The sequence below is a fragment of the Perognathus longimembris genome, chromosome 5 (genome assembly GCF_023159225.1).
Source record: "Perognathus longimembris pacificus isolate PPM17 chromosome 5, ASM2315922v1, whole genome shotgun sequence".
Lineage (NCBI taxonomy): Eukaryota > Metazoa > Chordata > Mammalia > Rodentia > Heteromyidae > Perognathus > Perognathus longimembris.
The window spans coordinates 24424003-24496091 of record NC_063165.1 but is presented as its reverse complement, the minus strand read 5'-3'; the positions used below and the strand labels follow the sequence as shown (position 1 = coordinate 24496091).

The 72089-nt window shown below is 33.2% G+C and overlaps 2 long non-coding RNA genes across 2 annotated transcripts; one reads left to right on the top strand and one right to left on the bottom strand.

Moving 5' to 3' along the window:
- Positions 1-20735: 20735 nt before the first annotated feature.
- On the top strand, positions 20736-38581 carry LOC125351246. The gene is made up of 3 exons (XR_007210920.1): positions 20736-20749; positions 26352-26357; positions 38387-38581. It is a non-coding gene; the product is annotated as an uncharacterized LOC125351246 (long non-coding RNA).
- Positions 25781-38649, bottom strand: LOC125351245. Its single transcript, XR_007210919.1, has 4 exons — positions 38576-38649; positions 32216-32219; positions 31824-31834; positions 25781-25791 (listed from the first exon to the last, which is right to left on the bottom strand). It is a non-coding gene; the product is annotated as an uncharacterized LOC125351245 (long non-coding RNA).
- Positions 38650-72089: the final 33440 nt, after the last annotated feature.

Below are 72089 nucleotides of genomic sequence, written 5' to 3'. Positions count from 1 at the left end.
GCATCATCTTATGTCATTATAAGGGTATAGCTATTGGGCTCTTGTGATCCTCTGCTGTGACTTGCCTAAACCTGTGCTAATTATTCCCAATAAGGGAGACCATAGAGTCCATGTTTCTTTGGGTCTGGCTCACTTCACTTAGTATAATTTTTTCCAAGTCCTTCCATTTCCTTACAAATGGGGCAATGTCATTCTTTCTGATAGAGGCATAAAATTCCATTGTGTATATGTACCACATTTTCCTGATCCATTCGTCTATGGAGGGGCATCTGGGTTGGTTCCAGATTCCCGCTATGACAAATTGCGCTGCAATGAACATTGTTGTGCTGGTGGCTTTACTGTGATTTTGTTTGTGGTCTTTTGGATGGATACCCAAAAGTGGGGCTGCTGGGTCACAGGGGAGTTCTACATTTAGCCTTCTGAGGAATCTCTATAATGATTGCCAGAGTGGCTGAACCAGTTTACATTCCCACCAACAATGAAGTGGGATTTCCTTTTGGCCACATCCCCTCCAACAATTGTTATTGTTAGTTTTCTTGATATATGACATTCTTACTGGGGTGAGATGGAATCTCAATGTTGTTTGGATTTGCATTTCTTTTATGGCCAGTGATGTAGAGCACTTTTTCATATGTCTCTTGGCCATTCTCATTTCCTCATCAGAGAAGTCTCTTTGTAAGTCTTTAGCCCACTTGATGAGCGGGCTATTGGTGTATCTGTAGCTTCTACCATTGATGATGTTCTTGTATCACCTTCCTGTGATTGTATCTACACTATCTCTGTAATCTTATCTGAGTATATTGGAAACCGTGTATAGTGGTAGTAGAACTAGGAAATTGAAAGGGAATACCAAAATTGAGAGACACAGGGTAAAAAAAAATAAACAACTACAAAAGCAATACTTGCAAAACTGTTTGGTGCAAGTGAACTGAACACCTCAAGGGGGGAAAAGGGAAGGGGGAGGGGGGAGGGGGGTATGAGGGACAAGGTAACATACAGTACAAGAAATGTATCCAATGCCTAACGTATGGAATTGTAACCTCTCTGTACATCAGTTTTATAATAAAAACTTTAAAAAAAAAAAAGACCTCGAAATCAAAACAGATACCCTTAAAACACTAAAGGAAGGAGGAGGAGAAACACGTGGGCTCCTTGAAACATGATCAGCATCAATCTAGCCACCATTGTGAAGCTATGTTAGCATTAACCTTTTAAGATAAAGATAGAGTTTTATTATTCCACAAAAAACTTCCTTAACAAAGACCCAGAAATGCTCCAAATCAAAGAAAAGATGGACAAATGGGACTGCATCAAACTGCAGAGCTTCTGCACGGCAAAGGACATAGCTCGCAAGATAAACAGAGAGCCCACAGATTGGGAAAAGATCTTTACCGGCCATACAATGGGCAAAGGCCTCATATCTAAAATATATGCAGAACTAAAAATTTACGCTCCTCCAAAACAAAACCGCAAAGAACCAATGGCCTCCTCAACAAGTGGGCTAAAGACTTAAAAAGAGACGTCTCTGATGAGGAACTGAGAATGGCCAGGAGATATATGAAAAAGTGCTCTACATCACTGGCCATAAAAGAAATGCAAATCAAAACAACATTGAGATTCCACCTCACCCTAGTAAGAATGTCCTATATCAAGAAAACTAACAATAATAAATGTTGGAGGGGATGTGGTCAAAACAGACTCCTACTTCATTGTTGGTGGGAATGTAACCTGGTTCAGCCACTCTGGAAAGCTGTGGGGAGATTCCTCAGAAGGCTAAACATAAAGCTCCCCCATGACCCAGCAACCCCACTTTTGGGCATCTACCCAAAAGACCACACACAAGAACACAATAAAGCCATCAGAGTGCTAGCCTTGAGCAAAAGAACTCAGGTCCAGTGTCCAGACCTGAGGTTAAGCTCCATAAACAACAAAAGAAAAACAAACAAACAAAAAAGTGGCCTTTTCATCTCTGGAGGAAAACTACTTAATGAATAAGATTTTATTCTTTTGAGAGCAGATTAGTGGGAACCTGTCCCACCAGTGTCTTACAAACATAGCCTTCTCCCTTTTAGATTTCCTGTCCTGTTGTGCAGCTCGCATTTTGTCTGATGCATTCTCCCATCCTGTTGTTTTGTGAGCAAAAGAAAGTCTTTCTTTGGCTACAGTTTTGGCTGAGATTGATCAGTGGTAGACCTAGAGGTCTCTAGAACTATGTTCTAGTAGGAAAGAACTGCAAACCAAAGCCAGATGCCTTGTTCAATTCTAAAGAGCATACATTCTCAGACTTTTCACAAAGTCAGTGTCCCTTGTACATTCTTGTTTTGCACTCATGCTTCATCCTCTTTGTAGATGAAATGATCATCCATCCTCACGTCCTTAGTGAAGAAAAGCAAAGACAGCAAGATACGTTACTTATGTAAAGTCACACCTTCTACACAGGAGTGCTGTATTCAAGAAGAGATAGTTTTGGGAATGTTTAATGAAAATAATAGACAGTTATTCACCAGTGGAGAAATATTTATTCTTTTGAAAGATTTGAACTAGGTAAGATGAACTACACTGAAACATTGAGAGGTCCTCATTTTCATGTGAAAGTATATAAATTCTAGGTTTTGAGTGAGGGTCCTAGTTTAACAAAAAACACTGAAATTTTGATTGGTTAGCTTAATATTCAAGGTGTGAATATCATCTCAATAAAAATATACTAACCAATATTGAAGGAACAAAAGTACAATTAGATACAGAAAGGAGCCCCCCAAAACCATGGAAACTTCTAAGTCAGAATAATTACAGTATAAAAGTGCTAGGGAATAGAGTAATTTCTCTACCCTGCACATTTTGTTCACTCTTTATGATCCATGATCTACAGAGAGAATTGTGAAGGCTAGTGATATTATCACGGATTACCCCTTGCTCACAAAGAACTAAATACAATGATCTTCAAGGCTCATCTTGATCTTATTTCCTTTTATTTTATGTTTGGCATACCTATGTGTTGTAGTGAAGGTCAGACTGATTATGAGTTCACTGTATTTGAGTTTACTGATTCCTTTCCCTTTTTAAAAAGTTAACTTTATTTTTTTTTTCCAATAAAAAGACATCTACCCAGATAGCTATTTTCCTAGATAGTTCACCCCTCTATTGGACATAAAGACAAGAATTATTATCATTTTCTCTTTTTTCTTATGTTCTTTATGTAGTTGCATGAAAGAGGTGTTGCTTAACAAAGCAGTTTAGTAATACAATGAATATTGATCAATGTTGTCCTTTTCTATATTCTATATTCCCTTCCATTCCTTCCCTATTTATTTTGTTTCTCACTCTTCTTAATTTTATAGCATATAGATAGATAGATAGATAATCTCTTACAAAAGTATATAACATATCACATATATTATATATATTTTATCATGTGTCCTCATCTTCTCCTCTAGTGTATCTCTTCCTCCTTTACCTTATTCCACCCCTTTCAAGTACCTGCTTGTTGATACTTATTTTGTTGAACTTTGACTTTTCCTTCCTAAGGAATTATTCTATTTGAGGTTTTCCTGGAATTTACCATATTTCCATTATTATTTTTATTTTCTTACAACCTTGTGTAAAAAGAGAACTAGAAAGTAATAATCTGAACATTTTTTCTTGATCAAACCTTAGTAAAAATGTCCTGAAAACAACAACAACAAATCTAAATAGCATATATAGGAAGGAAGCTATGGGTATAATTTCTCAATGAGAGAATCTCTCTCTCTCAAAAATAAAATTAAAATCAAGCAAAAAACCCAGAATTTTTATAAAGAAGTGTATAAACCTAGGCATAACAGATTTAGAAAAAATTCTGAAGAACAGAGAACAGCCTGTACATAAAGTTCAGATCTATATGATGTAGTTGGAATTAAAAAAAACCTGAAAATTGAATTTCATTTTCTGGATATAGATTTAAAATGTTTGAAGACATAGGGGAACTTTTAAAAGAAATTTGTAAAATTAACTGTGAAATAGATCTTCTATTCTCTCACACAAGAAAGATCCCTTGCCATGTACAAAACCACAGAAGCTAAAAAAGGTTAAGTAAAATTAGTAAAATGCTTCAGTTTTAAATTTAAAGGACACCGTACTCCACGACATGTGCCTAACTTACGTATTACCATTCTTTCATCAACCTTTCCTGTGCAACTTAAAAAATGTGCTATACATTAAATCTGGTTGAATCTTTAATGATAAATAAGCATACCACTTTTCCATTAATATTGTTGTTTTCTATTTTAATTAGTAATTTTATAATAGGATAATGAAAATGATTCACAATTATGGCCACTAAAAAAGAAAATAGTCATACAGTTAAAAATTTCAATAAAGGTACTTTAATACCAGGAAACTGAAAGCTAAAGCTAAAATGAGAACTGATTAAGCACCCATGACTTGCTAAAATTTAGAAGATTGCCAACATTGTGTTCTGAAAACTTGGACAGTATATAGAGTTTTTATAAATCTTCAATAAACTAAAAAGAAACACATGACTTATTTATTTTGTACTGTGTACAAAATTATAACACATACACACACACATATATATAATGAAAATCCATATTTTTTAAGCATGGATAAATGATCAGCAAAATTGTACTTGGCCAAGAGCTCTATTTGCTATAAGAAAGATAGAAGTTAGTTTAAATAACAGTAGAAACATTTGAATTAATATTAATCCACAGTAGACTGAAATCCTTTGAAACAATAAGAATAAATTAAAATAACATGTGGATGAGTTTTGTAAGGAGTAAGTTTTAGCTAAAGAATATATAAATAAAACATATGTTCTAGTGTGACATTTAGTGATATTCTCAATGAAGTTTAACAAATATGTGGTGAGTCAGAAGATTATATTAAGAAAAAAAGTTGAAGATACAGTACATCGCCTCCTGTATTCCTTCCTATATTCCTTAAAAACAACTTAGAACTACAGTGAGTATATATAATGGTCCTACTAATGTTACTCATGTGTGTATGTGTGTGTCTATATATCACTGTGTTATATATAATATTTATGTTACATGTATATAAGATATATAAATAACATCTTTGCTATAAAAATGCATGTACAAACTTGCTCAGAAATACAGGTACATAGTCCTTGTAAATCTGCATTTAATATATTTCCCTAAAGTATGTGAAACTTTTTTTCCCTCATGAGTGCTTAAAGTACATTTTCATCTGGTCACTCAAGTCCATGATTCTAAACCGGTTTATGAACTCATGGTATAGTGGAACTTTTGCTTCATAATTGAACATGAGGTTCAGTCTTTACAGTCAAGAAGTAGTTAAGATTATGTTCTAGTTATGAAATCCTATTGTGTACTCTCAAACCTCTAATCTCAAGGGTGTTATAATCTTTACTTTTGTCTAACAATTCATATTACTTTTTCAGCCTATTTTCTGTCGAAATAATCAAAATTAGACTCCAACTTTAACAGGGAGTTCAGCTCCACCCTATGAAATAGTTCACTGTTACTCATTCTCACTTTGCAGAACTGAGCCTGTAACTCCTCTACCTGGACAAGCATTCTGAAGGCTTACTTGCACGTTATTATATCATTAAACTCACAAATTTGTCTTCCATTTTTCTTCTTATTATCATGAGATCTAATACTTCTTTAATATGTCTTCCTTTTTGTTTTCTTTCATTTTATTAGATTCCTTAATTATCATGGAATTAATGTATTCATTAATACAAACTAGAGAATATGAAATACATAAAGACAGTGCAAGTATGACTCGTATAATATCTAAAGCTCCCTCTTGTGTAACTGTAAAATCTCTTTATACTCACTGTTGTGTAGTTTTATGAATATGTGTTAGTGTATATGATTTTATTATTCATTGCTTTAGAAATTCTCATCGTAACACATTTTTTGTACACGTGGGGGACCACAGTTGTTCTTTAAAATAATTAATATTCTTTACATGTTTATATACTTTCTGGAGGTCAAATTTGGACTTCCTTTGTTGGTAAATTAATTACAAACATTTTCTATAATTTTATTCTCCTATCATTTTCTTTATGTTTTACAGTATAGGTGATTCCTTAGATGTTATATCAATTTTTAAAATATTTTCTTTATTATCTTCCCTGAATTCCCTTGTATACTGTGAATGTATTTCTCTAATAGCTGTTTTGGGGTGATAAGTATAGGATCTTCTCTTGTTTATAAATTTTTAAAACATTTAAAAGTGCATGCTGCACAATAAGGAAAATACATATATTTGTCAGAATAACATAATTTTTTATTTAGGACTTTTCCTTTCATATTCCTCTCGTTTGTTCTATTGATATTCTTTCTCTTTTATACTATCTCTTTCTTGTCTCATTCCTATGTGGAATGACATTCTTATGCTCTCATACCTTTAGAAAGAGAAAAATGTCTATAATTTTCTGAAGATAGAAAAGGGTCATTACCTGCTTCCTGTGTATGGAACTGCTGGGTGGATAATGTATTGCTCTTACATGGCCTTTGAAGGAATGCTTTGACATTTCATGTCATTTGCCAACATATTCTTCTGTACCTGATACCACAGAATTTTTAGACTACATAGTTTTGGATTTCTTCAATGCATTAATTTCTAGCTGGTTGTCATTTCTAAAGTAACTGGTTTCTTAAAAATATGTTGATATTTTTCTTTCTAATTTTGATGTACTTTCTCTGTCCTTCTATTTTTTCTTTTAAGTTTATATTATCCACTGCCTTAGTCACACTTCAAAATGATTTAGCTGGAAGTAGCATTTGATTTTCCATTAAACAAAAAAATATAAATGTGCACTATTCAAAAATTCAGGACCTCCGGTACTCAACTGATTGATTCATGGCCACCATTTTTTTCATTTACTTTTCTCATAGGGTCTTATATTTTTGAGAATCTCAATCTGGGATCATAATTGTACAAACTCAGATCCTCATGTAGTTGGGATTAGAGAATTGCATTACTATGCTAAGTCTGTAAAACTATTTTTTTTAAACCAAGGGTTAAAAGGGCTTATAAATACTAAACTATGGCACTTCAGAAAGGACAAAAGGGTGTTTTCATTTCACTGTAACTGAGTACCTGGGCTAGAAAAGCACTGTGTGTGTGTGTGCACGCGCGTGTGTGCGTGTGTGCATGTGTGTACACATATACACATGTGCAAAAGATAGATAAATGCAGAGAGAGATACAGAGAGAGAGACAGAGAGAGAGATAATAGAGATATTTAAAGCAATACTCCAGAGAGACTTCTTTAACTCTGCAGGTCTGTGTTTACACTGATGGAGGGATAATTTGTGATATGGGAGGTATCTCCTCTGTATTGTGAAATGGACTTCAGCCTTATATTTCCTTTTGAGAAAATGATCTCTATCCCAAAAAGAAATTTGAGAAGAATCAAGAGTCTTATCATAGGGACAAAGACAAATCTCTCTTGCTTTTGTGAACATCATCACTGTAAGTAGGAAGTTTAAAATGTCTTTTCTCATAATTCCTTGCTCATGACTCTGTCTGGACATTGAAGGATAGCATAAGGCTATCACTACACCACTCCATGGGAAAGAAATTAGGTAGCTGCATGATTGGAATTTACTGTTAAAAAACAATATTCCTTTTCACTTTTACTAGTAGCCTTGTGTAGAAGTCCAGTATTTTATCAATAAAATTAGATATTAAGAAGATGTTGTATAGACATATATAATGTCTGATGTATGCATACATTTGGGGCTGTATTCATAATTCAGTTTTTATCTTATATATGACATGGCTACCTAGTATAGTTTTAGTATCTAAGAAGCAGTAAAAATGCCTCAGGATTCGTCGTTTATATTGTTTCCTGATGATAATACTGATAGGTAATGTAATGGCCACAGTAGCTTGAAACAACCTTCCGGCTAGGAGGGCTATAAAATTTGTTCTCCCACACTTATTGTGTTCCAAGCTTAGTTGATCTGTGCTTCTTTTTCCCCTTTGGAGAAATGTCCAACCTGGATAATTTCTATAGAGAACAATAACTTTCAGGGGGCAAAACAATTGATCATAATATAGCAGCATGTTTCTACTGAATTTATAACATTTTCCTTATAGACTCCCTTAAGAACAGACTTTGTTTTTAAAGCACGAAGTACAACTTTATTCATCTTTATATCATCTACTATGGAAATAAAGTATGTGCTTTGTGTACCCATAAATAAAATGACTTCAAAATTTTATAAAAGATTTTCTCCTAAACCCATGTATATAACATATACTATATGAATATGTTTATCCTTATCTTGTATCTATACAAAAACATCCAAATCACATATTCTGTACAATCTGTACAATTTTTATAAGGTACTATATCTATCTTCTCTATCTCTATCAAACCATCCAACCATCTATCTATCTATCTATTTTTTACTTATTGAAACACAAAACATGTGTATGTATGTGTATATTTTTCTATAAAGGGTGATATAAAAGGTGAAAATTCCCTATCTTCAATATTTCTGATTTCTGAGAGCAATACTGATTTTTCTAGAGATTTAATAATATAATGCTTATATTAAGATACTATGGCAGAAATTACCATAAAATAATGGGAAAATAAATAAGGATAAATTAAGATTTTGTGGATTTCTCATGTACTTCAGTTTGTCAGTTTGTATTGGTGAATTTTGGATCTTTCTTATAATTTGGAATTCAAGTAAGATTACATATTTGGAATTCATGAATAAACCCACTGGAATAACTTTGGTATTTTCTCAGGCAACTTTGTAGTTCCCACTCAGAAGTAGTCATTGGTATAATACAAAACATTATTTATTCTTTCTACCTTTTCAGCCTTCCAAAAGAACACTGTGCTTACTTGAATAACCTCAAAATAAAATGTTCATAGCATAACATAGGGTTTTAGGATTCTTATTTATACTTACTTAAATTCAAGCACTTATTTTGAAGATATTTTATATTTATATTTCAGTATTTGTTACCACATTCATTGCCCTCCCCCCAAATGTAACAACATAGCTTATTGTATAATCTTATTTTTGTCACTTTTATGAGTAAGCTCACAATGAATTCCAAGTGGAGTGCAATTGGAATCTATCTACATTTCATTATTAGTTTTTCTCTTTCTACTGACCTTAGAAGTTTTAAGATTGTCATGAAGTGTGAAAGCATGATTAAAAGCATTGTGGTAGTAAGACCACATTAGTTATTGGAAATGCTTAATTTTCTATACTATATCAAACAATTGCTCTACTTCTTATGCTATGCTTGAGTGCAAGTAACTCAGGCAAGATAACACCATTTGATGAGCTGGATCTGGCTTTCCAGAAGTATCACATTCTGAGTTCTCTTCACCTTCCAAATCACGATTGTCTTACCACTCCCCAGGAGTTGTTTCTAATTTTAAACTAATACTTTTTTCTCCATTTAGGTTTTCTTTGTGTGGGGTGGGGGGAAAACACTATTTGTCCTAACCCTTTGAGGTATATTTAATGTTGTGGTTGAATATAAGAAATTACACATTGTTTGAAGAACCATTGACTTGAACTGAAATACAGAAAAATTCCCTCAAATAAATGCAAAGGTTTAGCTAGGTGCTGGTGTCTTATGGCTATAATCCTAGCTAGTCAGGCATCTGAGATCTGAGAACTGCAGTGCAAGACCAACCTGGGCAGGAAAACCATGAGAACCTTATGTCCAACTAACCACCAGAAAACTGGAAATAGCACTGTGGCTCAAAATGGTATTGCTACCTTTGAATGAAAAAGCTCAGCAACAGTACCCAGGCCCTAAGTTCAAGCCCCCTGCAGATAATATAAGAAAAGCAGCAAAGTTTTGTTAAACTTATTGAAAAGAAACTCCACAAAACTAAATACAAATTAACATATAAATGAATTATTGAATTCATTAATATTCATCATGTTAATACTTATTTTTGTTGTCTTATTTACTTCCTTTACAATTCTATCATAGAAAAAAGTCTCAGAATTTCATAATAAAGAAAATCAAAACTTTAATACTTTTTTGACAGAAAAAGAGTTTCTTTTGTTTTTTGAGTTAAGACTTGCTGTTGTCTTTTATGTTTGGCAGATAAAAGGGATGATATTACATGCCCCAGAGTATTATATATTACAAGCAAATGCCTTGTGCACTTCCTGTGTTGCCACTAGGAACACCAGGGGAGCAGAGAAACTTCTCTGCTCATCTCTAATCCAATTCTCCTTCATTGCTTCCTGTACGTTAACATCATGAACCATATTTTTCAAGTAAACAGTACCTCTGCCTCTAAAGGAGACTCTTGAAATTCCTTTTGAATGCTATCACAATATACATTTCCTTTCTTATACAGCTCATACGATTTGAAATAAAGTAACCAAATGAGTAAGTAGAGCTTTCACTATGAGTCCCCCAATACAGCCTGCATTTAAAATAATGAACATCAGTCTGATGACAAAATCAATCCATTCTATTTGTTTGTTTTTTGTTTGTTTTTCAGTGCTGTGAGTCAGAAGCAGTGTCTCACTCATGTGAGCAAGGGTTTCACAACTGTGATATTCTTTGTCTGATTACATTTTGACAATGAAATATAAACAATTAGTCTTATACTATTTTTTCTTTATATATATATATAATTTCTCATTTTGCTCAGTTTTTATTTTAATCACGTCTTATAAGTACCATACCTATGATTAGGTGACAGGGCATTTCAAAATGTTTTATTTCTACATATGTTGCTAGCAATTGCCAAGGAAAATTTAGTCTGGGGTCATGTCTTAGATATACTTTTATTGTATCTGACTCATATAACTTTGATTATATTTCCCTACTTAGTAGTGAAGGTATTTTCTTTTGCATAATAGAGAGAGAAGAGGAAATATAGAGAAGGCTGGAATGAAAGATGAAAGCAAACTTAAAATTGGGGAAATGAGTGTACCTGGTTTATAAAATAGGAAAAGTAAACATTACATGGAGCATATTATACAGCATCTGAGTTAAAATTAGTTTTAACAGTATGGTATTAAACAAACATTTTTCCACGGTAACAATACTGATGAGCTGATTTAATTTTAACTCTTATTCATGACACAAATACATGATAAAACTGACAACTTTTTCAGCAACTTATGTAGTTTACCAAGTCATATCAATCCTTTCTGCTTATATATTTATTTTTTGAGTCATACCTACAGATGTATAATGTTAGTGTTCTCTCTTTCAGATTTAATAAAGCCGATGATATGTTTGGATCATATTTCCCTAAGTTGTTTAAGTTTGTTATGTGGAAATGTTACCAGGGAAAAACAAGCAGAACTAACAGGAGCACAAGTCCAAAAAAGTTTGCTACAGAAAATTAAAAGAATAAATAAACAAATGGAACAATGTCATTCTTTCTGATAGAGGCATAAAATTCCATTGTGTAAATGTACCACATTTTCCTGATCCATTCATCTACGGAGGGGCATCTGGGTTGGTTCCAGCTTCTCGCTATGACAAATTGTGCTGCGATGAACATTGTTGTGCTGGTGGCATTACTGTGATTTTGTTTGTGGTCTTTTGGATAGATACCCAACAGTGGGGCTGCTGGGTCATAGGGGAGTTCTATATTGAGCCTTCTGAGGAATCTCCATACTGCTTGCCAGAGTGGCTGAACCAGTTTACATTCCCACCAACAATGAAGTAGGGTTCCCTTTTGGCCACATCCCCTCCAACAATTGTTATTATTAGTTTTCTTGATATATGACATTCTTGCTGGGGTGAGATGGAATCTCAATGTTGTTTTGATTTGCATTTCCTTTATGGCCAGTGATGTAGAGCATTTTTTCATATGTCTATTGGCCATTCTCATTTCCTCATCAGAGAAGTTTCTTTGTAAGTCTTTAGCCCACTTGATGAGGGGGCTGTTGGTTCTTTGCAGTTTTGTTTTGGAAGAAGGTAATTTTTTTAGTTCTGCATATATTTTAGAGATGAGGCCTTTGTCTGTTGAATGTCCGGTAAAGATTTTCTCCCAGTCTGTGGGCTTTCTGTTTATCTTGAGAGCTATGTCCTTTGCCGTGCAGAAGCTCTGGAGTTTGATGCAATCCCATTTGTCCAACCTTTCTTTGATTTGTAGCCTTTCAGGGTCTTTGTTAAGGAAGTTCTGTCCTGTGCCAAGGAGCCCAAGTGTTTCTCCTACTCCTTCCTTTAGTGTCTTCAGGGTGCCTGTTTTGATTTCAAGGTCTTTAATCCATTTGGAATTGATTTTGGTGCAGGGTGATATATAAGGATCTAGTTTTAGTTTGTTGCATGTGTTGAGCCAGTTTTGCCAGCACCACTTGTTAAAGAGGCTATCTTTCTTCCATACTATTGTTTTAGCTCCTTTATCAAAGATTAAGTAGGCATAGTTCTGTGGGTTTAATTCTGGGTCTTCAATTCTGTTCCATTGGTCTTCAGGCCTGTTCCGGTGCCAATACCAAGCTGTTTTTATTACTATAGCTTTATAATACAGCTTGAAGTTGGGTATTGTAATTCCTCCAGCACTGTTCTTTCTGCTTAGGAGTGTTTTTGCTATTCTAGGTCGTTTATTGTTCCATATGAATTTCTGGATTGCTTCCTCTATTTCATTAAAGAATGGTGTTGGGATATTAATGGGTATTGCATTGAATTTGTAGATAGCCTTTGGCAAATGGAAGGACTTGGAAAAAGTTATACTAAGTGAAGTGAGCCAGACCCAAAGAAACATGGACTCTATGGCCTCCCTTATTGGGAATAATTAGTACAGGTTTAGACAAGCCATAGCAGAGCATCACAAGGCCCAATAGCTATACCCTTAGGAACACATAAGATGATGCTAAGTGAAATGAACTCCATGATATGGAAACAAGTGATATATCACAGTTATAACTACTTTCAACGTCCTATGTGAATGTGTAGTTTCTATTATTGATGATGTTTTGTATCACCTTCCTATGTTTGTACCTACACTATCTCTGTAATCTTATCTGAGTATATTGGAAACCGTGTTTACTGGTATTGGAAGTAGGAAATTCAAAGGGAATACCAAATTCGAGAGACACGGGGTAAAAAAAGAGAAATAACTACAAAAGCAATACTTGCAAAACTGTTTGGTGTAAGTGAACTGAACAACTGGGCGGGGGGGAGGGAAGGGGGGGAGGGAAGGGGGGGAGGGAGGGGGGCATGAGGGACAAGGCAACAAACAGTACAAGAAATGTATCCAACGCCCAACGTATGATACTGTAACCTCTCTGTACGTCAGTTTGAAAATAAAAATTTGAGAAAAAAAAAAAAAGATTAAAAAAAAAAAAAAAGAATAAATAAACAAATAACAACCAAGAAAAGAGAATCACTTAAAAAGTAAGTGCTTAGAGGGAATAGTTTAAAATTTGATCTTTTCTTTTTTTTCAAACCTTCTTCCAATATTACCCATAAAACTGGCCTCTTAAAGAATGGGAAAAACTTAAAAGAATCCACCTGGGAAAAGGAGATTGAAAAATCAAAGAAGTCAAGACAAGACCAAATATGGGGAAAATTATTGGGAATGAAGAGAAAACCAGATTTAAAAGTAGTATTTCCAATTTTATCCTTTCTTGTTATTGTGTAGCTGCTTCCATCAAAGACAAAATATACGAAGATTATGGAAAGGGTAAGGAAAACAAAAAAGCATGAGAAAAATTTCTCAGCCAAAGATTAAGTGATTATTAATTCAATTCAGGGATATTTAGGTGCTTATGTTTGAATTAATTCAAAATCCAGAAATAAGGTGTTTGAAAGGGGTATTGGACTTTTAGGATAAAAATGCATGTATTTTAAAGATTGAATTATGTGCAAATGTCAGCTGAAAGGGTGATCTGAAAATAACAGTAAGTACTGTATTGACTCGTTTTAGGAAAGAAGATACAGAAAATGTTGTTTCTTGATAATCAAGTTACTAAAACATTGCAGATAGAAGTGGAATTTATATTACAAATACAACAATAATGAAGAGTGTATGCTGGGTATACTGTAAGTGAAGAGATGCTAAAGGAACTTTAGTGTACCATATTTAGTCACACACAACACTCAGTACTGTTGCAATCTCAATGATTAACAATTTAGATGCTCATAGATTGATAGATTTCAAATAATCAGAAACCAAAGTTTAAGCACTTTCCTTTATTTTTTTTCAATTTACTTCAAAACATGGGTGCTTATGAGTGACAGGATTAAGCATATTTGTTTTTGTTATTTTGCAAGAATTAAATTTAGCCTTGGCATGCTTGGTTCATTCCTGTAATCCTAGATACTCAGAAGTCTGAGATCTGAGAATCACAATTCAAAGCCAGACAGGGCAGGAAATATCTAAAGATTCTTATTTCCAGATTCTTAATGACTAAAAAGCCAGAATTGGAGATGTTGCTCATGTAGCAGAGCATTAGCCTAGAGCAAAAAGGCTCACTTAAGCCCTAGGACAAGAACAAAGCCCTAGTCTGACACTTAATGACAGTCTTCAGACTTCAGCTTCTTTTATAGCTAGTATTATAGCTATACATCACCACTGTGTAAATCAATCAAATACTTAGTGTTGAAAATACTTGTTTACAGCTTGGAACAAATAGTGTGTTCATTATATGTGAATTTCCTGTAGACTTTTATCATCAAGGTCATAACAACACAATTGAATCACAACAACAGAACTGAATCTTTAGTAACACCAGTAGTAATTAATCATTTTTTGAATGCTGTATGTGAAACTGTATGAAAGGCCTTATATATGCCACCCATTACACTCTTTAAAGCTAAAAAATTACCATCATTTAATAGGAAAATAACATAGAGATATTATGTGATGCAAAGACTTTCTTAAGCTCCCCATGAAATATAGATAATGAAAAATAATTATAAATGTACATGTACTGAGTATGATTGCACACACTTGTAATCTCAGCTATTATTATGGTAGAGATAGAAGTATCACAATTGGAGGCTAGTCCTGGCAAAGTTAGCAGCACATATAAACTGAAAATTAAAATTAAAATTAAAAGAATTGATATGTGGCCCAGAGGTTAGTACCTTCTCATCATGTTTTTTCAAATTTTTATTATCAAACTGATATACAGAGAGGTTACAGTTTCATACATTAGGCATTGGATACATTACTTGTACTGTTTGTTACCTTATTCCTCATACTCGTCATTTTCTTGATCCATCCATCAGTTCGGGGGCATCTGGGCTGAGTCCATATTTTGACCATGATGAATAGTGCTGCAAAGAACAAAGTGCTGGTGGATGTAAGGTACCACTCGTAAAGAAATGGAATAAAAAAACACTTGGAAAATTAGTAAGTGGAATAAGTCACTCATTTGTGGTAACTGAATGTGCCTATAAACCTATAAGTACATTGGATTGGACGATACGTGAGTGGTTACATGTGAATTAACACATATTTTGAGGCCTTATTTATAAGGAGCTCAAATAGCATAGTTTTGTGGAGAGAAAATGTCATATTAGAATAAAATAAGCACATGGAAATGGGTGTTTGCAAGAGGTAAGGCTAAGGTAGAGGGGTCGAGGAATAAATGGGATAAAGGAAGAATGAAAAATGCAAAAAATACTTCCAAGGATACCTGATAGTATTAAGAAAAAAAGAGAAGGGACAGGTTGAAGATGAAGTGAAAATGTTGAACTAGGTGACACTAACCAAACAAAAACTTCATTATTAAATGGTAACTAGTTTGTACATATACATAAGGATAATACATTTTTTAATGAATGGAGAGGTCAAATAGAGAGAGTGAGGAAAGATTACCATGATTCATTACATGATGAACATGTGTAAAAAGGAATAAGGGAACTCCATGGGATTGGTTTCAGAATGGGACGATGAAAGAGAGTAAAATAACTACCTGCATGGTGTATTACTGTCAATGATCTATTACAAATCTTTTCAGTTCTCTTCATCTCAGACTATGTTAATATAATTGATCTTCATTAAAGCTTTCCAGTTTTCTTTATAATCAATTTGTAATCAAAGATGATTTTTATGTAATATTTTCTTAGTAGTCATATTCCTTTCAATAGTAATATATGAGGCAAGTTTTTTGTTTTTTTTTTGCCAGTCCTGTGGTTTGAACTGAGGGCCTGAGCACTGTCCCTGGCTTCTTTTTGCTCAAGGCTGGCACTCTGCCACTTGAGCCACAGCACTACTTCTGGCCGTTTTCTATATATGTGGTGCTGAGGAATCGAACCCAGGGCTTCATGTATATGAGGCAAGCACTCTTGCCACTAGGCCATATTCCCAGCCCCAATAATAATATATATATATATATATATACATATATATACATGTACATATATATGTGTGTATATATACGTATGTATATATGTATGTATATGTATATATATGTATATATGTATGTATATATATATGCTTTCTTTATTCAGGTGTATAATTGGTGTGTCCTTTGTGACATACAATGCTCTTAATTTTGCTTAATTCTTTGTAAATAATTTAATTGAATTTTTTGAACATTTGTATAATTAAAATCACATTCAGTCCACATTTGGATTTTTTTAAAAAGAATCACTTTCTATCTTTTTTGTTTGTATTTTATTGATACACTTTCCTGTTTCTCCATATAATATTATTATTTGTTTGGAGGGGTCATTTACAATAATATATATTGTACATAATATAAAATGTACCATATGATATATGTCATATGAGACATATTCTGTACAAGACCAAGTTTTGAAATTATTTTTTGCTGAAATTCTTAGTTTAATATTTTCTTAGTTGAATTTGAAAGACTATTTTTGTTTATTTGTTTTTGCTTATACAGTCTCATTGGCTCAATAGTGAAAGGGATTTACTTGAATGGTTTTAATTAACAAGTCTCTAATCCTTGTCAAAGATCTCTGAATGTGATTTGTCACACACTTTTTATAGTAAGTAGTCTGTCTTAAACTTCACTTCCTACTTTGGCCTACAGGTCAATCTAAATTACTGTCGATACCTTCTTGGGCACGCTTAGAGCTCTAGAAATGAAAGCAGCTACCTCCATTTGTACCAATGAACTAGGGTGTTCAAGGTCTACTACGAATTTCTCTTTCTCTGAGTTTACTTTTTAGGTTTTTGTCAACTAAGCTTTTAACCCCCAACTGGTACCTCTGCCTTATGCCGCTGTGATTTTAAATTTGCTCACTGATTTTTAAAAGATCTCATGGATCTAACTGTCCATACAGAATACCTTAAATAAACAAGAGACAAAATCTGAGAAAGTAACTTTCCTATACACTACAATGTTTGTCGATTAGTGACAACTCATTGGTATAGGGAAGGTTTCCTAGTCTAAAGCAGACAGGAGAATTTCCCAGTTATTCTATTCAAACCTTCACTTGGTTGGAGTAAAGTGACTCACACTATACAGAACAATTTCTCATTTTACACAATCAAAAGCTATTTTCATCCACAATGGGTCTCACAGACCAAATCAATAAAATATTTCACAAAACATGGAGCACTGTGGAGCCCAGTCAATTTGATATCTGAAATTAACCCTCATATTTTATTATGATTTCTATATCTGATCAGAACATCATTCATGCATGATAGCAAGGTAAGAACAATCATAAATGTACAAAGAAGTACAATATTTCACGTTATATCCTTCCTTAAATGGTTATTGAAAAATTGCCACAATAAAAAATGAAATAAGTAAAATTTAAAACAACTTGTGAGGATGGTGTTTTATCCCCAAAATGATAGTGATCATTAAAGTATATGGTTAGCACAGCCATGGAAATTACTTTGCTCCCCTATTTTTATAAAATGAAGGAAGGCAAATATCAAAGAATAATATCTAAAAATCCAATATATTAAAATATTAGAAGTGGGTAATAGAAAACACAAATGAATAAAAGTTAAACAGGAAATAAAGTTGTGCCTCAAAAACAACCAGCAAAAATCCAGTACCTGAATTCAAAAACTATTATAAAAAACTTATAAAATTTACATTGTAAAAAATTGACTTTCTATACACAACCTATAATACTAGCTATAAAATCCAGTTGACTATATTAAATGTAAACAATTTAAATCTAAACAATATATTTATAGTTAGACTGGTCTTACTGTATGGAAGGAAAACTGGGAGAAAATGAGGGATGGGTTACACTGTTCAAAATGAAATGTACTTATTACTTGACTTATGAAATGCTAAGCCTCTCTACACAAGCCATACAAAAAACTATTTAAATTAAAATTAAATTAGACTGAGAAAGATATGCCACAAAGATTCCTTGCCTGTGTGGTAATTCATTTCAGTCTATGCATTACAATATATATTTTTATATCTGTATTTTAAATATAATTAATACCTCAATATTAGTACATACATTTTTCACAAGGTATAGCTGAATCTTTTTTTGTTTGATTTTCTGTATTTTTTACTCTTTTAACTACCATGTAGTTAATACAAGTTTTCTAATGCTACAAGAGAAACCTTAATTAAATCAATGGATTTACATGAGGCAGATGATTATGTTTGGAGATAAACTATAGAAAAGAGGCTTTCTACCTGAAAGGAATTTTGCTTTTATTTTACAAAGGAATCATATAATGTACAAACAGGAAAATTTATTAGAATCTATCTAACAGCACTAAATCTTGTCATGATGACATTTGTGTTGTGTATCATGGAAAAATGTCTATAGTATTTTATTTGGTAAGAAAAATTTTTAATGACTAAACATTAAAGCAATTTAACTACTATCATGAGCATTAATAATATTATTGAGTAATCATTATTTGCTTAAGCTTACAATATACTCCTAATATTTGAGTTAAGATTATTTAAATGGTTCATAACACCAACATTTTCACAAACGTACATATTTTTAAATATTCTGTATTTACAGTATTATCTTCAAACACTGGTGCTGTTATCTTCTTTATCCTATGTTGCAAAACTGAACTACTTCTAATGTTGTCAGACCATTAAATTGTTCAAGAAAAAAACCTAACCTAATATTTAATTTATAATGGAAAGTAAAATATCTTATTAAAAATTACCTTTCTATAATCCTAAAATTCAGAAGACTCCTAACTTTTAAAAATGTAAATAGAGAAGAGCAGGAATTTAACCTCCGATACTTCAAATACTGCAAATTAATATGTGAAATATTTAGATAATACATTTTTTCTTAGTGAAAGGTCATTCTTAATACTTGATGGTTAATGGGACCCTCCATTGTATTTAAATTATACTGAAACCAACTATGTCTTCTGAACTGCTGAATATTAAATAGTCTTACTGAAGAGAATGTTAGGTGTTTTCCTTGTAACAATTACCTTTTTGAAGAAACAACTGGATATTGCTGAAGGAGGTTAGTAGGGGCATAATGCCAAGGAAATAAATTCTCTAATATCCCACATTGAACCTTATGGACTTGTGAAGCTAAATATTGTTAAAACTTCATAATATGTATGTAGATTAAATATATTAAAAATCCAAATTTCTATGTTTTCTAAATAGTCTTTAAAAAATGTTTCATGCTAGCTCTCTAATATTGTGATTAATTTTTTTCTTCATTTTTTCCCACTTTTTGTCTTTGTCCATTGTAGTTTAATATGTAGTTGGCAAACTTGAATGGAAGAATACACTACTATAGTCGTTCATGTAATTTTGTTAATTAGCTAATGTCTATTTTCTTGGTATTACAAATTACACTAAAACTACAAAACAACATTTAACCATGTTTTCTTCCCTTTTTTTCAATTTATTCTTTCCTTTACTATTTCATTTTATTCTGCACCATCCCCTTAGTGACTGAAGCTCAATTGAGTCATCTCTTTGAAGATACAATGGTAGAATGACAAAGGCCATCAGGGATTCATGTAAAAATTATGTGAAAAAGGAGTGATTACATATATCAAAATAATTACTGATGAAAATATCGATGTAAAAACATGTTGATATATTCTTTTAGTCACAGAAGTGAGAACATTAAGTAAACCTCCTCCATTTGAAAGAATCTTTATAAGATTTGTAAGTTTTCCTGTAATGAGTTACCAGATCCTACTACCTTCATAAATCCAGCTATAGTAAATGAAGTTTTCCTGTCAAGCACAACAAATGTACATCTACTGTACCGAAGGGATAGGCTAAAACATGTCACTGCAAGTGTTTGGATGAGATACCTAAACTGTGGAAAACTAGACCCTCCATGTGTTACAGGGTCCAGGGGAGGTACCCCAAGTGGGACTCAACCCTACCTCCCTCCAGAGTCCACCACACAGAGAGAGTGTCAAGCAAGGATGTATTTATTGGGGAAGTAAAAAGCGAACTGACCAGTCAGGGACAGGCACGCAGCAGACTCGCGAGCTGAAACTGCAACCCCTAAGAGTCCTCGAGCTGGGGTTTATAAAGGTAAAAGCATAGCACAGGTGTAGGGGGTAGGGGGTCTAGCAAAGAACAAATGAGTTAAGCAAGCCATTTACAGAAACAGAATTTTGCGGTCAGATTAATGTAATATTTAACTTCATTTTAACAATTGCTACCATGTTTCTCTAATCAAGATGGAGTCAGCTCTACTCCCTACAACACATGTATTCTAGAAAAGAACAAGAACCCAAACCAAAAGAGAGTTACAGGTGCCTTGAGTTCACCTTGAAATTCTCAATTATGACTTTAATTGTTTAGTTTAATTGTTTATTGTTTAAGTATTCATCTAAAAGCAAATATGCTTATAAGTAGACATTTACCACCTTTGTTCATTCAGGCCTAGAGTAAAATTTCCCTCAAATGGTATGGGATGTCCAACATGCATACAGTGTAATTCTAAATATTCAGATTCTAAATATCATTGTAATTTTGCAGGAATTACTTTAGAGATGTCTGAATCTAGAGGAGGTTAAAATATCATGCATAATAAATAGAACAAGTAGTCATGTTAAACAGAGGAATATGCTAAGCATTCAGAATCAATTTGAAGGAATTAGAAGAAACATTGAAAATTTGAGTATTACAATGAATAAATGTACTTACACATTATATTTCACCAAATAATGTATCTGTGTACTTCAAGTGAGAGATATAAATATATAAAGTGGAAAAATAAAATTCTACATTAAAACATCCACTAATAAATGTGGAGGGAAGGATGAAAATCTAGAAATCCACATTTGATGCTTTTCACAGTAATAACACACAAAAATAAGCACACATATAGTAAAGATAGTAACATAATAGATTTTCATAAGTAATACTGTGTTTTCTAACCTCAAAGTGCTTTGCAGTGAAATATGCATTCAATATAAGAGGGAAAAGGAATTTTGCTACGGTAAAACCAGGTAGATATCACCTCAATAAAAAGGATGACATTGACAGCAAGAGTAATAGACAAAAGCCTATGAAATACAAGAAAAATACATTGCTTCTTTGATGATATTTCTACCAATATTTTATAACCTGATTTTGTGCACAAAAGGTCAGATATATCCAAATCAGAGAAATTTCTCTCACATGTACAAAGGTATCTGAAGGTTTTCAGATTAAAGTAAACTAGAAACATACATGTTGGCAATTAGTATAAAAATATAGAAAATATTTATATGCTTTTGGAAATTTTTAGCAACTTATAATTATTTAATGTAAAACAAAATTGATACACCTGTCTTAAAGACAGAAATTTTTCCAGCTTTAAAATATTATAGGCTTGGGCTGAGAATATGGCAAGAATGCTTGCCTTGTATACATGAAGCCCTGGGTTCGATTCCCCAGCACCACAAATATAGAAAACGACCAGAAGTGGTGCTGTGGCTCAAGTGGCAGAGTGCTAGCCTTGAGCAAAGAGAAGCCAGGGGCAGTGCTCAGGCCCTGAGTCCAAGGCTCAGGACTGGCAAAAATAAATAAATAAATAAATGAATAAAAATAAAAATAAAATATTATAGGCTGATGAATAAGATGTTGAGAAATTTTTGTTGCCAAATGTTGAATATGAATGTATTGCAAAAGCATTTTACAATTGAGGAAATGTAATGTATCAACTAAGTCAATTAATTTTTATTTAAATGTAATAATTTGTTCTGTAGGAGAGAACTTTCAAAGGTATAACGACTTCTAAAATTGTAACCCATAAATAGCTTTTATTCTTTTATTTATATTAATATTTAAAACATAACTATACTTAGAAACAAGTGAAAAAATAAATGACTGTTCAAATAAAAGGGCTTTTTGTAGACACATTTTAAGTGAACTAATCTTTAAAATAAGATTTGTTTATTTCAAAAAGAAATGAATCACAGGAAAAGAGTATCAAAGTCATGCTAAATAAAACTGCTACTTTAAAAATATATTGTGGGCAGGGATGAGTGGGTGAGGAGGTTGAAAGGGTTGATATTGATCAAGATGTACTGTATTCATAAACTGCTTTGTTGAATGAAAACGCCTCTGTACAAGTAATTAAAGATAATAAAGTATCAAAAAACCTGTGTAACATAAATTCAAAATTTATATTCAGGTGTCTTTTCATATTTGCTTATTGAATACTCAGCTTAAAAAGCTCAGAAACTTAAGAACCTTTATTGGATAACTTGGATAATTTTGCTATTATCATATACACTTTTAATTCACTTTCTATTAGAAAAGTCATTAAAAGTTTGGTAAATATGCACTTAGACAAATGGAATTTTTTTCTTTTATCTAAATTGAAGTTTGTTAATTCTTATATTTAAGGAAATTTTATAATCATCCCGTTTTCCATTTTAGACAATAATTATTTTGTTCTCAACAAATAATTAAAAAAACTTGCAAGAGTTTTCAAATCTTACAGTACAAAATAATGAACGACTCTTATTAATGTACTTGATGTAACTTCAGCTATTACAAAACAATGCCATGCCTTGCCTAATATAAAAAAAATGTATCCTAATAAACTCATGTTTGGGCATTTATTCATGAACACATGAGAACAGTTATACAAATATTAACAATTCTAATCATTAATGCAGCATAGTTTATTAAGACACTCAAAAGTTTATATGTATGAGATGAATGAAACCTCTTTTAGTGTATACACTATTGTTTTGCTGTAAATTTAGTAAAAGAGAGCAATATAGTTTAAAATAACTATAAACATGGTAAAATACATAAATCATTACAATTTGTTTATTATCACTGTCAACCATTAAACACTCTCAGTAATTATATATGTTATACTTACCAATGACAGGTTTATTTCAGTATCATCACTAGCATGAGCATTATGTCTCTTGACTATATTATAATCTTAAAGAACTTCCATCATTATGCAGCAGCTATCTGTTTGATATCTTCTAGGTTTGTTTTTCTTTTATTGCAAATGTAAGTATTTGGAAATGCAGTCAAGTGTCTTCCTTTCTTCCTTTTGTTAGAAGTGTGTAATACAGAATTTATTTTATATAATTTCATTGATAAGTCTCTTTTATAAATAATGTTTGATTAATAAGACAAAGTTTGGAAATTAACTCATAAGTGCCATCTGTTAAAAGCTCTGATTTCTTCTTATTAACAGTAAAGTGTTCATGTATAAACTTCTTTTTTTTTTTTTTTTTTTTGGCCTGTCCTGGGGCTTGGACTCGGGGCCTGAGCACTGTCCCTGGCTTCTTTTTGATCACTTGAGCCAGAGCGCCACTTCTGGCCATTTTCTGTATACGTGGTGCTGGGGAATTGAACCCAGGGCCGCATGTATATGAGATAAGCACTCTTGCCACTAGGCCATATCCCCAGCCCAAGTGTTCATGTATAATACCTGACTTGTCCATCTGTTCAGTTATCTTTACCAGTTTGGGCACAAATATGTAATTTTTTTTTTAGATTCTGAATTATCTTCAACAGTCATTTAATTTTTATGAGTCTATAGTTTTTAATATTTGTATACAGAAATCAGAGTATCACCTAGACCCTTTACCTGCTGCCGTGGTTATGTTCAACTGAAAAGAAATGTGGAAACATGTGTACATAAATGATATTGCAATAAATGATGCATTTGATTGTTATTATTACAGTTGGTATATCTGTTAGTGTTTTATTTTTTAACTGAACTTCAATGTGTGTGTGTGTTCATTGCATGAACACTTTTTCCAGTTTTTACTAATAGATTTTTATCATTTTAATTTAGGTTTTCTCTGTAGTTTTCAATATGAAGTCAGAATTTCAGATAAACTTTATAGTTGTAACATATCTATACTAAAAATAATTTGCAAATTATGTGATTATCATTGAATGCTGAATAGATTCAAAGGCAATAGTAATATATTTAGTCATTTCATTTTCTTTTTAAAATATCTTTATTTTAACATGATGAACAGAGGGGTTACAGTTATATGAGTAAAGAAATGAGTGCATTTCATTTTAAATGCTATCATCCCCTCCCTGATTTCCTCCCACTTATCCCACCATACTCCCCTTTCCACAAGTAATACAGTGATTTCCAACATAATGTCTGGTAAGTATCAGTGTTGCACTAGTTAATCTTTTGTCCTGCTGTTTCTGTGATTCCCTTCCCCTTCTATAGATCAGATAAGCTTACATACAGGACAAAGGGTACAGAAAACTAAAATAGAAAGAAAAAATAGAAATAACTGCATACAGGACATAATAAGAACCTCTTTTTTTCCAATTCCTGGAGTTCATTTTCATATGCTTAATTATATATGGTCTTTTGCTCTTAGTGATTGGGCTATTGTGAAACCTGCTAAGAATATCATAGACACATTCTTGTTATTACAAATGAGGGAAACGATGAAACTTGTATTTCTTTGGACCTTGTTTGCTTCACTAACACACTTTTTTCCAAGTCTCTTCATTCAATTATAAAGGGGGTAATGCCATTCTTTCAGATGGAGGAATAGAATTTCATTCTGTATGTATACCACATCTTGATCCAGTCATCTACTGGGGGGGCATCTTGGTTGATTCCATATCTTAACAATGGTGAATAATGCTGCAATGATCATGGTTGTGCTGATAGTTTTACTATAGTCTTGTTTGTCACCATTGGGTAAATGTCCAGGAGTGGAATTGCTGGGTCATAGGGGAGCTCTATGTTTATTCCTCTGAGTAATCCCAATAAGGTTTTCCTGAGTGGTTGAACAAGCTAACATTCCTACCAACATTGTAGTAGCATTCCCTTTTGGCCACATCCCAACCAGCTTCTGTTGTAATTAGATTTCTTCATAATGACCATTCTAACTTGGGTAAGGTTAATTATCAATGTTTTTTGATTTGCAATTCTTTTATGGCCAAATATATTGAGCATTTCTTCATGTGTCATTAGCCATTGTTATTTCCTCCTCAGAGAAATCTCTTTTTAAGCCTTTAGCACATTGTTAATGGGGTGGTTGTTGCTTGAGGATTGTTGTTTTTGGGGGGTTTCATTTTTTGAGCTCTAAATTTGGCTATACACGTGTAGAAAACTGAAGTTAAATCCCTATATATCACCTTGAACCAGAATCAATTCCTAATGTATCAAAGACCTCTAGGTAAAACCAAATCCCTCAAAAATGACAGGAAAGGATAGAATAAGCAGTAGGACTCTTTGGCACAGGTAAAAACTTTCTAAATAAAGACACAGAAACACAACAAATCCAAGAAAGGTTGGATAGATGGGATTGTTTAAAATTGCAGAGCTTCTACGTGACAACGAACATACCTTGCAAGATAAATAGGAAGCCCACAGATTGTGAGAAGTTCTTCACTATCCATAAAATAGACAAGAGACCCATATCTAAAATATACTTAGAGTTGTTTCACTTCCATAACAAATACCAAAGCTTGTCCATCAGATGCTGTCATACTTCTGAAAATGCAGATTATCATGTAGAATGACACAAGAAAGTCCTTCAGAATTAAGTGTAACAGATATATGACATGTTCATTATTCATAGTTTGGTAAATTTTCAAATAACTCAGATAATAACATTCCTAGCTAGAAGACATAATTTCATGGTTAGGTTTTCGTGACTAGGCTGCTAATACGTTATTGAAATAGTTTTATCTTAGACTGTTAAAATCATTTATAGTCATAAATGGATTTAGCTATTCAATCTTGACAATTATCACATGACAGTGTTTTAGTAATGTGGATTGGTTTTAGCTTTTTACTGGTTATTTTCACATAAATGCCTTTCAGATTTTTCCTCTCTGCTTAACATCTAACCAAAATCCTCATATATGAGCATCCTAAGTCATTAGGACTGTAGGCCTTGGACGTGGACATCTGGTTTGGATTGGGTGATTAAGTCTGTAACATCCTTATTCTTAGAATGTCAAATGTACTTTTTGGTGCACAGTAGTAGTGAATGTCAGCAGTTGCATGTATTTTCAGTGTCAGTAAGATGTTGTAAACACGGAAATAAGCTGTGTATTTATGGAATATATAAGCATACCTTCATTATTCTTAATTGGATATATATATGTATACATATATATAGCTATCTACTCATTTTTTTCAGTAACTATTGCCAACTTTTGAAATGTTGTTTAATTCCCTATGAAGCACACACTCACTGCTATTTTCAAGACAATCACATTTAATGTATCAGGAGGTGTCTTGCATCTCTGAGAAACAGTAGATTATGAAGTATCCTAACATCCACCCATTTTTATTGAAATAGTTCGGCAGTGAAAGCAATAAAGGTGACAAATACAATGTGCAAATTTTGTTAGTTTCTTTTTTCCCTAAGGGACTATGATTTACTTTTTTTCTCTGCACAGTAGCTACCCAAGGATACATCATAGTATTTTTTTTTAATCCATAGATGGTATTAGTGATCAAGCCCAGGGAGTTGAGTATGTTATTCATGTGTTCCACTACAGATTCTTGTTTGAGGGGGTACATGTCAGTTTGGGAAGAGACTTAGAGTTATGTGTATGTGTGTTTCACTCTGTAGCTCAGGCTTATAGTGGGTTTGCTATATAGCCCAGGTTGACCAGTAATTTAGATATTTCTCTGTCCAGATATTTCTTAAATGGTCAAATTCACAGCTTTCTTAAAAATTATTTTTAATGCACTATTATTTTACAGGAGACTTTGATTTTAATCATATTAGAGGGAGACATCATTTTTATATTGTTTTATTATTATGATGGTTTTGTCAGTACTAGAGATTACATTCACGGACTCTGGCTTGCAAAGGCAAATTGCCTAGAAATTGAATCCATGTTTCCATTCCATTTTGCTTTAGTCCTGCCTCTGCCTCCTGACATGTCAGTCTGACTGGCCTCCTCATTAAAAAAAAAAAAAAAGGTAAAGGCAATACATAGAGAGTTTACAGTTAAATAAGTAAAGTAATGAATACATTGCTTATCAAACAGTGTTATCCCACTCTCATTTTTCCCCCACTTTCCCTCAATCCCCTCTCTTCTAAGTTGTACAGTTAATTTTCAACATAGTGCTAGGGAGTATCATTTTGCATTGACTTACTCATTGTTTCACTATTAACTTGGTACCCTGGGTATTGTATATATGTTTATCTGAATCAGAGAATGGAAGGGGAACATCAAAATGGTGAGAAAAAGGATAAAAGTTGAGCCAATGTAACATTATGTTACAATATGTTGGAAATCAACCATACAATGGTGGGGGGAAGGGAGAGTGGAAGTAAGGGAAGGTGGGAGAAAAATGATGGAAGGTGTAACAGATATGACAAGAAATATAGTCACTACCTTATGTATATAACTGTAACCCCTTTGTACATCATCTTGAAACTAAAATTAAATTAAAAAGTAAACTAAAAAGAAATCAAAATATATTAAAATGTATTTTTGGAAACTCATAAATAAATATATCCCTCTTATTCTTTTTTGTTGCATGATATCCACAAAGTGATTTTATAGTTAGTCATTTTCCCATGGAGAGCTATTTGGGTTGCTTGCTGCTGCTCATCATTCAAATATTGTTTCACTCATTATCATACATGTATGCTGTGCATGTTTCTAAAGACTGGGCACTTTTGTTGTTGTTGTTTGTTTTGTAATTTTCATACCACTTCACTTTTTTATGAAAGCCATCTAGACTCCTATGAATGCACATGAATTCACCATCTGAGCTTGGAAAATTCAAAATCTACCTGGGTTTCTTTCTAGGTCCTAAACCAGCACAAGTCGGAAACATGTAGTTTTTTTTTGGGGGGGGGCAGTCCTGGGGCTTGGACTCAGGGCCTGAGCACTGTCCCTGGCTTCTTCTTGCTCAAGGCTAGCACTCTACCACTTGAGCCACGGCGCCACTTCTGGCCATTTTCTGTATATGTGGTGCTGGGGAATCGAACCCAGGGCCTCATGTATACCAGGCAAGCACTCTTGCCACTAGGCCATATCCCCAGCCCCAACATGTAGTTTTTATGAGTGTGTTTTGTTTCTGCGGCCTGAACCCAGCATCTGAATGCTGTCTCTGAGTGTTCTGCTTAACCCTAGTGCTCTAACACTTGAGCTGTAGCTCTACTTTGGCTTTTTGGTGTTTAATTGGAGATAAGATTACCATGGATATTTCTGCTTGTGCTGGCTTTGAACCATAGTCCTCAGATCTCAGCCTCCTGAGTAGTTATGACTACAGGTGTGAGCTACTGGTATCCAGCTAGGTTAGGCACTTTCAAAATAGTTATGATCATTGGAATAGAGTCATTGTCAAATTACACTCTTTAATTTGCTTTCTGGAGATTTTGCTCTCTTTCTATGTGATGAGATGCATCTCCAAGAAGAAAGAAATTTATTCACACTACTTAATCTTTCACACTAACATGAAAGGTTTAAAAAACTATAGATGTTTTCTTATTAAACTTTATTATAAATTTAGGGATTATTTATATGAGTATGAAATTTTGAAGGTGATGATTAAAGCTATACATATGTATATCCAAAAAAAACAGTATGTATGTGCACAAAATAATAAAATTAGCAAGTAGATAGAAAAAGCTTAAGCTACACAAAATTGAAACTTTCAGCAGAAGAGAAACAGAGAGCAAAGGAATCAGAATGAGTGGCATTTAGCTAACGGAAGATGAAAGAGCATGATGCAGAGAAAGATGAAAACAGAAATGACAAATGGATCTAATAATATCAGGGTCATTGGCGACTTTAACAGGGAGAATTTTGTTAGACTATTGACTTTCAATCCCTGAATCAGTCCTGTAATAGGGAGTGGGAGATCAGGGGAAAAATTAACATATCTTAAAAGGCTAAAAATTATAAGGAGCAAATAGCCTGCCATAAGTGGAATTCTGTCACCATTGAGAATTTTATTTTCCAAATTAGAATAAACATGATTTTAAGAATCAAAAATTTTCTAGTAACTTTATTCTTTACAAGTTTTTTATCATAAACTTGCTAAATACTCCTCATATTCCAACATTTCTTTCATTGCTTTATGAATTGTCATGTAAGCTTATATATTCTTCAATACTATTATAGTACTTGCATTCTAGTTCATTTTTATTTTACTTTTATTTTATTTTATTTTTATTTTATTTTACTTTTTATTTTACATTTATAGCATGATGAGTTTCATTGTGGAATTTCTATAGATGTGCACTGAACTTTGAAAAAAATTGACATCTTCCAACATGTTTCCATTGGCCCCTCTCTCATCCTTACTCCTCACTTTTTAAAGGACATTTAATAATTTTGATTATACTGTGTGTGTGTGTGTGTGTGTGTGCATGTGTGTGTTGAGAGAGAGAGAGAGAGAGAGTGAGAGATCCTACTATGCTCATTCCTCAGTATTCATTCTTTCATTCTCAGTTTTTCTCAAACCCACCGATGTAGGTCTAGTTTAACATTTATGCTCCATTATCATTGTTACTATTATTATTATCATCATTTGTACTTCTATTCCACAAATAAACAAGGATATGTGATATTTGGCTTTTTGCCTTTGAATTATCCCCTCACCTGATATTTCCAGTGCTTTCCATTAGCTATCTGTCACCTCAGTTGATTTCACAGATTGACTATAATGAATGGTGATCTTATATATACTTGTATATACTTATATATACTTACATACACTTTTGCTCCTACTTAAAGTTTAAAGAACTAATCATGACTTGATTTCATTTGATGATGAGGAAGAGGTAGAAAATGCCAGGAAACGTAAACATTAAATCTGTGCTTAGCAATTTAGGCCTATCACAATTACACTTGCTAAGACAAACTACATCCCAGGAGGACTATACTATGTGTAATACATTGAAACCAAGTTACTTCAGAAACTGTAAATATGATATTTAAAAAATATATTTAGTATATTTATTTAATGTATTTCTTTCACAACACATAAGGGCAAGATCACTCTTTTATTTCGGCTTTCTCCAGATTGCTTGTAACATATTTTTTTTCCAGATGAAGAATTTCATCCTTTTGAATATCATCTTCCAGTAGTTTTCTTGTGACCCTCAAATGGAACGTTCAGGCACAAATACTGTCAATAATAACATTTGTTCAAGTATACACTTGGAATCCTGAAATACAGAGGATCCTGGTTCAAACTAAGTTCCCAAGACCCCACCTCAAAGATAGCCAGCAAAAATGATGTCGAAAGACATGGCTCAAGTGGGAAAATTGAATCAGAAATACGAATCTCTAATCAGGAAATCCAGCGGGAACACACACTGCTTTTTTTTAAACGGAGTCTCTTTTTTTAAGCCTCTAGGCATCCAGAACTTTTCATTCCTTGTAAGACTTTGACCTTGGGGAGCATTCCTTTTACTCTGTAAAACTGTAAAAGCCTAAAAAAAAGTTTTATAGTGTTTAATAAAGGAATTCCATATTTCTGAGAAAATGTTTATGTTAGATTCAGAGAATGGATTCCCTTTTAAAAATGTTCAAGGAATATGAGCACACAAAACCCCAAACCACTGAAAAGCAACCTTGCCTTGAGGCTACAGACCCAGGAGCACTTGTCCAGGTCCAGTTCTTTTCCTAGGAGCTCAGGCTTTGCAAGTAAGAAATCTGTGGTCATTAATTCTTTGCATTTGTAGGAGAGGTTGCTTCTGAACTTTATTATTAACCCAAGTGGCTTGAGAATTGGATCTCATAAATGAAGTCACCTTTGGTCTTGTAGATGGTCTTAACCTAACTATGTACTAGTTCATGTACTGTAGGCTTGCAATCTGTTCTTCTTGGACATGTCTCTTGACTCTAAGAGGTTAAAAGGATCGTTAACCTTCCCAGGGCAGGCATTTTTCTAAAGGGATATCTTATTTTATAATATGACTTTATGTAATTTTATATGGAATTGTTTCTCCTCTCTGTACTACAGTCATGAAATGACTTAATTAATGAAATGAATTAATTCACTCATACAGAGAAAGTACTGTAGATGAACTATTCATTCATGCATGTTTGCATTATGCTAAAAGTAAGTTTTATTAATTTGATGTACATATCAGATTTTATAATTCCAATCAATTTTGTTATTTTTCTATCACAATTATCTCCTGGTAAAACCAAGCAAATCCATGATCAGGTTGAGGATTTTCCCTGATTATAGAATATAGGCTAATTTTAAAGAAATGTTTGACTAATGGAATTCAGAAGAAGTGACATTATAGTTACATAATGGAAGATTCACAGCTGCTTCTTGGGCCTCTTATAATACTTATTCTTGGAATACTTCCAGAGAAACTATACAGCAGAATTTCAATATGTGAAATACCTAAAACCACCCATGAGAAACTTGAGTCAATTTGTACTTGGTAGAAAGAGATAATGTGGACAGGTAAACCAATTAAGAAATACTCTGAAACTTACTAGGCTTGGCCACGCCTGCTGATGTTACTTTATCTATGATAATCCATGTACTACAAACCAGTCTTTATTCTTGAACCTTAAAATATTAAATAAATCAAGAGTTATATCAACTGAACCTTTGGGGTGGACTTCTGGTTAATAGAAAAATCAATAAATGGAAAATAATTGGTAACTCAAATTCATTAGCTCTCATAAATATTACCTAATATCAGTTGTATTGATTTGGATTACAGATCAGTGAATAATTGGAACTGTGAAGATTTTTCAATGATACTTTTTGAAATAAATGAAGACAATAGTAGTGGAAAGCCAAGAAAACGGTCCTTAATATGTAGTACAATCAATTTTGGCCACAGTATTTCACATGGTATAATAGAAAATAGGAACATGGAGCTGAGGGGTACATTTCTGTGTTGGAAGACTCTCATGCAGTTCTTAGAAACTTTAAACTGTCCTCTAAATAACTGATACATAAAAAGAGATAAGTAAAGAATGATTTCTTCATCTCAAAGAAAGAAATGAAGAGGCATTGAACATAGGAAAACTACATGTCCTATATATACACGTATATGTGTACACATACATATACATATATGTGTATATAGGACATGTATACATATATAGGATACATATATGTATGTATATATAGGACATATATATGTATATATACACATACATACATTTTTAAAAATTGGCAATATTATTACACCCCATAGGGAACACTGCAACTTGAAATTATCTTCCAAGTGACGTTCGATTTGGTGTCACAACCCTGTGCTGTTAGTGGAAACAGTAGTCCCAGTGTACTACTATGAACAAGGTGGCTTACTTCAATTAATGCAAATGATAAAGAAAGTTGACACAATTTATCATGATGCATAGTTATGAGCTCCATTTTTGTAATAAAATTGCTACTCTATGGTACATAATTCCAATGTCATTGCATATAAATTTGTTCTTAATAATTAGGTAAGAAACCATATCTGATTTTGGTCTAGTCATCATTTTTAGACTCAAACACGTCTGTTTATTGTACTTGATAATGTATTTCAAATTAAGTAGATAAAGCCAGTTATCATTAATTTCATTAGTAATGGTAATGAATTAGTATTTTCAAAAAGAAGAAAAAGTATCACTCAGCAGCATACATTTTAAAAAAGAAGAAAAACTCATGACAATTCATTAGTCAAACGCCCAGCAATATTTAAAAGTGGTGACATATCAAGACCCAATTGAGTTTATCTCAAAGCATATAGATGAAAAGAATAGTTAAATACTAGAGCCATCATTTTACAGTTTCTTTGGTATAACATTTTCCAAATGGCCTTTTATATTTTTTAATAAATTTTTCTGCAGTCTTCAAAGTTGCAATTTACTTGTACTACCTTGAAAATATTATCTCTTTCAATCAATTTTCTCCACATATTGTAACTCTGTATAGTTCAAAGTTACAAGTAAATCTCAGGGAATTGTACTAAGAGAAAAGTAGTCCCAATTTTGCTTTTAATGGCATTTGAGTGGACAATGTTCAGCACAGACATTCTCGGGTTTTTAATCTGTGTTCAGCAGAGCTTCCTAAAATGGATATATCCCTAACATTAATTTTCTTGAACAAACTATATCTTTGTTTTTTTTTTGCCAGTCCTGGGCTTTGGACTCAGGGCCTGAGCACTGTCCCTGGCTTTTTGCTCAAGGCTAGCACTCTACCACTTGAGCCACAGTGCCACTTCTGGCCATTTTCTATATATGTGGTGCTGGGGAATCGAACCCAGGGCTTCATGTATACGAGGCAAGCATTCTTGCCATTAGGCCATATTCCCAGTCCAAACTATATCTTTTTTATTCTAAAGGATTTCCACATTTCTCACTGGATATTATGAGTGTTAGTTTGGCAATTATCTATTGTTGCAAACTGAAGTGTGAACTATGGCAGATTTGGTTGGTGTAATTTTGTTCTTGAGCATCATGGTTGATGCAAAAACTAAACAAAGGTCTGCTATATTAACATTAGCTTATTTTATTCAATTCTTGATATGGTTACTTAATTTCTTAAATGAAAACAGCTGAGGAAATTCCTATCATGGCCAAAATGTTCTTTCAAAATAAGAAAGAATAAAGAAGGATAAAAAAGGAAAATGAAAAATTTGAAACATTATTTATGAGAAACTTTAGAATCTAAATAACATCAAAAGAAAATGATAAGTAGTGAATACTTAACACACACATTACAAATATAGTCAGAAATTTATCAGCAGAAAAGACTTAGAGTTAACTGGTTTTTGGATTTGGTTCAATAAATGAAATGTCCTCTTGCAAATAGCAAGTGGGATGCTGAAAGTCAATATTTCATCAGCTCAAATATTGTGGATGAATATCATTGAGTAATGTTGTAGAATAGATCCCTATTTTCTTTGGAATTTGTTAGATACTTTCTTGTCCTCATTGATTGACTTAATTTCCAATAATGAACATTAATGTACATTGGTGCCCCACTGTAAGGCAATTTGGTCCAGTATCTTTTACTCAATGATAGTTTCATGCTATAGAGGAATGAAGCAATCACAGGAACTTATTCTAATTGTTCTGTGTGTGAAAGGAACTTGTAGCACAGAAAGCCAACACAGAAAAAGTAATGAATCCAGTGCAGAAAGTAAGAAGAATAGAGAGAAATACTGACAATTGAATCATTATGAAAGAGAGGATTGTATTTATTAAATACAAACCACAATTCAAATTTTATAACTTTCTACTCAGGGTCAATATAGAGCCATCATTATCTTTGCCAAAATTATTTATTTAGGACCCACAGGCACATATTCCTCTACAAGGTACTATATGAGAAAAATAAGATATTCCATATTCTATGTTCCTTTAGGCTCTCTTTCAGGCACTGCTTTTTGATTTTGAGATAGAACACATAAAAAATTAAAATTTTCTTACTTCCTCAATATGTATACAGGAAAGATACAATGTTTAGTTGTTTTAAATTTTTTTTTTTTTTTGGCCAGTCCTGGGCCTTGGACTCAGGGCCTGAGCACTGTCCCTGGCTTCTTTCTGCTCAAGGCTAGCACTCTGCCACTTGAGCCACTGCACCACTTCTGGCTGTTTTCTGTATATGTGGTGCTGGAGAATCGAACCCAGGGCCTCATGTATACGAGGCAAGCTCTCTTGCCACTAGGCCATATCCCCAGCCCCCTGTTGTTTTAATTTTTGATTTATGGATACAACATACCTCAGAACAAAGAAAATACTTTTGCAGACATTTTTATTTAGAAATACTATTAATGACTTATATTAAGAAGCCATATAATTGCAAGAAGTCTTAATGAACTTATTTTACATGATCTTAATTATTTTATCTGTAGCATAATTATTATATGTGAATCTCTTGACATCACTTCAAAGTAAATATTTCTTTCAACCAGACCATATGATGCTTGAAATGATTATATGTATAAATACTAAACTGTTTTATGGTTAACTTACAGGTAGAGTTGAAAGATGTGACACTGATCAAGATGCATTGTATTCACAAACTGCTTATTTAATGATGGCTTTTTGTACAACTATTAAAATATAATAATAAAATAAAGCATATTAATTCATTTGCATATATGTTTGTTATCTAAAATCCTGAAACTTCAAAAATTGCCAAATGGAACAAATCTAAATGTCTAAACCCATCAAATGCTTGAAGATAGACAAATGACACTTCTTTATCTCATAGTTGAGGCTCCTGATTATTCAGTTCCATTAGTAACTGCTTTCTATCTTTGTTATAATTTCTAGGTGTTTCTGAATTATGACATTACTCTTGGGATATGAAATCTTGTCCACATGGCCAAGAAACCTGATTGTGTCAGTGTCAAGTACTGCTTGATTTTAATGAGGAAATTGAAGAAGACAACAAATTGAAATATATTCTTTTGCCCTAAAGTTAAAACTGCCACCTAGACTACAATTTTATTGATAATAGTATTGTAAACTCCCTGGAAAACTAAATAATTAAGGGTGATTTTTGTTCTTTTTATTGAGCATCATAAATTTTCTTCATAATTTCCAGAACCTTTAAAATGTCCTGTGATTACTGATATATTTTTTCCATCACAGGTAAAAACTTTATGTGGAAAAATAAAGAAACAAGAATAGCAAACCTCTCTAAAAGATCATGCGCAAGTATTTTTGAGTGTGGATTTATAACTAGAGGTGGTAGACAGATGAATAATTCATGGTTTTACTCAAACATAGCTTGTTAACTTCAGCAAAATAATTCCAAAAGTTTGGAAAATTTCCACACACTTTGGGGTTTTTTGTGGTTTGCATACATGAGTGAACATGCTGAATCATAACTTTTTGTTTTGTCATGTTTTACTTCTATAGTAAATAATTACATTTATGACTAATACATTGTTTTTAGATATTTTAATTGCATTATAGTTGGACTTTGTAGTCATCTGTGACCTTTAGATAATTACTTAACTGTTCCAACTGTTTAGGTTTATATGCGTGCAGTGAGAAATAGTGTCTTCTTTCTAAGTAAAAGAGCTTGGTATTAGAAACAAGCCACCATTATCATTAAGATTGTATGTATATATACACATATATAAAACTAAATATAAATAGTTTTAACTGCATTAATTATACATGTTTATATTTATTAAGTTATACTTTCATTTTTATAGGTGAGTAATACTTCCATTTTGTTATTCTTGATTTGAGAGTCTAATAATGGTTTAGGTAGAATTATTTTATTATGGTTTGAACAATATGTATGCAAATTTAACTTAAAGTAAATTAAACATTACTGAATTTTTTGCATTTTTAGAGTTAAATCCATGTCTTACTACTATTCATTGGCCTCTGTGCACAAGTGAATTTTCTTAGAGCTGCTTATCATTTTCCCTAATAGTTGTTGAAATGATAACAGAATTTTTAACAGTAGTTTTGGTTATACATTTATTCTCTTAGTCATCTTAGCATAAGTCAAATACAAAATTTTAATGATCAACAAAATGGTGTCGTCTAGCTTCCTGTTTGCTATAGTAAATTACTTTCATAAGTACAGGAAATCCACAAAATTCTGAAGAAAGAAAGAATATTTGGAATAGGGGAGACAGAAAATCATGAAGATGGACTAATAACATAGCCACGAAACTCTTCTTATAGAACACTGATCAATAAAATCAGTAACTATGAACACTTGTCTTTTGGTAAAAGGACAGATGACTCAGGTAACAGAGCTTCACATCTTCAGGGAACAACAGCAAGGCACAGAGAAGTACTGTCCAACTCTAAAACCTAATACTATCTCCGTATCTTATCTGAGTATATTGGAAACCGTGTATACTATTATTAGAACCAGGAAAATGGAAAGAAATACCAAAATCGAGAGACACAGGGTAAAAAAGAAAAACAATTAAAAAAGCAATACTTACAAACTGTGGTGAAAATGAACTGAACAACTGAACAACTCATGGCGGGGGAGGGGGAAGGGAAAGAGGTTGGGGGGAAGGGGGAATGAGGGACGAGGTAACAAACAGTACAAGAAATGTATCCAAAGCCTAATCTATGAAACTGTAACCTCTCTGTATTTCAGTTTGATTATATATATAAATATATATATAATAGAGTATACTCACCTGGGTTTTAACTGAATTCAAATTGCTTCTCTTTTCATCTTTTGTATTGTTGATTGTATTTTGGGATTAGATTATTTCTTTCTTTCATTTCATAGGTAACTTATGCTGTGGGTAAAAAAGTTGAGAAATTGTGTTACATAATATATTACACGGAGAACTCTTGCTTTATCAGAATTAGATGATGTGGTGGATGAGATCTGAGAGTTTGAAGATGTTGAAAATTATATGAACATTGAGTTGTGCTGTAATATATTAATTTGACCAGGACCTGATGAGTTGAATATCATTTTTGTCAAAATCATCTTTGGAGCCCAGAAGAAATATTCTAGGCTAAACTATAGACATGTTGTATCCATCAAATTTTTGAACACTTTAATTTGCATAGATTAGATTTAAGAAATGTAAAGTTATAATTTTATTTGGATTACCTATCTAGACACAATTAAGCAGAAAAATCTCTAAAACCTAAAGCAAAATTGTCAGGCCACTGGAGGGCTCACAGGCGCCGGGAATAAAGCACCTTCCTATGGGGAACCACCATCTGCATGAGCTTTACCTAGAACCTGAGACCAAATGAAACCATCCAGACTTGCAGAATAAGGTATAAACTAACTACCACTGACCGAAAGTCCCCACTGACCAAATTTCCACTCCTTGCCCCAGTCATATAAACCCTGCCTGGGCCAGGCCCAGGCACGACATCACTGATCCCGACCAGAGGGGTATCTGGGAGCCAACCTCAATAAACTCTTTTCATTCAGCTCTAGTCTCCCAGCTTGCTGTCTCCCCAGCTAGAACCTTTCAAAAATGAGTAGATAAGTATAATTAACATATTATTTTTCATATGTTATTGCTGGTATAGAATATATAGGTATGAGATTGCAATCTGAAGAATTTGATGAGCTCTGTGAAATAGGAATGATCCTTATTTTTACAATCCCGTTTTGATTCACTTTTATTTTATTTTTTTTCTTTTAAAAAGGACACGTTTTATTTAGTTATATTTAAATAAAAATCACTTGAGTCTAGGAAGAGCCAAATCTAAAGCCACATGATAAAAATACACAACTATCCCTTTGAAAGTTATATTCGGAGCCCCAGGTATAAGCACACAAACTGGAAATCTTTGCTGTCGTCCTTTATATTATTGTCCTAATGGAGACACAAATACCCGTGGAGACCTTGATTCCAAAGCCACTACTGCCACAAACACAGGAAGCCAGAAAACAACTGTACAAACTACACATGAGCATGTGTAACATGGATGTAATTCAAGCTAGGCCACTAGATCAAAAGTTTAGAATTTCTGATGTGTAATGAGAGGGGATCAGCCACGCAAACTGGCTCTAGCACCTCAGGGCATTCAACAATTAATGTGGTTCCAAAACACTCACCATCGGGTCTGTCATCCAATCAGCATCAGCATTAGCATCATATTCATATATATATATATATATATACACATTTATATGTACATATATCCATATATGTACATATGTATGTACATACATAGTATTGCTTTAGCATTTAAAATTAGTCATGGGGGGCTGGGGATATGGCCTAGTGGCAAAGAGTGCCTGCCTCATATACATGAGGCCCTGGGTTCGATTCCCCAGCACCACATATACAGAAAATGGCCAGAAGTGGTACTGTGGCTCAAGTGGCAGAGTGCTAGCCTTGAGCAAAAAGAAGCCAGGGACAGTGCTCAGGCCCAGAGTCCAAACCCCAGGACTGGCCAAAAAATAAAAAAATAAAAATAAAATTAGTCATGGGTATATGACTGTGTATATGGTGTATATGGCATGTAGTTCATCTTCTGTAATAATGCACAGGCAATTCTGATTGGAGCTAATATCAAGTACATGTGTGTGCCAGTACTGGGGCTTGAACTCAGGGTCTGGATGCTCTCTGTCTCTTAGCTTTTCTGCTGAAGGCTGGCTCTTTACCACTGAGCCATAACTGTACTTTTATCCACTGCTATTTACAAAATGAGTAAGCAATGTGGTCTATGTAGAGCCTCCTAAAAAGAATACAATTTGCCTACAGAATCATTGAACTTTGTCTGATGAGACATATATTAGATAAGTGACCTGATAAACCATAAAATCATGAATTTGCAATATTAAAAGTCTATTTCTTAGGTGATCTTTTACATTGTCATGATAAAATTAATTTAGTCTATAGTTTATAAACAGATATTGAATTTAAATTATCAAGCAAAAATATCTAGTTTGCATCAAGTTTTTCTCAATTCATTCCAGTAACCCATGTCTTTTTTAGACATTAAATTTTCTACTTAAAAATGTGTAGAACCTACTCTATTCTCCTGATTAAAATTGAATATATATGAATATATATATAAATATAATGTTTTAAAATTGACATGAAAGTTCTTAAAATCTAGCATCAATAACTTGGGAATCTAACAACTGTATCAAGTACATTAATGTCTAAATCTTGAGACAACAAATTAAATACCAAGATACTAACTTTGTTTTATAATTCATTCATTTTCTACTCTATTTTAATAATTTAGTTTGATGTGCACATTGTGGTTCCACTTCAAATATTTTAGACTGAGTAAAATTCTTAAGAGTAAAATAATATCAGACCAAAAAAATCAAAAGGATCTGAGTCATTCTCTCATTTCCTACTGTCACCAGGACATTTCCTTTCTGATGATTGTGTCTGGGTGTATAGGTGTGCATATATATAGATATACGTGTGTATATACTTTAATTATGTTTGATTAGCATATAATTTAAACATATTTCAGTAAGGTTTGTATAGAAATTTTGGTATATCTTTATGTCATTGTCCTTTTTTATGATTATAATGATTGCATATTATAAATGCCATCATCAGTAAGCACTGTTAAGTCACTTATTGTTTAAAAGATTTTCCATAGATGTTGATAAAGACTTTTATAAAAATTACTCAAAAGTAGTCATTATTCATCTCAGCAAACCAACATAAAGATCATTCATAAATGCTAAAATTATCTAAAATTTGAACTCATTCCACAACTCTTGTTTAGCAACATCTGTTGGCTAAATGCTTAATTAAATATATATATATATATATATATATATATATATATATAGCTACTATAGAATATACTTATGAGAAAGTAGAAAATACTTTGAAAATTGACTAATGCTATACAGATCTATGATTAAAATTCCTAAATCAAATATTAATGAATTTATTTTAAATCCTATGATTATAATTTCAAGTTAAGATGCATTGATAAATTTATAAAGTACCTATGTAAATTTAATAATGGAATGTGTTCGAATTAATTCCCTTGTTTTCTAATTCATGGGTATTAGGCAAAGATGGCATCCCAGTTAGGTTATTGGTGTTTACTTGTGCAAACTTTATTTCCAAGTTGCATTAAATATCAACCTAGCATCATTTTGTCAGGGAAACTTTGGGAAGAATTATCCTTTTGAAATAATAGAAAGGCTATCTTAAAAGAAAAAGAAAAGTGTGTATGATGTATATACTCAACCAGGTGTGTTCTAAAAGATGTTATTTATAGTAGAATATAATTAGATCACCTGAAGTAATGAAAATGTAGTTTCCTATTATTCCACACATTATGAGTCCTCTCCTATTTCAAGTGTTGGCTGAATTTCCATTGCAATGTCTTCATAATGATCAAAAGCACTGGCTCAGTTAATGGGGTTATCTGAACAATTGCAGAAGCTGCCAAAATCCTTTGGCTGGAAATCAACTACCTTAACTGCATCCCACTGCTTTATTTATTTATTTATTTTCATACATTCATGCATAAAGAAATACAGCAACGACATTAATCTGGTGTTATAAGAAATGTATACTGTGATTTTACAGTCAATATTTAGTATATAATTATTACCTAATGAGTAAATTATTTTTCCCTATATTCACATAGACATCCATACTGTTATTAATCAGGATTCAAAATGCTTGAAGATACTTCATCTTAAGCAGGTACCATTGGCTTTTCATTTTGTTACAATTATTATTCTTTTCTTTTTTTCTTTTTTAACTTTGGCCAGTCATGTGGCTTGAACTCTGAGTCTGGGTGCTATCCTTGATTGTGCTCTACCACTTGAGCCATAGCACCACTTCCAGTTTTCTAGTGGTTCATTCGACATGAAAGTCTCAAAGGTTTTCCTACTTGGGCTGGCTTTGAATCATGATCATCAGATCTCAGCCACTTGAGTAGCTAGGATTGCAGGCATGAGCCACCTGCGCCTGGTACTTAATTTTTATTAGACTTTTTTTTTCTTAATCAACTGAAAGGACTTTCCATATTTCAGAGATTTGTTTTAGTTTTACGCCTATTTAAAAATGATAAAAAAAGTTAAGCCTCCTTAGATTTCGCGTTGCTTTGTAAATTATGAACACATTCTTAACGATATCCCACAAAGGCAAAGGGAGAGGGAAAGGGAGGGGGAGATGGAAAGGAATGGACTCTGGGGACTGAAGAAGAATAAAAATGAGTTTCTAGGACCTTGTCAGACAAATGTATCAGGTATGTGTTCACTTTGAACACACAGGAAAGCGAAGTCATGGGGGAAGATATTGATAATGAATTATCTTAATTTCATCTTAGATCCTTAGGTTTCATCAAGTGGTTTCACGAAATGGTAAGTTCTTATTGGGTTTCTTGCTTATCTACGAGATCCATGGAATCGTTTCTCATGCCACAAACCAGCTGGGTTCCTTGTCAGAAGACATATTATGTGAAGCAGGAAAGGGTTTCGAGAAAACAGGATAATGTTATTCACATTCAATCTTTGAACTTTTTCTTTATGAAAAGGGAATTATTGATTGTGTCAGCATCCTTCTCACTACATTGCAAAAACACAATAAGGAACAATGATCCTTCTATAAGAAAACCTGCTACATGATTGCCCTGCCTTCCATCCTGTGAATACTTTCACATTGGATCATTTTACCTGCTGCTTTGGCATACAAATCATGCCAGTTGTTTCCTAACAATATTAGCTGTATTTTTACACTATTGTCATAATATTTTATCGTATTACATTCTCATGCCTTCTTTAGGTATAGAAACTGGTGACCAGATCTCTTGAGAGAAGGTTAATTGGGAAAATATAAAATGAAGCAGCAGTATTTCTCCTTGTCATGATTCCCAGTGTGAACTTATTGAAGCTTACACGAGAAGCCACTTTTTTTGTATAAACATAAATTCAGCAGTAGAATACACAGTATAAGTGACATAAATCTGCATGCTAGCCACAGATAGTATAAAATTGAATACTGTTCAAGATGTTAAAATATGTTAGTTACCACATATTAAGTAACCGTTCAAAAGGAAAATGCATTTTGTATAAAACATTTTTAGTATAACAGCTTTCAGACAATGCAGAAAATTAATTAAAATTTGTTTCAATATATTAAGTATACTGGCTAAATACAGTATTACAAATCAAAACTTTTTTTCCTCAAGGACTCTTACTTGTGCATCACTACTTCTAAAAGGCTTTCAAAAGCTTCAAATATATCCTTAAATAGTTTAATTTGTTTCTTTTCACATGTATTTATAATTTTTTCTACCAGTGCATAATAAATGAGCATAATATAATTAGTTCTCATAATATTTTCAATATTTCATTATCATGCTGGTATCTCGGCAGTCTTAAAATGTAACAAAAATTATTTTGTTCTTCTTTTCAGATATTGTCAGTCATATGAACGAAATCATTATAATTTGTGACTATTTCCCAAGAGCTCACCTTGGGAGAATGCACTCATAATATTCAGAATATATTTATGAAAGCAGAACCATGAACATTGATGGGATAGGTGGTGTTGGAAGAGATAAAGGAGAAAGATGAAAGAGATGACATTGATTAAGATAAATTGTACTCATAAGCTGACATGGTAAATTGAACCCCCTTTTAATGAGTAATTAAAGATAATTTAATAATAAAACCAAACAGGACATTGACCTTGGCATATGACTCTTCTCATAAGTAAAAGAGTTCACTAATATTTATATTCACTCAGGTGTATACAGGTTATAAATGCAGTATGTTAAATTACTACTTTTAAACCCCAAAGATTAAATAAATAAATATGAGTAAAGGCAGATACTTGGTAGCAGTTTCTTCTGATTTGTACTCTATGCTTCGGCCTGAAGAGTAAGGACAAAAGTATTTTATTGCTCTATTTTTAAGTTGATAATTTATTCATTATCATTTTATTTGAACTCAGTTCAAAACACTGACTTGGCCTGCTTGATTGATGGACATTCTACAACTTGAGCCATACCTACTTGAACTGCTTTATGCTTCCATAAAACTTGCATGAAGATGGAAGCCTGTAGCTTTCCTGCCCTATCTGATCCATTCTTCTCTTAGTTCAGCCTCATAAGTAGCTGCAGTTAAAACTGAATCTCTAGCATCTAGCTTCATTTTCTATTCTAATTGTTTTTATGCATGTAATATATGTACATAAATATATGAGACCATGTTAAATATCCTAAAAACATTTCCAAATGAACAACATGCTCTTTGTAGATGAGACACACATTTCTGCGAAAACAATAATTTTCATGTGTATTTAATATGTGTGCCAACTATTGAATTTTATTTAACTGTATTTTTCATTTTGATGCAAAATTTTACATAATGATGGTAATCTCTGATGTTTCCGAATATATGAAAACAGTACTATTGAAAAATAAAATTAAATGTATATGTCTCCCAAATATTTACGTTTGTTAATATGAAAACATTATGCATCCTTTCTAGCTTTTAAAAGTAGAGTACATGAAATATATTCATAGTAAGCATATTGTTCAATAACAGTGAAATTTCTTACTCTTTTGTAACTTTGATATGGAAACAATTAACAACATTTTCTCAATATCCCTCTATCCCTTACATAGAAACTAACCAAAACTAATAATTGGATTGAGGTATATTAAAGTGTCATTTACCATTACTTATGCTGTATAATGTGTGTTATTATGATTTACTGCCAAAATGGTACTTAATATGGCATCTTTTGAAGATATACAATTCTCAAATATCAAAATTCTGCTGTGATGACAGGAGAGTTCAGTTGATTTAATAGCATTTTCAATGCAAAATCTGCTTATAGTTCTTACAAGAAGGAAAATTTATCGAGTTTCAGAGAAGATAAATGCACAATCTTTGTTGTAACACTTGAAATGTAGATATTTCACAAAACTGTCAAATCATTGTCAGATATTCTAAATGCTTTTTTCCAAACTTGATGTTGTGAATCAGGAAATATCTTAGTTCACTGTATTGAATCATGAGTTCTAATAAAAAGACAGATTTCTTTCTAAACATACTCCATAAAGCACTTTAATATCGTCAATTTTGGCTTCTGTCTTGGCTGTCTGTTTTATTTTTTTATTTTTTTATTTTTTTGGCCAGTCCTGGGCCTTGGACTCAGGGCCCGAGCACCGTCCCTGGCTTCTTCCCGCTCAAGGCTAGCACTCTGCCACTTGAGCCACAGCGCCGCTTCTGGCCGTTTTCTGTATATGTGGTGCTGGGGAATCGAACCTAGGGCCTCGTGTATCCGAGGCAGGCACTCTTGCCACTATGCTATATCCCTAGCCCTGTCTGTTTTCTTTACATAGAATTTTCTTCTTTGATCATACCTGTTTCCATTGGTCTATCCTCCAACATCATTAACATTGTTACACTAGCACTGCTCTTATCTAGATTGTTCATTTATTGTGTATATCCAAAATAATATTACTCAAAACATCTAAGAGGATACTTTTACATCAATATCATGTCATAATCTATTTCCTATTCCTGAAATTAATTTGGAAGAGTGCTATGCAGTTCACATGGGTGAATCATAGATGCATGATAGAAGTACTGAAATATTACTCCATTTAGCATTTAGAAGGAACTTAGTATGTTCTTGGCTTGGTCAATCTACAAACTGCATTCTCTATATCTATTATACCACTATTATGTTCCTTAAAACAAGTTTGAAATTCTTTTCTGAGAAGAGATCCACAGCATCTTCTCTTTGAATATGCTGATCATCCTATTTCTAATACTCCTGATAAGAGACAGTATAATACCAATAGAAAAAAAAATTTAACAACTGTTCAAGGACCTAGGTTCTTGTATTTTTTTAGGTGGTAATAGAGTTGCTGCTTTCTTATTGTACTTTTATTCTGCGTCTTGCCTACAAAGATATTGCTTTTGTTTCTTGACCTCTTTTTTACTTTTGTTCTTGGTCTTCTACTCTATATCTTGGTCAGTCTGTCTCTCTTTTTCTCTTTTTGACTGTCCTCTCATCCCTTTCTTTTATATTTCCAGTGTCATTGTAAGACACCCTATTCTAGTTTTTAATTAATTAATTTTACTTTGAGTAAATGATATATATTGCTAAAAAATGTGCTAAATATTGCACATGATGAGATGCTATATTCTCGAGTATTTATTGCAAAACCTCAATGCATGCTATTCTAATGGAAATGCTAAGAAACATAGATTTCTCAGATTTCATTACATATAAATTTATTTAGGTATTCTTTTTAGAAATCAAATATTATGTATTTTTTCATTTACTTGATTAAAATTGCAAATGATTTCTTTTTCATAATATTTTCCTTAAGATTTTTCAAATTTAAATACAAGCACATCAATAAAATCTACAATAGAACTTGATTAGGTTTAATATTGCATATAAAATACAGATAACTATTTGTTTAGTGTTAATTGACAGACTATAACAAGAAATAATAAATAGTGATTGGATCTCAGGTTTGCTAAATCTTGTATATGGTCTAATTACCATATTAAAATAGACTAGGTTACACATTTGACTGTCAAAATATTTTATAAGAAGTAATGTAAAATTTGAACTGTGGTAATTTTAATAATTACATCCCATTATAAAATAAAAATCTAAATATTTTAGCTTAATATTCCCTATCTTGTCAAAGGTTCTCAATTTTTAGGCTCATCAATTTGCTGTAGCAGAAAATCTCAGTTAAGCTAATGTGGTCATTATCTATGTTGGAATTCTCAATAAAGCATGAACTTGCTTTCCTTGCTGGGAGCATTTGCCATTCCAACTGGAGTCTTTATTTCATTCTTTATTTTCTAGGACCTTATTATCTATGCTAAGTCTGACATTTTCCAGATTGAAGATTCTAAATTTGTCTTTTTTGACCATCTGTGTTAATTCTGTGCTAAAACCATCACTTATCACTTTGCCCTAATTAAATCTAACCATATACATAATGCAGTAATGCCCTAATCATGTCTTCTATGCAATCTTTCCTCTTATGCTTGACAGAATGAACTTGTATATGTTTTGAGAATGAGTTTAACTCAATGTCTCCAAAACAAATGAGCATGTACTCTAAGTAGGCATACCCTTTAAAAGGCCTCTCAGCTTATCCTTTGCTTGGGCCTTTCTGTTTTTTAGCCACATTAAAAGAAGATTTTGTTAAAGCTTCTCCTTTTAGCATTTCATATATATTTATAAAAATTTCTACTTAATTGTTTACAACTCTTCATCAGAGTATCTTCTCCATTTTTCATCCCCATGTTTTTCTATTCTGTTTCCCTCAGTATAATCTCACAAGTTCAACTTCATTAGCACTGATGTACATTGAATATTCTGGCTGTATTTTTTACCATTTTCTTCCTGCTAACTACATACTATATTGTACTTCAGTTAAATGAATCTTCCAAATGAACTTAGTCATCTGTGTAGGTTTACATGGGAGTTTGTATTTTGGCTCAAAGTTTTGCATATAAGAGAAAACATGTTTTTGTCTTTGTGGGCTTGGCTTACTTAGTGTAGTACAATGACTGCCAGTCTACCTATTTCCCTTCAAATGACATAACTTGTATTTTTCTCAATGAGAATTTGAGCTGTTTCTTTACTTCACTCATATAATTGGATATACCCAGTGTATGGCATCTGAAGTGTTTCTCTGTCTTGTGTATTGTGAACCGTGCTGCAATAATCATTGGTATGCAGGCGAATTTGATGCAATCTGTCATGCAGTTGTTGTTGTTGTTTTTTGTTTTTTTTTTTATACATGCCACAATCACACAGTTGTAAACACCTTTAATGTACTATCTTTGGAGTTTGCTATCAGAGTCTTCTTGTTCATCTTTCATAGTTTTACTTTTGTTTATTTTGTTGTGTTTTGAGCGAAAGTTATATATTCACATGTCCAAACAAACAGGATGCATGACTTTTCTTGTTTGGTATATATCTTTTTTTTTTCTATTTGACTATCCTGTGGTTTGAACTCAGGGCCTGAGCACTGTCCCTTGCTTCTTTCTGCTCAAGGCTAGCACTCTACCACTTGAGCCACAGCACCACTTCTAGCTTTTTCTATATATGTGGTGTTGAGGAATCGAACCCAGGGCCTCATGTGTAAGAGGCAAGCACTCCAACACTAGCCCATATTTCCAGCCCATATGTATGTATATATATATATATATATATATATAATCTTTAATATCATATTTGTATGAGATTCATTGCTTTTTTTGTTCAGTAATTGGGTTTTGCTCATATTGGCTAAAATATCTGAGAAGTTAATACTTTTAAATAATAAACAATATCATTTATGTTCTACTATCTCTGATTTTTTTAGTTAAGGTTGTTTTTGCTGACTGCTTTCTCTAATATGGAGATAATCGTTCCCAGAGACTGAAACAATCAATTCTACTGATAGGATTCCAGCCAAAATTGTCTTCTCTAGGGTTTAATACTTTTTCGAGACCCATTCTGACTTTTATGCTATGAATTTCATTTTTTTACCCTAAAATGAAAATTTGTATTTGTTTGAAATGAGATTCTATTTGTTCATCACCAGACTATGATTTTCTTTTTTGTTGGTATTATGGCTTGAACTCTGGGCCTTGCCTTTCCATAGTGGTGCTCTACTGTGCAAGCTATATCTTAGAGGGTTTTTCTGGCTCACTGGAAATAAAGAGTCCCTCTGATGTATAGCTGGATAGGAATAAACCAGAGGTACCTTGATGGAATTTACTTTCAAATAATAGACTTTATTTTGGAGCAACTTTGGTTTACAGTGAAACTGTGAAGAGAAAAGGTAGCTCTAAATATGCTCTCTCAGCTAATCCCTCTTAGTTCCCATTTCATTGAGCTCTTGCTTTATTGTGATCTATTTTTGTAGATGATAAGTTAATATTTGTACATTATAATCAGTGCCCTTAAATACATTAGGATTACTCTTTACAATGGGCAAACTAATAAACAATTTGAATAAGCACTGCTACAATTCTGCAACTGAAGTGAAATGAACTCCAATTTACTTACAACTGAAAAAAATATAATAAAAAATAAGCTTCTGGCTTAAATCAAGACCAAAGACTGATTTGGGGCATCATTAACACTGCATGTTCAAAATGTGTTCTAAGAGAAATTTAGTTTTTCTTTTCATATCATTCAAGTCTACATTTATTTACATTCTGCCTTCATTCTTGTCCACAAAACCTGAATTATCTCTATGCCAGGAAAGAGATGTCAGCCACATCAATTTATAATATCCCTTCATCTTCTATTCCCAAAGCTGTGGAAAAGTCTGTTCTAAATATCCTAAATATTCTAGAGAAAGTGCTGATGTCCACAATTAGGCTAACTGTCATTCTTGAATCCTTCAGTGTGTTGATACTGGATATTGATGGATATTTCCTGGCCACAAATTATGAGGAACGCCTACTCTCATAAACCACATAGAATATGAGTCAATTCCAAACAGGGAAGTATTGTGCTAAAAGTCAGTGTAAATGAACCATATACTGAAGTTGAATATTTAAAAATGTATTACTTATATTATTACTAAATATGATTAACTATAACTGGCTTGGTAGCACTATTTTCTTTACAGATACATAGGCCCTAAAATCCTGCATATTTTGAACTTAGCATATTCCACAAATGTCTAAATATTCAAATTGGAATCTGGAGGAAGAGAAATATTGAGAAAAAGATAATCTTGATATGGAATTGCTGATAGGTTCCAAAGTTAGATATGAGGGTTGGGAATATGCAATGGAAACATAAAATGCAGGATGTTATCTCAAGGTCTCTGAGAGGAAAAAAATATAAATGTAATTAAACTTCCAGACGCATAGGGTGATCTCATCCTGTAGACTGAATATTGAGATGAGAATTTCTCACAGGAAATCTCACTAAGTACTCAAACCCCAAAGGCTAATGGTGCTCTGATACCAGAGAAAATTTACTCTCAGTCTATTGAAAGTATGTTTGCATGGGATACTTAAACCCCTTTGCTGCTGCTATACATTAATGAAAAAGCAAGAGAAAGGTTTGAAATATCCACTTATCATCTTATCTTTTATCATTTCATCATTTATCTTTGTTTTAAGTCATTGCTTCCAGTCACTTGGCAGACATCTTATATTCCAGGAAAGTTAGTGCTAATGAATAACATGTTTGTTAAAATTAACTGGAACTACCTTTAAGAAACAGAAGAGTATTGCAGGCAAGATCACTCGTGTAACTTAGGTTAATTGTCTGTAATGGTCATGCTCCATGCTGAAGCCAGGAGAATTGTATCATTTTAATCAGACTTCTTCCATTAAGTGATGACAGCCATAACAACTTCCCATAAACCCGAACCTGGTAGAGGCAGAACTGAGATAATGACCAGAATGTCATGAATGTGACTATAACTCTTCCTGCATCTTTTCCTGTTGCTCCTAATTTCCCTCTATTTAAACTTAACAATATATCAGAAAGATGACTGAAGATGAGCTCAAATGCGTTCTTCCTGTGACATTATACCACGAAAAAATTTTCATTTCTTTCCTAAAAAACTATCCTACTTTTACTACATTTCATAACTTATTTAAATTCTCCTTTTGCTAGATGCAAGAACAGAGATAGGTAGTAGTTGATCTGACTTTCCAGTAGCAATTCTGTTTCTCTTCATTGCTATATTTCATTGATATATCTAATTACAGAGACCCAAATGGATAGTTGGTAATTTGGGAAATGCAGTTCCACTACATAACTAGAAAGCAAAAGTACCTCGGCTCATGAACAGCTTCTTGCATAGGCAATAGTGAAACTATTTGTTCATTAACTTTCCAGCTCATTTATAATCTTCACTTTGGATAATTTTGCTAATGAGAAATTATTAAGCCCTTCCTTGAATTATATGTTTTTGAAATATTTATGTATTATGGCATGGAAAATTATGTTACAATCTCAATTTATTATTGTGTATCAAATTCCCAATTTTAGTAGCTTAAATGAAATCATTTATACTTTTTTCCCCCCATGAACCCATGGTTTAGCATCCTGAGACACTCTTTCCTTGCTTTCCCCTAGAATTGTCTATGGGTATAACTATCACCTTATAGGTCAATTGACACTGAAAGGACTAGAACAATTCATCAGAAAGAGCACAGTTTGCTGGCAGAGAGCCCCTCTGTTTCTTTCATTGTATTCTCCTATTCTTCAGTGGGCAGAATGATCTGAAAAAAGAAAAAAAAAAAAGGTAGTCTCCGAACTGTGATAAATTGCACATAGAATGAGTTATGTCCCTTACAATTCAGAGTCCAGAAGTTAGATCCAAATTTCACTGTCTTATTTGTGTACACATGGTAAACAGGACTTCAGCAAGGTAGAACAAGGCCACTCAATTAGTGGTTGTAGAACTGATACAACATTTTACACAAAAAGACAGACAGGGGCTATTCATTGGTCATGCTCCACGCTGAAGCCAGGAGAATCGTACCATTTTAATCAGAGTTCTTCTATTAAGTGATGATAGCCATAACAACTTCCCATAAACCAGAACCTGGTAGAGGCAGAACTGCTTCAATTATTTTTTTCTGTCTTTTTTTTTTCTCAAATTTTTATTATCAAACTGATGTACAGAAAGGTTACAGTTTCATACGTAAGGCACTGGATACATTTCTTGTGCAGTTTGTTACCTTGTCCCTCATACCCCCTCCCTCCTCCCCCTTTCCCTCCCCCCCCCACGGAGGTGTTCAGTTCACTTACACCAAAGAGTTTTGCAAGTATTGCTTTGGTAGTTTTTTGTCTTTTTTTACCCTGTGTCTCTCAAATTTGGTATTCTCTTTCAATTTCCTACTTCCAATACCAGTATTCACGGTTTCCAATATACTCAGATAAGATTACAGAGATAGTGTAGGTACAACCACAGGAAGGTGATACAAGAACATCATCAATAATAGAAGCTACAGATACACATAGGACGTTGAAAGTAGTTACAACTGTTTCCATAACATGGAGTTCATTTCACTTAGCATCATCTTATGTGTTCATAAGGGTATAGCTATTGGGCCTTGTGATGCTCTGCTATGACTTGCCTAAATCTGTACTAATTATTCCCAATAAGGGAGACTATAGAGTCCATGTTCCTTTGGGTCTGGCTCACTTCACTTAGTATAATTTTTTCCAAGTCCATTTCCTTATAAATGGGACAATGTCATTCTTTCTGATAGAGACATAAAATTCCATTGTGTATATGTACCACATTTTCCTGATCCATTCATCTACTGAGGGACATCTGGGCTGGTTCCAGATTCTCGGTATGACAAATTGTGCTGCAATGAACTTTGTTGTGCTGGTGGCATTACTGTGATTTTGTTTGTGGTCTTTTGGATAGATACCCAAAAGTGGGGCTGCTGGGTCATAGGGGAGTTCTATATTTAGCCTTCTGAGGAATCTCCATACTGCTTGCCACAGTGGCTGAACCAGTTTACATTCCCACCAACAATGAAGTAGGGTTCCCTTTTGGCCACATCCCCTCCAACAATTGTTATTGTTAGTTTTCTTGATATATGACATTCTTACTGGGGTGAGATGGAATCTCAATGTTGTTTTGATTTGCATTTCTTTTATGGCCAGTGATGTAGAGCATTTTTTCATATGTCTCTTGGCCATTCTCATTTCCTCATCAGAGAAGTCTCTTTGTAAGTCTTTAGCCCACTTGATGAGTGTGCTATTGGTTCTTTGCTGTTTTGTTTTGGAAAAAGGCCATTTTTTTTAGTTCTGCATATATTTTAGAGATGAGGCCTTTGTCTGTTGAATGTCTGGTAAAGATCTTCTCCCAGTCTGTGGGCTTTCTGTTTATCTTGCGAGTTATGTCCTTTGCCTTGCAGAAGCTCTGCAGTTTGATGCAGTCCCATTTGTCTAACCTTTCTTTGATTTGTAGTCTTTCTTGGTCTTTGTTAAGGAAGCTCCGTCCTGCGCCAAGGAGCCCAAGTGTTTCTGCTACTCCTTCCTTTAGTGTTTTCAGGGTGTCTGTTTTGATTTCAACGTCTTTAATCCATTTGGAATTGATTTTGGTGCAGGGTGATATATAAGGATCTAGTTTTAGTTTTTTGCATGTGTTGAGCCAGTTTTGCCAGCACCACTTGTTAAAGAGGCTATCTTTCTTCCATACTATTGTTTTAGCTCCTTTATCAAAGATTAAGTAGGCGTAGTTCTGTGGGTTCATTTCTGGGTCTTCAATTCTGTTCCATTGGTCTTCAGGCCTAGAACTGCTTCAATTAATATGGATGTTGAAAGTAATGATGTAACTATCTGTAGCAATGACATCCATACTGTGCTTTTCTAACCCCCTTTTGATAGTACCTATGTTAATATGACTTGTAAACATGATTTTTTATTCTTTGTATAAAAATTATTTCCTCATGTACTCGTATGGAATTATTGAGAATATTGAGAGAATACTGTACTAAAATAATATCTTTCAGAATTTTTTAATCTTCTTTACTAAAAACAAAGTTGAAGACACATCTTAATATTTGTAAAATAATTAGATTTTTATATAAAGTTATGAGCATCTATCACAGACATATATAAACATGATATAAAATTGTAAAATCTAGTTAAAAGTAGAGTCTATATAAGGTCTCACATCATGATATGAAGTTTGTGGGTTTTTTTCAATCCATTCTGATAGTTGTAAAGATAATAAAATTTGGGAAGGATAACATTTACTGTTCAACAGAAAATACTACTTTACGTATTTTCCTATTTTTGGATTACAATCACTTACGACTTTTATCATAATCACTAAATTCTATAAAAATTCTAAATTTAATTTACATTTTCTTCTATAGTGATCATTAATCTATAATGCTTTGACAGTGGGTTGCATGTTCTTTGTAATTTAATGTGATTTGCATATGTGTCCTTCCAGCAGTAAAACCCTTTCAGTATTCAATGGGAAAGATGGAGCCCTTGGGAGTCTTCCTATTAGCATTCAGGAACAATGTGTCTAGCAAAAGCTGTGTTAAAAGAATAATGTTCTCAGCAACGCTTTGGAAATGTTTTGGCTTTTGTGAAGAAAAAAAGTCAACAGTGTTAGATGCTCCATAGCACCTCAAGAATTTAAGTAAAAGTATTCAATGACTTGATTATTGCTAACATAATTCTTACTCTCTAAGAAAATTTATTTTACTTTAATAGCTATCCACAAAAGACGTACTAGGTTACGATAATAGCCAGCATGAAAATCACTGCTGTCTATATTATTAAAGTACTTTTTAAAAAGATATTTGTGTGTGTGTATGTGTGTGTGTGTGTGTGTGTGTGTGTGTGTGTGTGTACATATGTGTATTTTTTGTTTTTGTTTTTTTGCCTGTTGTGGGGCTTGAACTCTGGGCCTGGGCACTGTCTCTGAGGCTCTTCAGCTCAAGGCTAGTGCTTTATCCCTTCTGTTGTTCTAATGGTAATTGGAAATTGTCTTACAGACCTTACTGCCTGGGCTGGCTTTGAATCCCAATCCTCAGATCTCAGCCTCCTGAGTAGGTAGGATTACAGGTGTGAGCCACTGGTGCCCAGGAGAAAATTTTATTTTTTAGTTAGTTTGATTTGTGGAAGCTAATTTCAACACTGATATTTATGAATAAAATATTTAATGTTTATTAATTTTTATTAAGTAATTCTAAACAGTAGAGAGTTTGACTGTTCAAGGAAATGGTAGGGTTTTCAAGTGTTTTAATTTTTATTTATTTGTTTGCTGTTCCTGGGCCTTGATCTCTGGGCCGGCGCTGTCGTTGAGTTTCTTTTACTCAAGGTTAGCACTCCACCACTTGAGCTAAAGCATCATTTCCAGCTTTTTCTGTGAGTTACTGGATATAAGAACCTCATGGTCTTTCATTCCTGGGCTGGCTTTGGGAACTTCCATCCTCAGATACCAACCTCCTGAGAAGGTAGGATTAGATAGGTTTTCAATTTTTATGGAATCATTAACATAATTGAAGTCTATCAAATTTATAAGCACTGATATAATTTATTAAAATTACTTTTTTTTTTTTGCCAGTCCTGGGCCTTGGACTCAGGGCCTGAGCACTGCCCCTGGCTTCTTCCCGCTCAAGGCTAGCACTCTGCCACTTGAGCCACAGCGCCGCTTCTGGCCGTTTTCTGTATATGTGGTGCTGGGGAATCTCTTGCCGCTAGGCTATATCCCCAGCCCTTAAAATTACTTTTTAAGAGGGATTATTATACATTGCATTTGATGGGTATTTGTTAGTTGTTGTATGTTAAACCTTTATAGTATTTTTTTCTCTTCTCAGTTTATATTTTCTAAATATTTAAAGTATTAATCTGTGATATCATAATTGTTTCCTGTATTCTAGAATCCCATTTCCATATGCTAGTACATACTTGACTATACACTAAAGTGAAGCTCATATCAGATATTCCAGTCGGTGAGGAGAACCTCATGCTCATATTTTGCATGTGGATACCTGAGCACTTTGTGGTAACTATCTATATTAAAAAATAGTGATAATCTGTTGTTGTTGTTGTTGTTGTTTAATGCTGTGCCAGGCCTGAAATATGGGTTTCAAGCTATTACTTGGCTTTGTTTAATTCTACTCATGGCTCACACTCTGCCACTTACACAAAACCTCCACTTTCACTGTTTACTGGTTAATTGGAATTTCTCTTGATCTGTTTGCCCCAGCTGACTTCGTTCCTTAGATCTCAGCCTTCTGGGCTACAATCATACAATTTCATTTATGGTGGCCAAATAATTGTGTATTTATAAAAAGGCAAGAAGATTTTTATTGAATGAGTTAGTACGATTTTTATTTAGGTACATTTATAGCAATTTACAGAGAGATTAAACTATATATTTCTTAGCTTTAACTCCCAAATTTTATAGCATTTTATAGGTCAATACGTTGAATTGTTGAACTATTGTGATCCTCTGCTAGGGCTATCCTAGACATATAGTAATTATTACAAATGAGGGAATCTATGGAATCCATGTTTCTTTGGTTCTGGCTTACTTTATTTAATATGATTTTTTTCCGAGGCTTTCTGTTTTCTCACAAATGGGGTGATTTCATTCTTTCTGATGGAAGTTTAGAACTCCTGTGTGTGTGTGTGTGTGTGTGTGTGTGTGTGTATCTATCTATCTACTATCTTTCTATCTATCTATATCACATTATCCTGATTCTTTCATCTACTGAGGGACATCTGGGTTGGTTCCATATATCAGCTATGGTAAATAATGCTGAAATTAACATAGTTGTACTGGTCATATAAGATGATGCTAAGCAAAATGAACTCCAGGATATGGAAACAAGAGATGTTTCTTTATTGCTGTTGTTTACAATGTACTATGTGAAGTTATTTCTTTGTTGTTGTTGTTGTTTAATTTTTTTTTCTTCACTATGGCTTATCCCCTGGTGTCATTGTATTGATTTTGGTAGTCAAGCATTGTATATACATTGTGTGTGTCTGTGTGTCTGTGTGTGTCTCTGTGTGTGTGTGTGTGTGAGAGAGAGAGAGAGAGAGAATTAGGGAAGGAAAGGAGAACATCAAAATGATGAGACACAGGACAAAAGGTGAACCAATGCAACAGTGATACAAGATAATTCATTGGGAATGAACTGTACAACTTGGGTGGAGTGATTGGGGAGAGGGAAAGTAGAGGAAAAATGAGGAAAAAGATAAAAATTTTGACAAGAAATGAACTCACTACCTTACATATGTAACTGTAACCCCTCTATAAATCACTCTGACAATAAAATTAAATAAAAAATAATGATATGAATTATGACCCAAACAACTTTAACTGTGATGTAACAAGGAAAAAGTGGTGTTACAGTGAGGAATGGTGGTCATATTTGAATACTTGCAAATCATTAGCATACTAATTACACAGATGATATGGCTGACCATGTTATCTAAAACTGCACTTATCCCACAAAACAATTTGGGGAGGTGAGACCTGATTACAAATGTTTAAAGAATGTTCAAACCTTATGAAAGGATTAATTCTGTTATCTCAAGAGTTTGCTGTTTTTATTTTTTTATTTCTAGGTCCTGCCAATAGATCAGATGAAAAATATCTCCAAATTATAATTCTTTGTTTTACATTTGAGGTATGAGAATGAATGAATGAAACTAACAGACATGGTAAAACCAAGTATGTCTCCCTGTTCTTTCATAAATTTAGATTGTCCCAACAGTAGCTTAAGGGAATTAAGGGAAAATAAACAGGAGTGCATTCCAAGGCATGGATAACAAGAAAACAGGAGGTACTAAGGCTAGCAATTTCTTTAACAAATCTAGTATGTCAACAATCATCGAGATCAGTAAATACAGGGACCCCTTCTATCTTTTTACATAAGGACTACAGAAGGACACTCAGAAGCTTTCCAAATACTAGTAACATCTCCTGCAGTCAGCCACAGTACACACAAGGCTCTTGGTTTCCCAAAGAGTAAATGAACACAGTATGTAAATAGAGTGTGTTTTTCTTGTGATTGCTGTTGTTATTTTTTGCTTTTCTATAAGGTGATTTTGCTTTTTTTTTTTTTTTTTGCATTGATCCAATCTTTCTTTCTCTTCATTTCCTGACTCTCCTTTGGTTCTTCCTTTTCACATTTTTTGCTTCCATGAATGTACAAACATAAAAGGAAATATTGATGGGAATAGAATCAGAACCTTGAACTATGTCTTCAGTATATAGTTAAATGGGGATAGTAAATATACTAATTAATCAAACTATAATTATCTAATCATATTAAGGTATATGGATGCATAAGTTTCCACTTTCCATAGAGAAGACCCTTTCAAAGAGCAAGAAGACAGTGAGCAGTGGTATCTGGATTCTATATTCCTTTTGGGGAAAAGTGATAAGATAGAGGGTGCTAACGGTTATCAAGTTGATTCTTCATTTCTATGTTTTCACAGCTGACTGAATCTATTATCTAAATGATGCATCCCTGTTTTGTAAAATTAATACAAAAATCCTATTCTTAGTGATCTAGAAATATTTTAATAACTTTGTACATCTTTCTGCTCATCCACTATGCTAGATTCACCATTTCTTACCATAGGGAAATGTTCAAAATGAATATTCAAAAAGAAATATTCAAAATGAATACTTTAGTATTCATTTTGAGGAATGTGTTGTGATATGTATTAAAATAATGATAGTACTGTCATCTTATAGTAACTTATATAGCATACTTCTAGGAATTCTCAGATTCAAATATAACCAAAATGATAATGTTCTTATTGTTTCATGGTTAATAGGTATTAAAAATGACTATAATTTCTTTTATTTTCAACTAAAGTTCAATGAACAGTTCAGTCATCGGGCTCCCAAATATTGTGAAACTGCAAAAACCTGCTATTTTCACTTTTGGAATTTTGCTGTAGTAATAAAAATCTTGAGTCGTACTTCATACGCTCACCTAACAAAGAAAATAAGAAAGGGCTTTTGAGTGAGGAGAAAGATGGCCTATTGCTAACAAGCACAGTGATGTGGGGTTTTACTTGTGCCATCAGACAAGCCTGTGACTTCCTGCTAAATAGCTCTACGTTCAATACACATTTGCTGGGCCCAACTGTGCTTCAATTAGAGCTATCACTAAATCATTATCACATTAGACCACTTTCTAGTGCCCTATCCAAACCCTGCAGGGCAATCCCACTTCGTCTTTCCTTGTGGAGAGCCACCATAATACACTGCAAGTTAGTGCTGCTCAGCTTCTCCTTGAAAACACTCTGAAAAGTGTTCTCCAATAGAGGAAAAATTGGATACTTAAATGTGGTGGTGAAAAGGAAGGGGGAGAATAGGAAAAAGAAAATCTTCAAAAAAAACAAAACAAAACACCTTAAAAGCAGCTTGAGGAAATTTTTTTCTTACTGAAATTTAAAAGTCACATATAAAGGGGCAGATAAAGTTAAAAAACTTTGCATTTTAACTAATTTGGGATGAAAATATGAGAACTGATCATCTCAGGTATAAGATTTAGAGTGAGGAAGGTTTACTACCTTAAGATTGAAAGGCTATAAGAATAAATATGACAGATTTGCTAAGGGGGCAGGGTTTTGTATGGTCTCCCTCATAGGGAATAATTAGCACAGGATTAGGCTAGTCACAGCAGAGGATCACAAGAGCCCAATAGCTATACCCTATGAACACATAAGATGATAAGTGACATGAACTCCATGTTATGGAAAAGACTGTTATATCACTGTTGTAATTACATTCAACATGTATGTGAAACCATAACTTCTACTATTGATGATCATCTTGTAACCCTTCCTGTGGTTGTACCTGCACTATCTCAGTATCTCATCAGAGTACGTTGGAAACCGTGTATAATGGTATTAGAACTAGGAAACTGAAAGGGAACGACAAAATCGAGAGACACATGGTAAAAAGACAGATGACTACAAAAACAATACTTGCAAAACTGTTTAGTGTAAATCAACTGAACAACTCATGGGGGCAAAGGGAAAGGGAGTGGGAGAAGGAGGGAACGAGGGAGGAGGTAACAGTACAAGGAATGTATCCATTGCCTAACGTATGAAAGTGTAACCTCTCTGTACATCAGTTTGACAATAAATTTTTTTTAAAAAAGAACATGACAAATGATAGGTACTTCAAATTTACTTTTATAGTAGCTTCTTTATTGGGGGGGGGGGGTAGTTCCAGAGAAGTTCATGCTTTTTTGTTGTTTTTTCCTTTTCATTCTGCTGCGGTTGGACTTGTTAACTGTCAAGTCCGTTCATCTCTTTTCTATGTTAAAGCTCCAGAAATAATGCAACTACCAAAGCAAAGCTAGGCAAAGGATTTCATAATTGCAAGTGCAGCATGCAGTACTGAAGTGGCCTGATGTTGCAGAAATCATGAGGGAAAACTGGTACCTTGACACCTAACATCATCACTGAAGAGACCTTGGTTTCCTCAAATGTTAGTTTGATCTATGAATAGTAGCCTCATCTGATACACAAAGGTGTTATAAAATATAAGTGATCAAGGTAGAATATGCCTTTTGAGCCCAAAATTGTGTTCTCTATAAATGTGATGTACTATGATCATGAGAAATATCTTAAAATTGTTTTAAAGTCAAAAATAATAAAAGGCTAAAGACAGAGTTATTGACTTAATGTGAGCCATGTTTTATGTGCAGTATATTTTGTTCACAATTTTGACATGTTTTCATGCTGACAGCATGGAACTCACCCCTCCATGAGCTAAGTTTTGCTGACATTTTCAGGATTTCACTCTAGGAAATAGCATCATCCTTGCTGAATGTTCACTATCCTCTTGGTGCAGATGTTGACTCATCTGGAGGGAATGCAGGATGAGAAGAACTGGGATTTTAATTTCCTAAGCAGAGAGGCAAATTATGTAATTAGCTGATAAGTATCTAAACAGAAATGTAACAGAAATAATAATGCACAAAACATATTTGAATCACATAAATCTAATAAATATTTCTGAGATATAATCAGTAGCCATATGTCTTTTCTGTCATCACATCATATCATTAAAATACTTCCTATGAGATATATCTATACAGATATAGCTAAAGCTATCTATATGTCTATCTATCTATCTATCATCTATCTATCTGTGGGTGTCTATTTTAATATAGACATATAGATGAGGAGAGATATAGATATATAGATATTTCTATCTGTATCTATCTGTATCTATATGTATATAAATATGTATATCTATCTATATCTAGAGCAAGAGAGCAAGAGAGAGACTGACAATCACTTAGAGTTTTGCAATAGAAAAAGAGACAACAAGATAATCTTAATAAAGGATTACATTCTTACACATGGTCCCAGGCCAAGATAAGTATTACATGACTCATATGTGGAAAAGAAACCAAAGAGCTTCAGTAGTCAAATAATTATATTTAACTTTATATGGGTCAAAGTTTATGTTAATTAAATGTAGGAAAATATTGTCTTAGTAAAGTTACAAAGAATATATATATATATATATATTGCTAAGACATGCTATATTTTCATTTAAAAAGCTGATATATTTATCTTTACAAATGCTCAGAACGTATATTTGAAATTATTTTGTATGATGATTTTAAAAATTCAAATGTATCTTGATGGTTCCTTTAAATTAAAGACTGGTTTGGATGTTGTTAGCCCCATCAGCCTGAAATGCTCCATTATTACAGAATAGTGCTTGGTGGTGGGGAATCATAAGACACCAAAAAAGATGACCTGGTGTAATTCAGAACTCACATCAGTGTTTCCTGAATCACTGAAGGCTCTACAAAGACTTCAAGGGAGACTAGTGGACTCATTCTGATTCTATTTTTATTTAGCCCTACCTTACTCCCAGAGATCAGAAAATGATGAGAAATGCAATTGCTTTGGAGCTCAGTGTCACAGAATTCTGACCCTGAGAGCCGAGGAGAGCTCAGGATCTAATGAATGTCTGTGTCTCTGTGTGTTTTATTAACATTATTTAGGACAACGGATATTTTCTAAACGGATGACAATAAGTGAGAGCACAAAACTCACAATGGCAATTAATTTTGATTTTATACAGCAGATGTTTGCTCAGCGCCAAATAAACCTGTTCAATTTACCCCATGTCTTAATGTACCCTATCTATTATTTACATGTGAGCCCATGCACTACTGAGAAAAGGAATAGCAAGGGCATGGGAGGGGTATATCAAGACAGCTGGTGAGGTGATTGTTTACAAAATCAAAATTCTTGGCTGCAACTCAAGACTGAAAATAATTTGGAGATACAAGGGTTTTTTTTGTGGGTTTTTTTTTTTTTTTTGCTTTGACTTTGTTGCCCGGTATGTGAGACCTTAGAATATAAACTTCCTGGTTAGTGCACGTTTAGTATATCAAGGAAATATGAGGCAATAGAATTCATATGCTAGGATTCTTATTTCAGATGTTCTCATAAATCACATTCATAACCCATCAGCTTCTTGATAGTATTTATTCATTTGCTATTAAGTATTTTTTAAATAAAATTTGAAGCCTGATTGGCTTTTAATATATTTGATACTACTGGCTTTGAGTGTTGATTTGTACAATAATTATGACATGAATGGTTAGGTGGAGTCCCAAATTCACAAGTGAGAAACTGAAAATAATAAAAAGAAAGCAAATTGAAGCAATTATATCATATGATAAAAAGGTTGATTTTTAATATTTTTCCAATTATTCATTTTATTTAGTGGGTCACTTTTCTGTTTCTTCTTCTTCTTTTTTTTTTTTTCTCTGTTGGTTGTGGGGTTTGCATTAGTGTCTGGGAACTGTCTCTGAGCTCATTTGCTCAAGATTAGTACTATACCACTTTGGGCCATAGGTCTATTTCCAGTTTTTATAGTGGTTATTTGGAGATAGAAGTCTCATGAACTTTCCTGCCTCTCCTGGCATTTAATGGCAGTTTTCATATCTCAGCCTCCTGAGTAGCTAGGATTACAGGCATGAGGTACCAGATTCTGGCTCTGTTTTCCCCTTCCTTCCTTCCTTCCTTCCTTCCTTCCTTCCTTCCTTCCTTCCTTCCTTTCTTCCTTCCTTCCTTCCTTCCTTCCTTCCTTCCTTCTTCCTTCTTCCTCTTTCTTATTGCTTTCCTCACTCCCTCCCCATTTTTCTTTTCTTTTTTCTCCTTCCTTCCTTCCTTCCTTCCTTCCTTCCTTCCTCCCTTCCTCCCTTCCTCTTCTCTCTTTCTTTCTCCCTTTCTCTCTTTCTCTCTTTCTTTCTTTCTTTCTTTCTTTCTTTCTTTCTTTCTTTCTCTTTCTTTCTTTCTTTCTTTCCTTTCTCTCACTCTCTCTTTTCCCTCCTCCCTTCTTCTCTCCCTCCCTCCTTCCTTCCTAACTTCTTCCCTTCCTTCTTCATTTTTCTTCTGTTAATCTGTTTATTTTATACATGTTAGAACTGCCTTAGGATTCCTTCAACTTCAGATTAAAATATAGTTATTGTTATTATTGCTGTTTAACTTTAGACAAGACAGAAGTTCAAACTACTAAAAATAAATTAAGCTTTCTGTTCTGTGCAGAATCTTCTGTATCTGAATCTTTTGATTTAATTGAATTCTATTAGTATCTCTACATTCTGGAGTTTAAAATATGGAGGTACTTTGCTATCTTCTTGAACAGCAACATGAATCAATTTTAGAAACTGAAGTTTGGTGACACTGATCATGTTACCTGGTAAAGAGAAATTAATCTAATAAAGATGAAAGCTGTTTGTGTGATAAAGAACATAAAAAGGAATTTGAGAGACAAATTCACATTGTTTTAATTAGGATGGGAAAAAAAGAAAATTAGCGCTTGAATATAAAATGTTGCTGCTTAGAGCAATCATTCTTGGAGCCAGTAGTGGCTCATACCTTTAATCCTAGCTATTTAGGAGAAGATTTGAGAATCACCATGCAAAGCCAACTCAGGCAGGAAAGTCCATGAGGTTCTTATCTGCAAGTATCCACCCCACAGAAAAGCCAGAAATGTAGCTATGGCTCAAGTGGTAGAGTGCTAACTTGAGCAGAAAAAATCATGTACAACCCTGAGTTCAAGTCCCAGTATCAGAGAAAAAAAAATTGAACTTAACTCTCAGAACAGCAATTATAATTGTTTTATTTATTTATTTATTTTACTCAAATACATAAAATGATTTCAATTGTCAAAAATTCATTTTTAATATTTTTGGAAACATACTGTAGTATATAGAGTGGGAGGAAATAAATGATGACATTTCACAGACAGAGAGAAATAAAATCTGGAAAATCATGTTCCAAATAACTGTAATATATAAGTTGAAATGATATTATTATGATAGTATTTCTCAACATTTACAAAAATAGTGATAATAAAATATAAATTAAAAGTACATGTTTGAAAAAATAAATTTATTAATTGTAAAATCATAATATTTATGATACAGAAAAGCTACATCACATCATGAGAAAACATATCTTCCTCCATCATTCGATGTGTGAATGATGGAATAGGCAGGTTTTCTTTTTTGAAGATATTGCTATTTGGCATGTTGGTTTAAGGGAAATAGTATATTTTATTCAATAGCCTGGTTAAATGCTTGCTATAATGAAAAAAGTATTTTAATACAAAACCAAATTCCTTGTTTAGCAGAGTAAATCTTATAAAAGTATATGAATAAATACTGTGTGGATGTGATATTAAGAAAGAAACATAACTAATTTTTAGAGAACTTAAAAATTAATAGGTACCTCCCTTCCAAATTTCTCAAGATTGAAAATCCAGTAATATAGATTCAATTTTGAGACTTCATTTAATACTGAGAAAGATACAAATATATTGTAAATTTAAATTTTATTGTAAACATTTTTATAAACAAAAGAGCTTTTCTCATTGAGTATGTATGTGTATATGTATATATTACATATACACATATAGTTATATATTATATATAACTATAATATATAATTCGATGTGTGCAAATAAAACTAGAGAAAAAGAGGTTAGATATTCTTATGTGAAACAATGACTTTCACATTGGTACACATATATTATTTAATTATTAGTAAGAAATGATATTCTAGTAAGCTGATGAAATCATAATTCCATCTTATGAAGTATATATATACACACATTCGAGGGAGAATATGAATGGTTAGCTTTAATTGTGTGTTTTATTATTGGTTTGTTTATTTTTATTTTTTTAGTTGTGAGTCCTGGGCCTTGAATTCAGGGCCTGGGCAGTGTTCCTGAGCTTCTTTTGCTTAAGGCTGCACTCTCCCATTTGAAAAACAGCACCACTTCTTGCTTTTCCTGTGTATTTGACACTAAGTTATTGAACCCAGTTATTCATGCATGCTAGGCAAACACTCTGTGACTAGGCCGTATTCCAGCCCTTAATTTCATTTTTTTTGCTAGATAGTTTTGACAAATGTATTAGTCCAGACAAAGGTACTGGTTCTTATAAACAATCACCTTAACTTCATTTTTACAAGAGTGGGCTGATCATGTAGGTTAAGGTTGATGGAGAAAATAATGGATAAAGTACAAGGGTAAGGAAGAGATTAATATAGTATGAAAATAGTATGAAACTCGTGAGTAAATGAGTTTGTAAAATAGATATTTTCAGTGTACCATTTAGAGTGGAACAATATGTACATATGATGTTCAGACAGTCCACTCTAGCTATACCCTACTTTAAGGCACACTACTTTATGGTGTACTCAAATATCTCACGCTTAAAATTTATTTTATATAAAACTAAACTCTTGATCTATTTTTTGTATCTGCTTCTCTTCCAAATAAAATTCATAGTTACTTTTAACAAGAACCATGAAGCCATTGTCTGACACTAAGTTCTCTTAAGATATTTACAGATTCTCACACAGAGCGTATGGAAACATATTTGATGAGTGAGATAAATTAGTGATGGATAAATTGACCAACATCATGTGTATTTTACCTTTACATATAAAATACCCTTAAATATATTTTGTACCTCCTAAACATCTTTCACATTTTAAGTTGTCACCATTTTTTTACTATATTGAAACAGATACTAACAATATGCTACTGATTAATTTTTTCAAACACTATGTTTATATTTTCTGTCTTAAATTTTAACAATGTTAGCTTAAAAGTTCTTTATTAATAACTAACTTCAACATAAGAGAAAGAGCAAGCCATTACTATAGTCATTTTATACAGGGTTTTTTGAATCCTTCTAAGAATTTTAATAATCATTTTGGTAAAATTACCAGTTTGAGCATTACAGAACCTTTCATAAATTTTACATACTTTGGTCTCACATTTGGCATGAGTATTCCTCCCACAGATTTTGGCTCTAAGAAATATAAAAACTTATGGAAAAATTTCTGAAATTTGGGGATTGGTTTTGCCAGAAGTACACATATTTATATTATTATAGTATAATGGTCCCCACTTTCAGCCCTATTTCAAAATTCTTCTCCTAAAATAAAAATAAAATTGCTTTCTCTGTTAAGAAAAAGAGACTATTAAAATAACTAAATATAAACTCCTTTAACAACACTTTAAGAAGTTATAAGGAATATTGTAAATGCAAATTTATGTACTGTTTCCCCAGTTCTTTACTATATTGGATCACAGCTAAAAACAAACATAATTTAATTGCATTGCTCATTTTTGGAATCAGTAGGATGAATTAGGTGCCTTTTACAATGCAGAGGAGAGGATTCTTATGACCTATCACCTCTAACATCATTTCATCTAAGACTTAAAATGTGTCTTCCTTGATAATTTCTATTAATAGTCTTATTTACTTATTTGTTTAGTTATTTATTTAAATGGGGGGGGTTGTTCTTGGGCCTTGAAGTCTGTGTATGGCCACTGTATATCTGAGATAGCACCTTACCACTTAGTTACAACTCCAGTTCCAGTTTTTGGTGGTTAATTGGAGATAAGAGTCTCTCAGACTCTCCTCTCTGTGCTGGCTGCAAGCTTGCATTCTCAGGTCTCAGCACCCTGCATAGCTAAAATCAGTCATGCATTTGACTTTTCTTTTAATAGTTTTGTGATTTCAGAATGTTTATCTTTTAAAAAGAATGATTTAATTTACTTTTGTGTAGTTACTTTTGCTTCCAATATGATTTTCTTAAATGTGGATATGTCTTTTACTCAATAATATTTTTGAAGATATATCCTTTTCTCTATTTCTGCCTTTCAACCCCTGTTCCAGACCTGTTTAGATTTGTTAATCACACCATGTAATTTTCTATTATATTCCTTTTCCTGACTTTTTTGGGGATTGAACTCTCTTAAAGTTTGAATTTTCTGTGATAATAACTTAGTTTTAAATGTTGTTCTTGTGTGATTACAAGAGCATATATTTTATTTAAAAATAAACAAATAAATAAATAAACTACTGTAACACAAGACCTAACTAAAAAACTCTTGGTTATTAATTCTGGGATTGTCTTTCAAACCATTTCTTAAGAATTGTTTTACTTCATCATGATTGACTAGATTTATTTAAGAATATCATCTCTTTACACAAAGCTAAGTTCAAAGCACTTTAGTGTTTCTTAATACCTAAGTCATTTTATTCATTTAGAAAATAAACATATTGGGCTGGGAATATGGCCTACTGGCAAGAGTGCTTGCCTCCTACACTTGAAGCTCTTGGTTCGATTCCCCAGCACCACATATATGGAAAACTGCCAGAAGGGGCGCTGTGGCTCAGGTGGCAGAGTGCTAGCCTTGAGCAGGAAGAAGCCAAGGAAGGTGCTCAGGCCCTGAGTCCAAGGCCCAGGACTGGCCAAAAAAAAAAAACAAAAAAACAAAAAAACACAGAAAATAAACATATTAAGTGGAAACAAAGTATTTTTATGACTAACCATCAAAATTCTAGGTGTCAACAATCCATGTCAAAGTAATGATCTCTATTTTGGGAAAACAATAGTAAAACCAATGGTTGTTAAGAACAAATTAATTTTATAATTAACATATTTTAATTAAAATTACTTACTTTATTTAATTTTTTTCAAAGTATTTACTGATTATTAATAAACTGATCATGAAACTTTTATTTGCTACTCTTTATGAATTAGTGTTTTTGTGTTGAGATGAATTTTCTTAATATTACAGAATCAATAGTGGATGCTATAGTTTTGGAGTATGAGTAAGAAAAAGTCTGAAAAAGCACAAGGTATATGTATTTTGTACCTAGAAAAATCTTGGTTAAAAGACACTGGCCAAATCATTTATTTTTTTCTATGTTTGCTTTTAAATCAATACAATTTAGATATTAATACTTGCACAAATTTCACAGTAAAGAATAAATGACTAAAATCCTTGGTACCAAGTGTGACAGCATACACTTATAATCTTATAAATAAGCTTATAAACTTATAAGTAAATCATTTGAGACTAGAATTCAAGGCCACACTACATGGTGATACCATACTACTTGACAATGAGTAAGTCTTCAATAAACGTGAAGTTTATCCTTTCTGAACATTTTATGCGATAAACTTGTTTAATCTTTGCCATTATAATGATATGGATATGTGGCTATGGACATAAATATAGCACTAGAAGTAGGGCTTTTTCCCTCCAAGTCCTAGGACTTGAACTCAGTGCCTAGGCCTGTGCCTGAGCTTCTTTTGCTCCAGGCTAGCATACTACCACTTGATGAGCTACAGCTCCACTGTGGTTTGTGAGGAGAGCAATGATTACGGTTGTGGCTATAGGAATAAAATGAAAGTAACTCTAAAAAGTAGTGAATGAGCTGCTGAGGTTAATCACAGATGATATATTGCATTTACTAAATCAAGCCCTCAGTTAAATAGTGAAGGGGGTTCTTGTTTTGCCTGCCTCTCTCTCTCTCTCTCTCTCTCTTTCTCTCTCTCTCTCTCTCTCTCTCTCTCTCTCTCTGTTGGTGCTGGGCCTGGTGCCTTAAATCAGGGCCTAGCACTGTCCCTTAGCTTTTCCACTCAAGACTGCCACTCTTCCACAGCTCTACTTCTGGACTTATGGTCTTTCATATCTGGGATGGCTTTGAACCTCCATCCATAGTTCAGCCTCCTGAATAGCTAGGATTACAGGCATTAACACAGGTGCCTGGTGGGTCTAAGGTTTATTCTTAACCACAAAGACAAGATAGCTCAATCTATTTCCTGACCATCAACACTCTCATTCCTTGATCCTCATATCAAGCTAATATTATTGTTTCAATCCTGATTAACTCATGCTCTGGAGCCACCCTTGCCCCAGTGGGACACTACTCTGTCCAACAGTTTGAAGAATATAACTGGGGACAGCTGTTAGAAGTATGCAATTAATCTGGCTGGGCTTGGATATGAGGTCTCCATTTCTTTCTCATTTTTCTTTAATACAGTCCCTCCAGATCTGTCTTTCCTTCTTTCCACTTTAGGAAAGAAAATTAAAAAAAAAATATTACATTCAATTGGGGTGTGTGTGTGTGTGTGTGTGTGTGTGTGTGTGTGTGTGTGTGTGTGTATGAGATCTTCATTTTTTTTTCACAGCCATGTTTCAATGGCTTTTAATGCTTGGCTTCCTTAAAGCTTATGTATTTTGAACTTACCTTTTTAATCACATAAAATTTGTTAGCAGCCGAAAAACTGAAATTTTCTTAAGAAATACAAACATAAAAATCAGTCCATTTTTTTTTTATGGCCAGTGATATAGAGCACTTCTTCATGTGTCTCTTGGCCATTTTTATTTCCTGTTCAGAGAAGTCTCTTTTTAGGTCTTTAGCCCACTTGTTGAGGGGGCTGTTGGTTCTTTGAGGATTTGTTTTGGAGGAATTTAATTTTTTTAGTTATGAATATATTTTAGATATGAGGCCTTTGTCCATTGTATGGCTGATAAAAGATCTTCTCCCAATCTGTGGGCTTTCTGTTTATCTTGCGAGCTATGTCCTTTGCCCTGCAGAAGCTCTGCAGTGTGATGCAGTCCCATTTGTCCAAACTTTCTTTGATTTGTTGCATTTCTGGTCCTTTGTTAAGGAAGTTTCATCCTGTGCCCAGGATCCCAAGTGCTTCTCCTATTCCTTCTTGTAGTGTTTTCAGGGTGTCTGTTTTTACTTCAAGGTCTTTGAGTCATTTGAATTGATTTTCATGCAGGGTGATATATAAGGATCTAGTTTTAATTTGTTGCAGGTGTTGAACCAGTTTTAACAGCACGATTTGTTAAAGAGGCTTTCTTTCTTCCATCCTATTTTTTTTTAGCTCCTTAGCAAAGATTAAGTTGATAGAATTATGCGGGTTCACTTCTGGGTCTTCAGTTCTATTCCATTGGTCCTAAGGTTTACTGTTTTAGAATTAGGGAAGGGAAAGGGAATATCAAAATCAAGAGACAAAGGATATAAAGACAAACGACTCCAAAAGCAATACTTACAAAACGATTTGGTGTAAACCAACTGAAGAACTCATGGGGGAAGAGGGAAAGGGGAAGAGGGAGGGAAGGGAATGAGGGAGCAGGTAACAATTGTACAAAGAGTGTACCCACTGCCTTATGTATGAAACTGTAACCCCTCTGTACATCACTTTGGCAATAAGTAAATAATTATTCAGAAAAAGCAGCAGCAAAGGAGAAAACAACAACAACAACAACAACAACACACACACACACACATACACACAATCAGTCCAAGGCCATATCATAACAAAGACTGAAAAAAAAAATCCTCAGCTATCAAAGAAAGAATGTGTTTACAAATATAATATGAAAGTACCCTTAGTTAACCAAATGCTAGAGAAATAAATCCTTCAGCTGTGTGCTGATGGCTTCCCCCTGTAATTCTAGCTACTCAAAGGTCTGAGATCTGAGGATTCCTGTTTGTAGCCAGCCTAAGAAAACAAATTTGAGACTCTTACCTCTAACCGTCAAAAATCCAGAAGTGGAACTATCGTTCATGTAACAGTTCACCAGCCTTGATTTAAAAAACTAAGGAACAGTGTCTAGACCTGGAGTTTAAGCACCAGTACCAGCACAAATGAAGAAAGGAGGAGGAGGAGAAGGAGGAGGAGGAGGAGGAGGAGGAGGAGGAGGAGGAGGAGGAGGAGGAGGAGGAGGAGGAGGAGGAGGAGGAGGAGGAGGAGAAGGAAGAGAAGGAAGAGGAGGAGGAAGAGGGTAATTCTTTTCCATTCCTTAGGCAATAGCTAAGAAAAAAAAAATCCAGAAGTGAAGTTGAGTACAGTGCTCAGGGCTAACAGACAGTGCTCAGGCCCTGAGTTCAATCCGGAGTGTCAGCTCCCACTCAAACAACAAAAACGTAAAAATTATAATTACTTCAGAATTTAAAGTCTTGGCTATACAGACAGGTTATTAAGAAAAGAAATATTCTTGAGCAATATAGTTTATCTCACAGCAACTTGTTATTTATTAGAAAGATATATATGTATATTATACTATATATTATACTGTATTACATATATTATAATTAATATCATTCTAATAATCATTCTTTTGTCTACAAGATCTGAGTATGATTTGGCTTGTATTGCAAAATTTAAACAGCAAGATACAATGTACTTTTTAGATTCAAATAACATTTTTAAAAATACTAAAATCTTAATTCTAATGCTTAATTACTAAAATCTCAGTTATAAGTGATCAAAGGCCTGAAAAAAATAGGTACTGTGACATCCAGACCAAGGAATTCATCTTTAGTCTTAGCTGAAGAGGCTGAGCCATCCCAAGTAAGGGAAAGTAGCCTGACCTAGAGCATCTTGACCCTTGCAAAAGAAAGGAAGGAGAAAAATTATGAATTAGTTTTCACAATCTTTTCTTTATATATGTGTTACCACATCTTACGAGATCTTATTTCAGAGTGTATGTAGTGAATTTAGTGTTAATACAACTGCTTTGCAAATATTTGGGGCTGTAGTTGTGTCAAATATATTATTCAGAAGTTAATTCCTCAGTTACTTTAAGCTTTGCATTAAATCTTAATATAATTATTTCACATTTTTCTTCTTACTGTGACCTCCTTTGAGTAACAGATAACAGCTTTGTCTAACCTTGTCAATTCATACTGTAACTTAACTACAGAATTGTTGAGAATACATAGCAAACTCCAATTTTAGCTATAAGATTCAATCGCAAATGAACTGACACCAGTAAAGTATATTCAAAGCCTATATTTCTCTCTCCTTTGTCTCTTTTGGCATAAAAGGCATGCATTATTAATAAACAAGTCAGTGGTAGGCTGAAATATATAGTAAAAGAAATGCAGTTTAAGATTTAATTGTATTACTTTTATATATAACATGTTGCTAACAGTATGTTTGGGCACTACATCAATTCTTTGTCGTGTTGTTCATTTCTTCTTATAATATCAAAGTATCCATTCAGAAATCGTAGATGAAGAAACAGACATGGATAGTTTCCAAGAATAATATTTAGAGACAATGGAATTTGAATTTCATATGATTTTACATATAATAGAACATAATTCTACTCATTATTTTGCCCACTTGGAAAATGCAAAACAATCATTATTGGCTAATGAGGAATTAAATAATAGATGATAGGAAAATTTGGCCACAAGACCAATAGGTTGAGAAACTCATCTGTAGTTTAGTTAATTTTTAATAGTGCATCAATCTAAATTAGCATATGCCCCTTACATTTGATTCACACATTTAATGAAAATTAAATTGTTACTTGTTTTTAATTTTTTATGACCCTTCTTCTGTGTGTTGTGGTTATTTTGAACTGTTTTGACTGTTTGTTTGAGCTAATTTTTCCTGTATATTTGTTGTATTGTAAGTATTATACACTATGATTATTTGTACCAATTGTAAAATAATTTAGTTCTTTTCCTGGAGTATTCAATCCAGACATTTGATTAGCCATTCTATTTTCATGTATTAGAATGTATTTAGGCTAAAATACTTGTAGATGTACA